The sequence below is a fragment of the Cheilinus undulatus genome, linkage group 4 (assembly GCF_018320785.1).
Source record: "Cheilinus undulatus linkage group 4, ASM1832078v1, whole genome shotgun sequence".
In the NCBI taxonomy this organism is placed as follows: Eukaryota; Metazoa; Chordata; class Actinopteri; order Labriformes; family Labridae; genus Cheilinus; species Cheilinus undulatus.
Window position 1 is genome coordinate 53,315,070 of NC_054868.1, and position 68,949 is coordinate 53,384,018.

At 44.3% G+C, this 68,949-nt stretch overlaps 6 protein-coding genes across 12 annotated transcripts in view; 3 read left to right on the forward strand and 3 right to left on the reverse strand.

Moving 5' to 3' along the window:
• The first annotated feature begins 343 nt into the window (after window positions 1–343).
• zgc:165520 (uncharacterized protein LOC571872 homolog) lies at window positions 344–6,800 on the forward strand. Its single transcript, XM_041784147.1, has 9 exons — window positions 344–373; window positions 2,119–2,190; window positions 2,285–2,384; window positions 4,428–4,502; window positions 4,833–4,903; window positions 5,016–5,124; window positions 5,347–5,420; window positions 5,743–5,877; window positions 6,633–6,800. Exons 1-9 carry the CDS (start codon window positions 344–346, stop codon window positions 6,798–6,800), a joined length of 834 nt encoding a protein of 277 aa, XP_041640081.1.
• Window positions 6,801–13,023: 6,223 nt separating this feature from the next.
• Window positions 13,024–29,655, forward strand: kdm2aa (lysine (K)-specific demethylase 2Aa). 5 transcript variants are annotated; one of them, XM_041785224.1, is made up of 26 exons: window positions 13,024–13,167; window positions 14,427–14,479; window positions 14,908–15,046; window positions 15,530–15,608; window positions 15,891–15,937; window positions 16,058–16,236; window positions 16,351–16,457; window positions 16,539–16,632; window positions 17,421–17,574; window positions 18,139–18,254; window positions 18,337–18,463; window positions 18,870–19,096; window positions 19,177–19,254; window positions 19,341–19,468; window positions 19,690–19,813; window positions 19,911–20,039; window positions 20,409–20,492; window positions 23,616–23,651; window positions 23,852–23,957; window positions 24,462–25,067; window positions 25,159–25,312; window positions 25,518–25,760; window positions 27,233–27,396; window positions 27,612–27,758; window positions 27,942–28,160; window positions 28,753–29,655. In XM_041785224.1, exons 2-26 carry the CDS (start codon window positions 14,444–14,446, stop codon window positions 28,932–28,934), a joined length of 3,705 nt encoding a protein of 1,234 aa, XP_041641158.1. In that variant the 5' UTR covers window positions 13,024–13,167; window positions 14,427–14,443; the 3' UTR covers window positions 28,935–29,655. The 5 variants fall into 5 exon arrangements, with proteins under 5 accessions (XP_041641158.1, XP_041641160.1, XP_041641156.1 ...); XM_041785222.1 differs by lacking the exon at window positions 13,024–13,167 and adding an exon at window positions 13,478–13,850 and having other exon boundaries at window positions 23,619–23,651; XM_041785221.1 differs by lacking the exon at window positions 13,024–13,167 and adding an exon at window positions 13,480–13,850.
• A 1,698-nt stretch (window positions 29,656–31,353) lies between these two features.
• On the forward strand, window positions 31,354–40,690 carry LOC121508248. Of its 2 annotated transcripts, none has more exons than XM_041784979.1 (4): window positions 31,354–31,705; window positions 34,582–34,682; window positions 36,802–36,916; window positions 39,227–40,690. In XM_041784979.1, exons 1-4 carry the CDS (start codon window positions 31,456–31,458, stop codon window positions 40,312–40,314), a joined length of 1,554 nt encoding a protein of 517 aa, XP_041640913.1. In that variant the 5' UTR covers window positions 31,354–31,455; the 3' UTR covers window positions 40,315–40,690. The 2 variants fall into 2 exon arrangements, with proteins under 2 accessions (XP_041640913.1, XP_041640914.1); XM_041784980.1 differs by having other exon boundaries at window positions 36,805–36,916.
• A 2,837-nt stretch (window positions 40,691–43,527) lies between these two features.
• On the reverse strand, window positions 43,528–45,747 carry tmem187 (transmembrane protein 187). Its single transcript, XM_041784989.1, has 2 exons — window positions 45,079–45,747; window positions 43,528–44,412 (listed from the first exon to the last, which is right to left on the reverse strand). Exons 1-2 carry the CDS (start codon window positions 45,654–45,656, stop codon window positions 44,205–44,207), a joined length of 786 nt encoding a protein of 261 aa, XP_041640923.1. The 5' UTR covers window positions 45,657–45,747; the 3' UTR covers window positions 43,528–44,204.
• A 251-nt stretch (window positions 45,748–45,998) lies between these two features.
• Window positions 45,999–52,042, reverse strand: saraf (store-operated calcium entry-associated regulatory factor). The gene is made up of 7 exons (XM_041784985.1): window positions 51,890–52,042; window positions 50,504–50,682; window positions 50,228–50,417; window positions 49,709–49,999; window positions 48,858–49,023; window positions 47,067–47,167; window positions 45,999–46,422 (listed from the first exon to the last, which is right to left on the reverse strand). Exons 1-7 carry the CDS (start codon window positions 51,957–51,959, stop codon window positions 46,397–46,399), a joined length of 1,023 nt encoding a protein of 340 aa, XP_041640919.1. The 5' UTR covers window positions 51,960–52,042; the 3' UTR covers window positions 45,999–46,396.
• A 1,787-nt stretch (window positions 52,043–53,829) lies between these two features.
• Window positions 53,830–68,949, reverse strand: part of galnt7 (UDP-N-acetyl-alpha-D-galactosamine: polypeptide N-acetylgalactosaminyltransferase 7) — a 25,808-nt gene continuing 10,688 nt past the window's right edge. The window contains exons 7-15 of one of the 2 annotated variants that reach the window (XM_041784973.1): window positions 68,271–68,453; window positions 64,429–64,546; window positions 62,908–63,030; window positions 61,386–61,501; window positions 61,101–61,203; window positions 60,903–61,001; window positions 60,543–60,671; window positions 58,328–58,358; window positions 53,830–56,570 (exon numbers count right to left, since the gene is read on the reverse strand). In XM_041784973.1, the coding sequence (XP_041640907.1) occupies window positions 56,464–56,570; window positions 58,328–58,358; window positions 60,543–60,671; window positions 60,903–61,001; window positions 61,101–61,203; window positions 61,386–61,501; window positions 62,908–63,030; window positions 64,429–64,546; window positions 68,271–68,453 (1,009 nt within the window). In that variant the 3' untranslated portion in view covers window positions 53,830–56,463. Of the gene's footprint in view, window positions 56,571–58,327; window positions 58,359–60,542; window positions 60,672–60,902; window positions 61,002–61,100; window positions 61,204–61,385; window positions 61,502–62,907; window positions 63,031–64,428; window positions 64,547–68,270; window positions 68,454–68,637; window positions 68,821–68,949 lie in introns of both variants that reach the window. The other variant, XM_041784975.1, reaches the window with a different exon arrangement.

A 68,949-nucleotide genomic window follows, 5' to 3' on the forward strand; every position in this document is an offset into this window, starting at 1 on the left:
ACGGTCTGAGGGCAGGTGGGAGGAGGGGGAGGAGAGGTAAGGAGGGGGGAGGGGTTCCTGGTGGAAACTGTAGTCCTAATCCGGTCTTAGAGGCTTAGAGTCCAGGTTGTGTGTCAGACATTTACACACCACAGAGCCACAGTCCAGGCCTCATCCATCTGTCTTATTGATTATTTACTCCGATTTTTTCATTGATTGGTCGTTTTGACCGCCAGCTGTCCTCTGGGTCATCATGTGGGTCTACAGGTGGACCATGGCGGACTTTTAGAACCACAGACGGATCCCGGTTCACCTGTTTTCATTTCTGATCACTTTTTAAATCTTTAAACCAGAGGGGAACGTGATGAAGGACCGCCTGGCTCAGCTGAAGGAGGTAAAACTCTAGCTCTGTTACTGTCATCAGGGTCTAAACTCTCTCTGGTTTACCTGATCAACACCTGGGACAGTTTGGATCCAGACCAGCTGGGTCTGAGGTCTGGTCTGTAGATCAAATATGGATTTATTTTTAAACCTGAACCTTGTCTGCTGATGTTTATCTGTGGTATCAGTTAATGCCATCAAACACGCCGTTAGAGGTTCATTAGAGAGCAGACGGGCTCCTATTGGACAAACAAGGATCCGTTTATACGGTCAGAGACCAGAGGGAATGTTGGAGCTGTTGGGAATGTTGTAGTGGTATATGAACATTGGTATCAGTAATCACTGATTGATCAGCTCTCATTGATGATCATATCCATCACTGGTCTGATATTGATTGGGTATTGTGGATCAATAGACTGTAGTGTTGGTGAGGAGCTCGTGCGGCCTGGTGAACCTTTGGCTGTCCTCACGTGACGCTCTCACGCAGCGTGGAGCGCCAAGAGGAGCAGCTCAGGTTATCATGGCAGTCCGTGTAACAGCGGGGAGATCTGGTCTGACTCGGACATGGTTTTAGAGGTTTTATCATAAGGAGGGTTCAGGTCTCTTCTGGGTCTCAGCGTGGTCAGGCTCTGTGAGTTCAGGGCAGAGTCTGTAGAAACTGAAGATTCAGATTCTTAAAGGTTTCTGTCTGACATCAGACAGTAGTTCAGAATCTGGACCATGAGGGTCTCCGACTTTAGACCTGGTCAGACCCTGAAATGTGGTCAGAGAGAGGGATTTGATCTTACAGAAGAAAAACTCTTGAAACGATGGAAGTCCATGGGAGTCTAATGTCTCACCATGAAACAGGAAGTTACTTTGATTAAAAAAGAGAAAAGAAAGAAAATCCATCAACAGTGATGGGCAAGTTACAACAAATAGAAGCTAGTTACAGTTTCTAGATCCTGCCAGCTGTCAGTAAGCTCCGCCCCTAACAAGCTCTGTCAGTTAGCTCCGCCCCTAAACAGGTATGTCAGTTAGCTCAACCCCGAACCAGCTTGGTCAGCTAGCTTCACCCCTGACGAGCTATATAAGTTATGTCAGTTAGCTCTGCCCCTGACCAGCTCTTTTAGCGAGCTCCTCCCAAAACCAGCTATTTCAGTTAGCTCCACCCCTGACCAGCTATTTCAGTTAGCTCCACCCCTGACCAGCTCTGTCAGTTAGCTCCACCCCAAATCAGCTCTGTCAGTTAGCTCTGTCCCTTACCAGCTATCTCAGTTAGCACCACCCCTAACCAGCTCTGTCAGTAAGCTTCACCCTTGACAAGCTATGTAAGTTATGTCAGTTAGCTCCGTCCCTTACCAGCTCTGTCAGTTAGCTCCGCCCCTAAACAGCTATGTCAGTTAGCTCCACCCCGAACCAGCTTGGTCAGCTAGCTTCACCCCTGACAAGCTATATAAGTTATGTCAGTTAGCTCTGCCCCTGACCAGCTCTTTTAGTGAGCTCCTCCCAAAACCAGCTCTGTTAGTTAGCTCCGCCCCTGACCAGATGTCAGTTAGCACCGCCCCTTACCAGCTCTGTCAGTTAGCGCCGCCCCTAACCAGCTCAGTCAGCTAGCTCTGCCCCTGACCAGCTCTGTCAGTTAGCTCCGCCCTTGACCAGCTCCGTCAGTTAACTCCACCCCTAACCTAGTTCCACCCCTGACCATCTCCAACCGCTAGCTCCGCCCCTAACCAGCTCCATCAGCTAACCCTAGCCTCTTTCCGCTGTGGTTGACAGAAGAGCGATGGAGGAGATGACATCGTGGTTCCTGTGGAGAGTGAGGCGTTCATGGATGACTTCTTTGCTCAGGTTTGTTTCTGTCCCGTCAGAGGCTGATCAGTCATGTGACCATGTCTAAGCTGATCAGTCATGTGACCACGTCAAACGATGATCTGTGTTTCAGATCGAGGACATCAGGACGAGCATCGATAAGATTGACGAGAGTGTCACAGAGATCAAGAAGCTGTACTCCACCATCCTGTCAGCCCCCACCTCTGACCAAAGTAAGAGCAACACCTGATCACAGCCTACTGTAACATTCCTTCATCATACAACCACACTTCCAAAATAGTTGGGACGCTGTTTAAAATGTAAAAAATAAAACAATGCAGAAGTCGATGATTGTCAGATCTGATAAATTGGTGAAAGGTCTGGACTGCAGGCAGACCAGTTCAGGACCCGGACTCTTCTCCTGTGAAGCCATGCTGTTGTGATGGATGTGGTATGTGCTTTAGCATTGTCTTGCTGAAATAGTCAAGGCTTTCTCTGAAAGAGACGTCGTCTGGAAATGTATGTGATTTCCAAAAAGAATTCTAATTGTTGATTCCTCTGACCACAGAACAGTTTTCCATGTTTCCTCAGTCCATGTTAGATGAGCTTTGGTCCAGAGAAGACAGCAGTGTTTCTGGGTCCTGTTCACATATGGCTTCTTCTCTCCATGATCCAGCTTTAAGTGATTTCAGTACAGAGTCATGCCTGTTTTTAATGCAGTGGCCCCCGAGGGCCCCTTCAGTCTTGTCCCTTGCTCTCAGAGATTTCTCCAAATTCTCTGAATCTGTTGATGATATTATGGACTGTAGATGGAGGGAGATTTAAAGTCTGATCTATTTTACATTGATTAACATTTTTCTGGACATTTTTCACAGTTTTAGACAGTTTTCCACAGATGAATGAACCTTTACCCATCTTTACCTCTGAGAGACTCTGCCTCTCTAAAATGCTCCTTTAATACCCAGTCATGCGACTGACCTGTTTATGATCAACCTCATCAGGTAAAATGCTCCTCCAGCTGTTTTTCATCAGTGTCACTTACTTTTCCAGTCTTTTGTTGCCCTGTCCCTACTTTTCTGAGATGTGTTGCTGCTATCAAATTAAAAAAAGAGCTAATATTTTCTTGAAATGTTAAAATGTCTTAGTTTAACATCTGATGTTGTTTCTGTTCTATGGTGAATCAAACATGGGGTTATGAGACTGACGATCATTGACTTTTGTTTTTGTTTGCTCATTACACAGCGCCCCAACTTTTTTGGAATTGGGATTACATTTGACCAATGTTTGAGTCCAGGTGAACTCAGAAAAGTTAAAAATAGATACTCACTATTGGTGAAATATGTGCTCCTCTCCCTCTAATCAGACATTTAGATTTATTGATCCTCTCATCATACAGTAGTCCTCCAGCTCACTGTTCCAGTCTGTAGGGATGTACCCTACTATCATTAGACTGATATGAAGACATTTAGATTTATTGATCCTCTCATCATACAGTAGTCCTCCAGCTCACTGTTCCAGTCTGTAGGGATGTACCCTACTATCATTAGACTGGGGCATTTTGAGGGGTCTGGACTTTGACGTTAAGGCCAGGGGTCCTCCACAGAGACTTTATTGACTTGAATTGATTTCGATGATATCGTACCCAGTCTCGTCTCTAAATCACATTCTAAATACAGCTCTGAATCACTGAAAGTCACTTTTGACCTATTCTCATACTTGATGCTTACCCTAAGAGCAGCACCCCCAGGTTAAAGCCTGTCTTTGCCTGATCATGAATCTGACTGTGGCTGTTTAGAACATCTCTGATTCACAACCAGAACTGACTGGTCTACATGTAAATATATAAACTCTAATTCGTTATATTTACATGTACTGGTTTGACTGTGACTTGGAAATGGATGGATGGATGGATGGATGGATGGATGGATGGACAGATGAATGGATGGATGGATGGATGGATGGATGGATGGATGGATGGATGGATGGATGGATGGACAGATGAATGGATGAATGCATGAATGCATGGATGGATGGATGGATGGATGGGTGCAGGTTGGTTGGTGAGGGCTGGAGTCCTGGGCAGTCATGACTGCAGCTCAGCTAATCTTTGCTAATGCTGTTCTTCATATAATCCCCCCTGTGTTGGATCTTTAGATGCCAAAGTAAACTACAGCCTCCAGTGTGCATCTGTCTCTCTGCCAGTGTCTCTGCCAGTCACCAGTTCCAGAACACTCACTGTTTGCACCTTTTTCTCTCTCTCTCTTTCCCTCTCTCAGAGACTCAGGATGACGTTGAAACGCTGACCAATGAAATCAAGAAGTCTGCGAACAATGCACGAAACAAACTCAAAAGTCAGTATTCATGTCTCTGCTGTTTCTATCTGTGGTAGTGACTCTGCTCTGCTCGCTTTTAGATTTGCTCATCATCAGAAACGATGCCGTCATAGCAGGGCTGTGTGACACCACCATGATGTCCAACACATCAGTGGAGGACAGGGAGCAAATATGGGGCCTAGAGAACCCTGGACTATGTCCATGAAGAGTTTAGCTCCAGAGACTAAGACTAGAGAGAGACTAAGACCTAAAAAAATGAACAGGAGGAAGGAAGAGTGGAGGGATGGAAGGGTAAAAGGAGGGTGACTGTCTATCTGACTGTCTGTCTGTCTGTCTGTCTCTCTGTAGCTATTGAGCGTCAGCTTGAGTCGAACACCGATGAGAGAGCATCAGCTGATCTCAGGATACGGAAGTCACAGGTGAGAAACATCAGCCAATCAGATAATGATGTCCATACAATGATCTTAAATTACCAAAAATACAAACAAAAAAATCAACGAGCATTACTTTTTTAATTGTTTTTTTCCCCAGCATGCAATTCTGGCCAAGAAGTTTGTGGAGGTGATGACGAAGTACAACGAGGCTCAGGTTGACTTCAGGGACAAGAGCAAAGGACGCATCGCCCGCCAGCTGGAGATCAGTACGAGACAACAATAACTAAATAAATAAATAATTATTCTTCACATTTTTATTATCATCATCATCATTGTTGTTGTTGTATTTGAATTATTTTATTGTTACAATTGTGAGTAACCATTGATATTTTTGACAGTATTATTATTGTTGTTATTATGATTTATTATTACTGAATAATAAACAACCTTAGAAATGTTTGATTCTAACCAGTGGTGTTTATTTACAGCGGGTAAAACTACGACAGACGAGGAGCTGGAGGAGATGCTGGAGGGAGGAAACGCTGCTGTGTTCACCGCAGGGGTGAGTGTCAGCCCTAGGGGGCGCTACAGTCTTCAGTCAGATCCATCACTGATGGAGGAGTGTCAGCCCTAGGGGGCGCTACAGTCTTCAGTCAGATCCATCACTGATGGAGGAGTGTCAGCCCCAGTGCTGATTAAAGTCAACATTCAATAATAAGATCAATCAATAATTTTGATCAATTATCAACATGATTTACCAGCAGAGGTGATAGACTGAGTTATCTGTCTCTACAGTAGATCAGGATGATACCTTAACCTCACTACTGTTTCTGTTTCATTGCCACCTCTTTCTCTGGTCTCTGTCTGAATCTGTCCCCCTCCAGATCACGGATTCTAAGATCAACCAGCAGGCTCTGAACGAGATCGAGGCTCGACACAAAGACATCATGAGGCTAGAGAGCAGCATCAAGGAGCTGCATGACATGTTCGTGGACATCGCCATGTTGGTCGAGAACCAGGTAGACGATAACGACAGATACACAACAAGATACACATAACAAGATACACACAACAAGATACACACAAGATACACACAACAAGATACACAAAAGATACACACAAGAAACACGCAACAAGACACATAACAAGATACACACAAGATACACACAACAAGATACACACAAGATACACACAAGATACACAAAAGATACACACAAGAAACACGCAACAAGACACATAACAAGATACACACAAGATACACAAAACAAGAAACACACAACAAGATACACACAACAAGATACACACAACAAGATATATACAACAAGATAAACAAAACAAGATACACACCACAAGATACACACAAGATATGGAGCAAATATCCAGAGTCCAGATGTTTGATCCTGACTGAGACCTATCCACACAGACTCAGAGCTGTGACTGCAGACAAAGAAGACTCTACTAAATACTAACTAGAAGGAGGAAATATTTACGTAGTCACCTTTTTTTACAGACCCTAATTTTTCATCTGTTTTTGATGCCGGCTGCACTGTGGAAACCGGTCAGACTTTGCAGTGTGTTTAATCATGTGTTTGGTGGTTATAGGGATTCTCACTGAGCATTACTCACTTTTCAGGGAACAATTCTCTTAATGTTTATTAGAAATTAATGTACACATATCCACACATGTGTCACATACATGACATGTGTGAGATATTTGAATGATACACCTTATTATGACAGACATGACTCTAATTGACCCTCTATCTCTCTTCAGGGCGGGATGATCGACAGGATCGAGAGTAACATGGACCAATCAGTGGGCTTCGTAGAGCGAGCTGTGGCAGACACGAAGAAGGCAGCAAAGTTTCAGCAGGAAGCTCGCAGGGTGAGTTCAGAGAAGGAGTCATGTGTCCTGCTGATGGACCACCTGACACATTGTTAGAGCCACAGTCTGACAAAATTCAGTCCATTTAAACACAGCAGAAAAAGTTAGCAATGATAGTTTTTTTAAATCATTTCTCTGTAACAATGCTTCTCCTCAATAAATCTACCACCGTAGTGAAGACTGGTTATTTAAATGGAGGCTCATCTGTCAGGAGCATGCATGTGTGGGATGAGCAGCAGAGCTGAGGATGTGGTTGTCCATGAGAAATGCTCCAACACTTCCCTGCCAGTGCCAAACAGCTGATTTTACTGTTGCTGTTGACTCCTGTTCTGAGCCTCTGGTACCTCCAGGTGATGAGAAAATGTGGAACAGGCATGGAGAACTGTGATTGCTGCTGATAGAGTAACATCTTTAGGTGTGGGGTTGAGGAGGAGCCAGGCTGGTGACCAGCATGAGAAGGAGGAGCCAGGCTGGTGACCAGCGTGAGAAGGAGGAGCCAGGCTGGTGACCAGCATGAGAAGGAGGAGCCAGGCTGGTGACCAGCGTGAGAAGGAGGAGCCAGACTGGTGACCAGCATGAGGGGAAGGGGCCAGGCTGGTGACCAGCATGAGGGGAAGGGGCCAGGCTGGTGACCAGCGTGAGGGGAAGGGGCCAGGCTGGTGACCAGCGTGAGGGGAAGGGGCCAGGCTGGTGACCAGCGTGAGGGGAAGGGGCCAGGCTGGTGACCAGCATGAGGAGGAGGAGCCAGGCCTTTCAGGCTGTGTATGGTTCTTCTACTGAGGCTCCTGATTGTCAATGATGAAATTGTTCAATCAACAGTCTGTCTGTTTCTCCAGACTTCAATCATTTGATCCACCAAACAAGAGTCAGAGGTGGATCAGCTGTTTGGACCAACCACAACCTCAGCTCTGCTGCTCATCCCACAGATGCATGCTCCTCACAGATGAGGCTACGTTTAAATAATGAGGCTTTAGTATGGTGGTAGATGTATTGAGGAGAAGCATTGTTAAAGCAAAGAAATAGTGGTCACGGTAAATTTGGCAGTGTCAAAGTGACACTTAAAGAGTTAAATTTCACTGTGCCTGAGTGTGGATGTCCCACCCAAGATTGGTGTTAAATTGACTCTTTCCAAGTGTCAAAACTGTAAATTTGAAATCAAAGTACCTAAATGACTTAAATCAGTAGTAAATAGAGTCAAACTCTGACACTGGTTTCACTGTAGAGTCTTATTAAAGCTAACACTTATAACAAATCAGCTCAATATCAGCATTAATTCCACGCCCACAGTGTTAAATTTCACATGGTTGCCGAGGTTGTATTGTTCTGTAACAGCGGTACAGCCCCAACACTAAAGACCACGTCACTGAGAACAGAGGGAAAATTACTCTGGAGAAATAAACACAGAAATCAACACTCAGCTTTCTACTGACAACCGGACACTGCTGAGTATAGATGGAGAGGAAGATAATGATGATGATGATGATGATGGTGGTGGTGATGATGATGATGATAGAGGTGATGATGGTGATTATGGTGGTGATGATGATGATGATAGAGGTGATGATGATGTTGATGAAGATGATGGTGATAGTGATGGGGATGGTGGTGATGATGATGATGGCGATGATGATGGTGATGATGAAGATGATAATGATGATGGTGATAGTGATGGGGATGGTGGTGATGATGATGATGGCGATAATGATGTGATGATGATGATGATGATGTCAAGTCTTTTTTCTCTGCAGAAACAAATGATGATCTTCTGCTGCTGTGTTATTCTGGCACTCATCCTCGGGTCCTTCCTCTACAGCTTCATTAAATGAACATGTTAGAGGATGCCTGAACACACCTGAAAACACCTGAACATATATAAAAACTCTCAACACACCTGGACACACCTGGACATACCTGAATACACCTGAAAACACCTGAACATATATAAAAACTCTCGAACACAACTGGAGACACCAGAACACACCTGGACACACCTGAGCATACAAAAAAACTCTGGAACACACCTGAACACACGTGGACACACCTGAACACACCTGAACACACCTGAACACATCAGGATACACCTGGATACACCTGAACACACCTGGATACACCTGCAAACACCTGAACACACCTGGACACACCTGAACACACTTGGACATACCTGGACACACCTGGACACACCTGAAAACACCTGGACACACCTGGACACACCTGAAAACACCTGGACATACAAAAAAACTCTGGAACACACCTGAGCACACCTGGACACATCTGGATACACCTGAAAACACCTGGATACACCTGCAAACACCTGAACACACCTGGATACACCTGAACACACCTGAACACACCTGGATACACCTGAACACACCTGAACAAACCTGGATACACCTGAACACACCTGGACACACCTGAACACACCTGGACACACCTGCAAACACCTGGACACACCTGAACACACCTGAACACACTTGGACATACCTGGACACACCTGAAAACACCTGGACACACCTGGACACACCTGGACACACCTGAGAACACCTGGACATACATAAAAACTCTGGAACACACCTGAGGAGCAGCATCAGTGATGTGGTTGTTTTCCTTTCCTTTAGTTGCTTATTTTTTTCTGTTGTCTTAGAGGCACAAATACACAAACAGTGGACCGTATTTGTGTCTTTCAGACCACTTCTGAGTTTACCTGGATGTCTGCTTCCTCACCTGCTCACCTGTCCAACCCCAGACAGGTGTAGAGATGTTCATGATCAGACTGAAAGGCTTTTTGAATGTAGAGGCTGAGAGCTGATGGTGTTAGAGTAGATGCTGATGTAGATTGTTCTTACTCACAGCTGATCCACCAGTCAGTCTGGTCCACTACAGACTGGTCCACTACAGTCTGGTACGGTGAACCCTGGTCTGCATGAGTTTCCATGCAGTCTGAATTATAAGGTCCCATGAGAAAGTCATTTTAAAGCAGCAGGTCTGTTAAACATGGGCAGCTTTTCCAGACATTCTACCTTTATTTTTGATGTTATTTCAAACCAAATTATTTGACAAAAAACAAAATTCTGGGCTTCTGGCATGGACCTTGTTCTTCAGATTTTCAGTGGTCTTCAGTCAGGACTTTGTGCAGCCGGTCACTAAGGTTCCCTTTGGTCTTCTGGAGGTCGTTCTTCCCCAGGAGCCACGAATGTTTTGGGTCTTTGTGGTGTTGAAGACAAAGAGACGGTCCAGACCCAGTCTAGCTGAATCTAAATCTCCACATCTCCTTCTTTCTTCACGGCTTCCACCTTTACCAGATTCCCCGTTCCAGACTCTCTGAGGCATCCCCACAGCATAATCCTCCCCACCGTGGGGGACGGTGTTCTTTGGGTTCTACTCCGTTCCCTTCTTCCTCCAAACATCACCAATGTCTCTACGGCCAAAGAGCTCTAGTTTAGACTCACCTAACCTAGGGACACGCTTCCAGGATCAGAATCCTTCTCCAGGTTGTCCTCGGCAGACTTCAATCCAGACTGAAGGAGTCTCATCTGAAGAAGTAGACTTTTTCTTGGTCCATTCTCTAGTGAGGGTCTTCTTTGAGACTATAGTTCCTGACTTGGCTCAGTCCTTTTCTAGAGTCTTGGCAGTTGTTCTGGACTCTTTAGACACATGTCTCACTAACTTTCTTTCAGTCTGTGAAATCTTTCTCCTCCCCCCTCTGCCTGGCTTGTCCTGGACTGTGGCTCTGATGATCCTCCTCACTCCAGGTCTGGATTCTTGGAGACGCTGTGATGTTAGCATCCAAAATAACACTGGGATGTTTGGAAAAGCTGGGTGAGAAAATCCTGTCTCTGTTGAACAGACCCTGGGAAAAGCACTCATCGGGGTTTAATGATCAGACCTCATCTGTATGTGGATTATAGACTGGGTGTATCATATGGCATTAAAGTAGCGTGAATCCTGCAGTAGGATGGGCTGGGATTAGTCTAAACATTGGTAAAATGTTCTCTGTGTACCGCTCCCAACCCTTTACAGATTCTCAGATAAATGAACCGTTCTGATTCGGACCACGGGTGGAAAAGCTCCTCTGACTCTGCCTTCAGGAGTTTTATAGCTTTAGCTCATCGTCATTGTTTGTGTGTGTTTGTTATGTTTTTATTGTATGTGTGGGCTTTTTTAAAAACTACAGCTGTTAACAGAGAGGGTGTTCTGGGTCCATGTCCTGGTCTGCTGTCAGTCTGAGGCTCTTTAGTACTGGATGAGAGTCTGACCCCACAGGTTCCCCATCCTCCGTCTGCACAGTGATGTCCATGAGGAGTAAACAGCTTCCTCTTTGGTCAATCTTTGCACTTCCATCATCCGTCTATGAGGCGTCCCAGGAACACCCCTCCACCTGAGAGGCATCCCAGTAGGGCTGGACATAAGCACCCACCAGCAGCCATGTTTCTGAGCAGCATCAGGTCAGTGTGCTCGGCCTACCAACCACCAGGGCAGGTAAAGAGTAGCCTAACCTGGGGCTCCCAACCCAGGCGCCTCTGGGGGGCGCCAAAGATCTAAGGAGGGCCCTGGACCCTGTCTGCTCTGACGTCAGGATTAATTGTGCATATGTTCTGTAAAAATCATGATTAGAGATATAATAGATGAGGGTGTATTGGAGCGAGCCTAAAAGAAAAAAAAGAGAGGGAATCCATCAAATTTTGAGCAAAAAATAAAATTTGGGGGTGGGGGCATTTTTTGAGATCATAAAATTGAATTTTTTAAGTAAAAAAAAACTCAGGATTTCAGAGTTTAAAAAGTTTGAAATTAAAAAAAAAAAATTGAAATTTCAAACTGAAAACTGGCTGGACATTTGACTTTTTCACTTTTAAATCTCGTATATTTGAACTTTTGGTTCATATACATTTATTTCTATGCACAGTGCATTTATTTCCATATACATTTATTTACAAGTTCATTTATTTCCATGAACAGATTCAGGATCTGGGTCAGAGCACAGGTGGGGTATGTGGGCTTTGAGGGTCTGAGCACAGGTGGAGTATGTGGACTTTGAAGGTCAGAGCTCAGGTGGAGTATGTGGACTTTGAAGGTCAGAGCTCAGGTGGAGTATGTGGACTCTGAGGTTCATATTCCAGGTGGAGTATGTGGACTCTGAGGGTCATATTCCAGGTGGAGTATGTGGACCCTGAGGGTCATATTCCAGGTGGAGTATGTGGACTCTGAGGATCATATTACAGGTGGAGGATGTGGACTCTGAGGGTCTGAGCACAAAAAAGAGAAAAAGAAACAACCGGACTGATTTGAATCAAACTTCTTCCTCTCAGTCCCATCTCTGGTCTCAGCATGGATTAAAATGAAAACAGGGACTAAGTCAGACTGACAGTCGGCCATTTTTGACAGAACCACTCATTTATTTTTTTTAATAGCTTTTATAGTGATTTAAATGTTAACATGTAGTCGGATAAGATCAGGTTTTAGATGTCATGTTATTTCAACAGTTGGCTGTAAATGTTTGTCTTTTTGCTCTTTAATGGTTTTAAATAAATTTGATTGTTAATTTTACTGCTCTGGAGTGGTTATTTTAATAATTTAAGTTATTCAAAACCATTCAATCACATTTTTCAGTAATGGAATGATTTTATACATTTGTTTTAATCATTTAGATAAATTGAATTAAATTTTTACTGTACTGGGATGATTATTTACATTATTTTAATTATATAAATATGTTTGATTATATTTTAACAACACTGGAGTGATTATTCACATTTATGTTGATTGTAAATTAATTAAATAATATTTTTACTCCACTGGAGTAATTTTTTACATTATTGAAAAATATCAAAGACATTTGATTGAATTTAATGCATTGGAGTGATTTATAGAGTTATTTAAATTATTCAAATAAATTGTATTTTTTTTTTAATCACTGGAGTAATTATTTACATTTATCTTAATACCTGAAATACATTTAATCCTATTTTTACTACCCTGGGTGATTATTTATACTTATTTTAAAGATTTAAACAAAATTCATTGTTGTCGTTTTTTTTGCTTGTCATTGGTATTTATTAATTTATTCTTTTATCTTCTGATTCATTACCAAAATCCATAGTATTTACGTATTGTTTACGTCTTGTTTCATTTGTCAGTAGTTCGGTTTGTCCCTCTCGCTCGCCGTAGTCTCTCTGCGTAATCTAACTGACGTATCTCATCAGCCAATCATAACAGCCCAGCTTCGACCCTCAGCCAATCGGTGCTCAGCGGCTCGGAGGACACTTCCATTTATGGAGCTGCGGGCACTTCCTCGTTGAGGTGAGAGCTTCTAACGTGTCTGAGCGCGGAGGTGAGTCGGAACGGAGAGAAATCAAACAAAGATAACGACGTCACTCCTCCAGGCCAAGCGAAGTGAGGTCAGAGAGGGCGAGTTGACGTCATTATGGGGGTAAGTTAGCGCAAACGGTTTATATTGAGCTAATCTGCTAACAGACGTCTGACTTTAGGTAGTAACTGCGTCATAGCCTCACGTGATTGGCTCCTTTTAGTGATTGACAGCTCTGGGGTCCACTCATCCGCGGCTGTGAGCTGAACTGGCCATTCACAGTGAGGTCTTTCTTCAGAGTTGGTGTCATACCGGCTCTGCCGTGCTTCTGTTGGGTACTATTGTCCAATCACGGTGCTCCATGCTGTCTTGTGACTGACAGCGCTGTGGACCAATGAACGCTTCCTGGGCGTGTCTGTGATTGGTCCAATCTGCCTTTGTGGGCGGAACGTTGTGATGTTTTGTGATGGGATGGAAAATGGCGGCTGTTCAGAGAGCGTCTCAACTTTAAACCGAAGAACTCTGGCAGGAACAAAGCAGAGGGTTATTACCGGATTATTAACAGTTTATTAACAGATTATTTTAAATATTTAAGTGTTCTTTTATGTCATTAATACTGGCTCTGAACAGAGGTTTCTATCGGGTTTAATTTTAAAGTATCTCTAATTAAACGGAGAGGAGTGAACGAAGCTTTAGGATTTGTACTGAATTTTCTTAAAAAGGCGGGTTTTTACTTAATATTATCACATTTATCTTTTATATAAAGCTCCTCAGAATATTTCCGATCAAATAATCTGGATGAATAAGTAAGTAGAATAATCTTAAATAGCAAATAAAGGAGTTAACGGTTTATAGACCAATGAAGAGGGTCTGATAGGGTTATGTTAGGGATAGGTAAGTCAGGGTTAGTTAAGCTAAGTGAGGGTTTGGGTTAGTTAAGTCAGGGTTAGTTTAGTTAAGTCAGGGTTAGTTTGGTTTAGTCAGCGTTAGTTTAGTTAAGTCAGGGTAAGTGTTAGATAAGTCAGGGTTAGTTTGGTTAAGTCAGGGTAAGGGCTAGATAAGTCAGGTTTAGTTTAGATAAGTCATGGTAAGGGTTAGATAAGTCAGGGTTAGTTTAGATAAGTGAGGGTTTGGGCTAGTTTAGATAAGTCAGGGTTAGTGAAGTTAAGTTTGGGTTATCTAAGTCCCACTGTTTAATGGTCAGTACTTTAGTTTGGATAGATTTAGTGTAGTTAGGCTTAGTTAGGGTTATTTTAGTTTATTACGGGTTAGTTTAGTTTGGTCAGGCTTAATAAGGGCTACTTTAGCCTATGTCTGATGGTCATGGTTAGTTTTACTTTAGCCCATGTCTGATGGTCTGGCTCTCTCTATGGATTAATCAGTGCCCCTGCTCAGTAACATGGATGACTCTAAACCTCGCTACAGTAAAAGACTGGTGAGTTTAAAGGTACTTCATTACTATCTCTAACACTGTCATGTGTCCCATCTTTGGTCCATACCTCATGTTTAAAATAATCTGATGTCTGATATTTTAATGGGCATTAGAATCAAACAGCAGGAGTAAAAACTAAGTCTAATCCCATTTCCAAAAAGTTGGAGTGCTGATAATTAACAGGTGAAGTCTCTGAAACAGCTGAGAAATAGAACCTTGATTAAATGTTGAACTCTGGAGATGTTTAGAAACCTGCAGCTCTTGGAGCCTGCCTAAGAACAGTCCTTTGGTTTTAGAGGATGTTTTCAGGCAGCCTTAGATCTAAATAGGTTAAACTGACTCCTGCTGGGTGTATTGAGTTTTATTTGAAACCATGGCTGCATGTGGACAGAGATAGCTTTTCCAAATATGTCTCAATTTCTTCCTCACAGCGGGCGGGTACCCGACGGCGTTACCATGATGACGGCATCTCTGATGAAGAGATTGATGGGCGGAGGATGTTTGACCTGGAGGAGAAGGTCAGCAGTACGCGGTTCAGCTCCGACAGAGTGCTGCGGATGGAGGGGAAAGGTACGAGACCCTGTTTTCACCTCACATTAACATCTGTTTTAGACGCCACACGGCTCGGTGTAAGCAGTCTGATATCTGATTGCTCAGATTGATATAGAGGCGGTCTGGACTGGACTGGACTGGACAGGTTGTGTAAACAGTCATTAAATACCAGTCGTTAGCTGACGTGATCTACTCTGCCAGTGAACTAAAACCATGTCTTTGTTTATGTCTGTCCAGACTAGCTAGGGCTGATGGGAGTTTTCTTTTAAAGATCTGGGTTATTCATCTCAGCTCAGAGATCTGAGCCCATCTCTCTGCTCCTAAATTCATTTAAAAAATCTGATTTAATTCCATTATTAAAACATCCATACCAACATTCTTTTTCTTACGTTGTCTGTCCTTTGTTGGCAACCAGGAAAAGTGTTAAAATGCTGAATACACTCCATCAGGCTGCAGTGCATTATCTGAGCTCTCAGATTTATTTATTTTTTGTCCTGTCAGATCTGACATACGAGTTTGTGCAGAGAGGAGGACTGAGAGACCCCATCCTGTTTGAGAGACCCGAAGGACTTGGACTCAAGTAGGTCCCCTCAATATCCGCATCTCCATCCGTACTTCTTACCTCTTTGTCATCTTTGTCCTCATTTCCATCTCGTCTTCATCTTTGTCCTTGTTTCCTCCTTGTCCTCATCTTTGTCCGTTGTTCTGATTGTGTTGTTGTTGTTCTGATTGTGTTGTTGTTCTGATTGATTGTGTTTTTGCTGTTGTTGTGTCATGGTCTGATTGTGGTGGCATTGTGATTGTGTTGTTGTTCTGACTGTGTTATTTTTCTGACTGTGTTGATGTTGTTGTTGACCTGCAGGATGCCTGAACCGGACTTCAGTGTGAACGATGTGAAGATGTTTGTTGGTAAGTCTTCAGATGATTGTTTCTTTAATAAAATGTTTTTGTCAACAATCCTGGAGGATCTGGTGTGACTTGTTTGTTTGAGGGTTAATCAGCTGATGATGGTGTGGATGTGTCCCTCAGGGAGCCGGCGAATGATTGACGTGATGGACGTGAGCACTCAGAAGGGGACGGAGATGTCAATGGCTCAGTGGACGCGTTACTACGAAACTCCGCCCCCTCAGAGAGAGAAGCTCTACAACGTCATCAGTCTGGAGTTCAGCCACACCAAGCTGGAGACATTGGTCCACAGACCCACGACGGTACATAACTACACAATAAATACACAATAAATGCACAGTAGACGCACAGTAGACACACAGAAGACATGTCTGAGTCAACCCGCTCTGTTCTTCTCGGTGTCCGTGCTTTTCCAGGTGGATCTGATTGACTGGGTGGACAACATGTGGCCTCGACACCTGAAGGAGAGACAGAGAGACTCCACCAACTCCATCACTGACATGCAGTACCCCAAAGTCCAGAAGTAGGAAACCCCAACTTTGTTCTGAGGAAAGCATCCATCAGACTGTCTGAGAGTAGATATTTACAGTGTTCATGTGTGCAGGTACTGTCTGATGAGTGTGGAGGGCTGCTACACAGACTTCCACATCGACTTTGGAGGAACATCAGTGTGGTATCACATCCTGAGAGGAAGTAAGGTGGGACACGTTCTCATTATTCCCATTCAAACAGCGCTGTCTCTCTGTTTTCATGATAGGAGTTCATGATATGAAGAGGTGGAAAAGACTGAGGGGATGAAGACTGACACAGCTTCACTCGATAGAGTCATGAGAGAATAGAGGGCTCCATCACCATCTGAAGTTTAGTGAACAACTTTATCAGAGGGCCATGAGCTGAAACAACCCTGTGTTCTAGACTACAGGTGTTGATGGAGCTAACATCTCTGCACTGTTGAGCTTTCTTTAATTTCTGTCCCTTCGTGACATTATTGTAGGATTGAATGATTGTCTATTGTCTCATCCCATACATGCCTAGTTCATGTCATTCAGTCTGGGATTATGACTGTGTCTGAGATTATGACTATGTCTGGGATTATAACTGAGATTGGGACTGTTTTAGATTATGACTGTGAGATTATGTCTGTCTGAGATTATGACTGTTTTAGATTATGACTGAGGTTATGTCTGAGATTGACTGTCTGAGATTATGACTGTCTGAAATCATGATTGTAAGATTATAACTGTTTTAGATTGTGACTGAGATTCTGACTATGTCTGAGATTAGGACTGAGATTATGACTGTTTTAGATTGTGACTGAGATTATGACTGTTTAAGATTGTGACTGAGATTATGACTCTGAGATTACGACTGTTTTTTGATTGTGACTGAGATTATGACTGTTTTTGATTGTGACTGAGATTATGACTGTTTTTGATTGTGACTGAGATTATAACTGTGTTTTACCTGCGACTGTCTTTTTTTCCAGGTGTTCTGGCTAATCCCACCCACTCCTCAGAACCTGGAGCTGTATGAGAACTGGGTTCTGTCAGGGAAACAGGGTGATGTGTTTCTTGGAGACCGAGTGTCTGACTGTCAGAGGATCGAGCTGAAGCAGGGCAACACCTTCATCATCCCCTCAGGTTTCACACATTACCTTCAAATCCTCAACATTCACACCTCCTCTAATCGTCTTTGTTGGTCATTTAGCCTTGGCATTCCAATGAAAAAATCCCCCAAATTCCAGAAAAGTTTCTAGCAAAATTCTCCATATTAATTCCTGGTAATTCCCCCAAATATCCAAACAAATCGCCTAAATTTTCATGGAAATTCTTTAAATGTTTAAAGGATAGCTTTCAATCAGTTTTTCTAAAATTTAGGAATAAATGTCCCTAAATTTGCATGAAAATACTTGAAAATATCCAAGCAAATTCCCCAAAATATCAAAATAAATTGGTTATGATTAAAATATTCAATAAATTTGAGTCTTGATTTATCCATAAGGAGGTGGTGGGTCCTGACCATAGAGCAGGTGAGAACCCCTGCTTCAAATGCAACATTACAGCCTCATGATGGAGGAGTAGAGGTGGCGCTCCCAGCATGCTTTGAGCTGACAAGCAACCGTCTGAGGCACACAGAGAAAGAGTTGAATTTGTCATCATCATCTGGGGGTTTGTGGGGAGTGATGGTTTGTTTATAATCCTCAGGCTGGATCCACGCCGTCTACACTCCTGTGGACTCCATGGTGTTCGGAGGGAACTTCCTGCACAGTTTCAACATCCCCATGCAGCTCAACATCTGTAACATTGAAGACCGGACACGGGTAGGAGAACACACAGTCACACTCCTCTTAGTGTCTAAAACAACCTCAGTCATGACCCTGTTCTCCGTTGTCCTTTATAAAGGTTCCAGTCAAGTTCCGCTACCCATTCTACTACGAGATGTGTTGGTATGTGTTGGAGCGCTACGTGTTCAGCCTGACAAAGACATCATACCTCACGCCAGAGTTCCAGAAGTACTCACTGGGAATAGGTACGAGCAGAAGAACATTTTCTGAAGATTGGTTTAGTAAGAAATAGATCGTTTTCTGTAAAATGGTTTACTGGAGGTGATCGTTTTATGTAGAATGGTTATTGAGAAGTGGAACGTTTAATGTAGAATGGTTATTGAGAAGTAGAACGTTTAATGTAGAATGGTTATTGAGAAGTAGAACGTTTTATGTAGAATGGTTTACTGAGAAGTGGAACTTTTCCCTGCTTGTTTCCTGAGCAGTAAAACTTTTCCCTGCTTGTTTACTGAGCATTAGAACTTTTCTCTGCTTGTTTACTGAGCATTAGAACTTTTCTCTCTTTGTTTACTGAGCAGTAGAACGTGTCTACAATGTGATTTGTTTATAGCTTATTAGATGATGGAGGAATGCTTTTTTTTCTGGTCTTAGGTCTGAAGAAACCAGCTGGTGCTGAAGTGTCCTCTGAGCAGAAGGAGGAGAATGATGACGACGACGATGATGAAGATGAAGTGCAGCAGACAGACGGGGTTAGAGTGACTCCTCTGGAACTGGAAGGACTCTGGAACCTTCTTGGTAAACTGGAATCTCTGCCGTCCAATAAGAAGTGTGTTCCTGCAGGAATCCACAACGCCCCGGCCCTTATCACTCACATTAAGGTCTGTATGTGTGGATTAGATTACAGCTCCAGCCTAATCTCAGGCTCTCCTTCAGGTCTAACGAAGTCTCCTCTCTGCAGGCTCTCCTGAAGGAACACGCCAATGATAACCCCAAACTGTCGTACACGGGGAAGCCCATCGTACGGTGGCCTAAAAGAGTAAGCACAGCACACGCTGATGGTGACTGAAGGTGGACAGACAATGATGAGATTCAATGACCCAGATGGTTCTGTATGTCTTTCAGCCATCCTGGTATCAGCCTCCCCCTCCTCCTCCTCCACCTCCACGACCTAAACTGGCCAACACTCCCATCATTCCACGCCCACAGAAGCCCGCCTCCTCCATGTCAGTGCTGAGACGCCGCAGAGTCAGGTAACACGGTCATGCTTTGATGGTTTGGTCAATTGATCTGATGGAAAACAAACTTTCTAAATAACTTGTAGAACAGCTGTGTTATTATTAAATAGTCATGTTTGTATTCAGCACCACTGACTACTGAATGTAAGTACTTGTACTCTTTCCTTGTCTGGAATAATGTGGTGATGGTGCATCCCTAAAGTCTATTTTCCAATTGTGTTTAATTATTTTGGCAGGTGTAAGCGCTGTGAGGCGTGTATGAGGGCAGAGTGTGGCGAGTGTAACTTCTGCAGAGACATGAAGAAGTTTGGAGGGCCGGGTAAACTCAAACAGACCTGTGTGCTCCGCCAGTGTCTCTCTGTACGTCTAAACCATCATCGCCACAATAAACCTTTTTTTATTGGTGCTTTAGATCCCTGTTAATCTTACTGTGTGGTTTGTGGCTTCATCCCCTCAGCCTGGCCTCCCTCTCTCGGCCGTGTGTGAGATCTGTAAAGAGCCGAACCAGGAGGAGACTGGAGACCCCTCGCTAATCCTTATGGAGTGTTCCAACTGTGCTCAGATCGTCCATCCTGCATGTCTGACGGTAACAGGCAGCACAGTTCTATGGCCATATTAAAGAATACTACAATATCGATGAGTTAACTAGCTACAATATGGCATCATCAGTGTGATAAAAATGCACAGTCAAAATCCACCTAACCTAGCTATAATACAGCAGTAAAGCAAGCTCATCTACTGTAATACGGTAGTTGAGCTCAGCTAAGATAATAATTTAGATGAGCTCATTTACTGTAATACGGTAGTTGAGCTCAGCTACAATCAAAGGTTTTGATTTGAGAATGCCAGCCCTGATCATTGCCCCAGCCCTGTCCTAAACATCTTTTAGTCACTGAGTGTTTGATGTTGTTCTTCTCTCTTCCTGGTCTCATCGTCTTGTCTGGCCCGTGGGCAGATTCAGGGAGAAGGCGTGGTCAACAAAGACCTGCCCAGCTGCTGGGAGTGTCCAAAGTGTGTTCAGGGCATCACCGACCCTGAGGTAAACCTTCACTTACCCTCTGTGTTTGACTGTGTTTGTACTAACAGCTACTGTCTCTGTTTTCATGTCTACTTACTGGTCATTTTATCAGGTACACTTGTTCAGCTGCTCATTAGCGCAAACCTCCAACCAGCCAGTCACATGGCAACAACCATGTAGACATGGTGAAGGTCAACCTGAGGTTCAGAAAAGTGTCACATTGTGATATCAGGGCTCTAGCCCACTAACAGCCACCAGCTGATAAGTGCAGGTCGTTTCAGGTTGGTGAGTGAATTTCAGGTGACTGTGCCATATCACAGGTAAAATGTTAGTACTGCTGCTGCTGCCACCTATAATACGGTAGTTGAGCTCATCCACTAGCTATAATACGGTAGTTGAGCTCATCCACCTGCTACATCACCATAGTTAAGCTCATCTTATAATAGTGTAGAAGGTGTCACAGCAGGTGTCAGTCTGATCAACTAAGAACAGACAACAGAGGCTCCAGAGTCCCTAAAATCAGAGGTTAGAAGACTGAAACCATGTCTCCTCATGTAATGGGTCCGGGTTTCTGCTGCCATCTTTCTGATGGTCAGCCTGACCTCCAGGTCATCCTCTCCACCATGCTCACTTACAGGAACAGCTGCCGCCTGGTTGGATATCTACCTAACTGAGCAGGTGAACAGGTGCACCAATTAAAGTGACTGATTTCTCACTGGTTTACTTCCTGGAGTTGTGATTGGTTGATATGGCTGTCAGTCATCAGGCAGTGACGAGTCTCTGGCTGCAGGCCACCAGCAGCAGGTCCGTCCCCGTGGGCCCCTGGTCCTCCGGCTGGGCCCCGGGCCCTCTGGGGCCTCCCAGCAGGACGGGGAGGTGGTCCGCTGCGGTTTCTTCCCTCCTCCTCCTCCTCCTCCTCTCTCCTGCTGCTCCTCCTCCTCCTCAGCCTCTCTGCTCTTGGTGGCGGCCCCTCTGCCTTCTCAGCCAATCAGCTCGAGACTGGTGAGAGGAGCCGCCTACTCTTATTCAGCCTGACCCCTGCGATTCACCCCGCCCCCCGAATTTTCCCCCCCTCTGTCGCATGAACCCTCCCATCATCCTTTTCTCACTCCTTTACAGTGAACAGACCGCTCTTATTTTGGAATCTGACAGGATGAGCTCCTGAGCGTGCTCTCTTCATGCTCTCTCTCTCCTCCTCCATGCTGTCGTGTCTTCACTCACATTACCTCTGTGGTTTTAGTCTCAGTAGGGCTGCACCATCAGTCACAGTCATATTTACCACTATGCCAGCCTTTAGTTTGGATAGGGACACTCTTAGGGGAGTGATTTAAAATCTGGATAAACACAGATCATAGTATCAGACGAACCAGTGACGATCAGTAGAATTTGGATTTTTTTTTTTTTGCAGAAAGAAACTGTTTAATGTCAAAGTGAAAACATATTTCTACAAAGTTATTTCAGTTAAATAAAATATGTGATGTAAAATCAGTGACTGCAATAATATTCTCCCCTTTAAAGTGACTGAGCTAATCCAACAGACGTCCAGACAGTTGGTTAGCAGTCTCACAGTTAGAGAAATGAGGATCAGCTGGGGTCAGTGAATGCGTCTCAGTGATTGTACTATAAAGACACCTCTGTCAGGAACGTCCAGTCACTGGTTCATCAGTATTCCTGGCTACCATTACACCATGAAGACAAAAGAACACTCAGAGTAAAGGTTATTGAAAAGTCTAAGTCAGTTGGTTCTTCACCAGTCAAAGCCAGAGTTTACCAAAAGGCATGTGGGAGACTCCAAGGTCAAGAGGAAGAAAGTTCTTTTGTTCCGATGAGACCAGAATGGAGCTTTTTGACCATCAGACAAGACCCCAAATACTGACATCGCCACAAACACAACATCCCCACTATGGAGCATGGTGGTTGCAGCATCGTGCTGTGGGGATGCTTTTCAGCAGCATCGTGCTGCAGGGATGATTCTCAGCAGCATAATGCTGTGGGGATGCTTCTCAGCAGCATTGTGCTGTGGGGATGCTTCTCAGCAGCCGGCTCTGGTTTAAAGACAACAAGGGGAATGTACTGGATTGGCTGAGTCAAAGCCCAGACCTCAATCCAACAGAGGATTAGTGTCTGGACTTGAAAAGGGCCGTTCACTCCTGATCCCTGATCAACCCTGACAGAGCTTTAGCAGTTTATCGAGGAAGAATGGAGTGAAATGCCAGAGTCCAGATGTTTGAGCCTGACTGAGACCTATCCACACAGACTCAGAGCTGTGACTGCAGACAAAGGAGACTCTACTAAACACTGATGAGGAGGAGGAATATTTATGCAGTCACTGAGTTTTATCTGACATTACTTTGTAGAAATCTGTTTTCACTTTGATATTAGAGGGGGATTTCTGTGTAAAAAGCCAAATTCTATTGACCATGATTAATTTATAAAATCAATAAAATTGAGAAACATCTAAAGGTGTCAGTACTTTTATAAAGGCACTGTTTTAGACAGTAGCAGGCCTTTATATGAAGGAGGGTTATTATATTGAGTCAGCAATCATTGGTATGTGAATACGGTCAACCGTTGTTGTAGTTAATTTTAATCCTGTTGAATTTTGTCCTTTCAGGAGCACCATAGATAGGGTATTGTAGCTAGGCAGCAGCATGATGCGTGACATCCCCTCTGACAGTGAAACCATAATCAATCATGCTGTGCTGAAATAAAGCTGCTGCTTATAAAGGACCTGATTCCAACTCTGCACGTAGACTCTGGATTCGGTCCTCTAAATTTTGAATTTGTCTGTTGTGTTTCCATGTTTGCAAGTTTTTCCTCCTGATGAATATAAAACTCTTAATCAGACATCAGGTCTGACACTACAGCAGTAGAGATGACCTCTGACCTTTAGAGCCAGGTACACATGAGGTGGTTGTCATTGGTCATAATATTTGGAGCTAAGCTGACATTGGCATCAACATCAGAAACGCATTGAAAACATGGATCTGTTGTAATCATCTATATTTAAATTAATTAAACCTTTTAGTGTGGTTAAATAGAATAAATCAGTGATGAACTTTAGATCATCCTTATTGATGATCAGCTCTGAGCTCTTTCTGTTTGACAGGATAATAACTGTCTCCCCCTCTTCCCCCTCCCCAGCAGTCTAAGGGACACAAAGCTGAAGGCCTCCCTCTGGTGAGTCTTTCTCATTTCAACTCCTTCACTCCTTTGTGACTTTACTTCCTTTCTTTGTTCATTTTATTTCACTTAATTCTTACATGTTTTCATCTCCTCACTATATCTCCCTTCCTCTCTCAATGTCTCTTTCCCTCCTCTTCCTCTGCTCCTGTCCTCCCTACATTTCCCTCCATCCGCTCCTCCTCTTCCTCTTCCAGAAACGTAAATCTTCGTCTCTGTTGGACGCTCGGATGGCAAAGATTTACAGACGACATAGACACAGCCGTGATGGAGACGACTCTGCTAGTGATGATGAAGATGAAGGTCAGTGATGACTCTTCGTCTGTTACACAATAGGAACTGACCCTTTAACAAGCCCTAAGCTTCATTGTTATTGTGAGTAGGTGAGATAAAATGTCTGGTGTCTTCCCATCTACTTTCTACAAACAGATTAAAAGATGAGTTAGACCTTACTAAGCTAGAGTTTGATTTACAGACTAACTAAAGCCAGAGTTTGATGTACAGAGTAACTCAAGCCAAAGTTTGATTTATAGAGTAACTAAAGCCAGAGTTTGATTTAAAGAGTAACTAGAGCCAGAGTTTGATCTACAGACTAACTAAAGCCAGAGTTTTAATCGTAGAGTTAAATTAGATTCATTAGAGGTTTTTAACAGTTCTGACTCCATAGATGTCTCTCAGAAAGTCGCCTAGCTGTTGTTGCTTTGAGAGGGGGCTCTGATTGGTTGGTCTGTGGACCAATCATAGGCTTTATTAAATATGTCCAATTATAAAAAAAACTAACTAACTTGTGTATCTGTGCATGTTCAGCCTCTCAGCGCAGGAAGATGGCGCTCCACGCTCGTGGCGGCGTCCACTCAGCCAGGAGGGGCTTCAGTGCTAACAGGAGGGGCCTACTGAGAGGAGGCTCCGCCCACAGAGGGAGTAGAGGTGGAGTCATACCTGGCTCGTCCTCCGTCCTCAAACTGAAGCGAGGCGTCGGGGTGAGGGAAGGGGGACGGAGGGGGAGGGGGGTGAGGCTGAGGGGGGGCTCCAGGATGCAGCGTCGAGGAGATGAGTCAGAGGAGGAGTCAGATGATGAGGATGACGATGATGAAGAGGAGGAGGAGGAAGAGGAGGACGAGGAGGAGGAGGACAGTGAGGATGGAGGGAAAGAGCGCCGACAGCGTCACCGCCGACGGAGACGACGAATGGATGATGATGAGGAGGATGACAGTGAAGGGAGGGACTATGATCCTGAGGAAGAGGAGCTAGATACCCTGGAGGATGAAGAGGAGGAGGAGGAAGAGGAGGGAAGGTGGGACTCAGACCCTGAACCTCCAGTCCTCCTGGTATCAGACCTGAACGACGACCTGCTGAGTGGATCCTACCTCACTGTGACCCTACAGCGCCCCCACAAGGCCCGGACGCACACAGGTCTGTACACATTTAAGTGGGTGATACCAACACGTGTGGATGGATTCTGTTGTATTCACTCTGGTCTGTACTTTGCTGTGTCTCTGTTCAGGCTCCATTGTTCCAAAGCTGGAGGCTGCTGTGTCCCAGCGGTCAGCAGGGGGCGCAGCAGGTCAGCAGACCTTCATCCAGAGGAAGACTCTGTCCAAACCTCATCGACCCAAGACCTGTGACAGTGAGAGCACCACACCACGAGGACCCGGAAGGTAACTACTACTGGTGTTACAAATCCAGATGAAGGGGGGCCTCTGAACCCTGGGGCTGTGCTGCTATCTTAGCCTTAGTTATACCTTACATATTAAGCCCTGGTTTATCTCTGTCTGACATGGGAACTGCAGACTTGGTTGTAATGAGGGGCGGTTCATCATTACAGTACTCACTAGTTAGATTGATTTCTCTGTGATTTCCTAGGCCTCGTCTGCGGGGCAATCATGGTGACAGAGGAACCAAAGATGGCTCGGGATCTTCATCAGAAGAAGAGGCTCCTCCACCCTCATCCACCCTGTCTCCCCCCTCCCTGCTGTCCCTCCCTTCCTTTAAGGATGTAGGGAACGATGGTGGAGGAGAGAAGGAAGTCTGGGTGTCCGTCTTCAGTTTCCTCCACCGTGCCGAGCTGCTCAACTGTATGACTGTCTGCAAGGCGTGGTACAAGTGGTATGATTCATGCACATGCTCACTAACATCTGCAAACTAATTCTAATGATCGTCAAACTAACGTTAATATCAGTCAGAGATAACCTGAGGAAATACTCACGTCAGAGTTTAAATGATGATTTCTTGTATTCAGGGTGAATCCATCCAAACATACCTGGTCTTCTGTGTGGAGGTCATCCCCCCTAACCCTAATGACTGGATGTTCCATCCTTGGTGTTTGTGATAATTGTCAGTGAGTCTTTCTCATCACTGTGGAGGAATGTTGTCCCACACTTCTTGCACAATTGTTGTAATTCAGCCACATTGGAGGATTTTCCAGCATGAACGGCCTGTTTAAGGTCATGCCACAGCATCTCAGTCAGATCTAACTCCAGACTTTTACTAAATCACTCCAGAACCTTATTTAGTTTTTAGTCCATTCAGAGGTGGACTTGCTGGTGTGTTTGGGATCATTGTCCTGCTCCACAACCCAAGTGTGCTTGATCTTGAGGTTATGAACTGATGGCCAGACATTCTCCTTCAGGATTTTCTGCTAAAGAGCAGAATTCATGGTTCTAGTTGTCCAGGTCCTGGTCCCGACCATCACACTGCCACCACCATGTCTGACGGTTGGTCTGATGTTCTTCTGATGAAATGCTGGGTTAGTTCAACTCCAGATAGAAAACTTTTTAAAAAGTCCAAATTTTGTTTCATTATTCAACTGAATATTTCTCCTAAAGTCTTGGGGATCATTCGGATGTTTATAGTCAAATGTGAGACAAGTCTTGGTGTTCTTGTTGGTAAGCAGTGGTGCTGGCCTTGGAACTCTCCCATGATGCCATTGTTGCCCAGTCTCTTTCTTATCTTTGATTCATGAACTCAGACCTTAACTGAGTCAGTGAGGCTTGCAGGTCTTTGGATGTTGTTCTGGGTTCTTCTGGGACCTCCTGGATGAGTCCATGTTCTCTTAGAGTCATGTTTGTAGGCCAGCCACTCCTGGGAAGGTTCACCACTGTTCAGTTTTCTCCACTTGTGGATATGGCTCTCAGCATGGTTGTCTGGAGTCCCAAAGCCTTAGAAATGTCTTTGTAACCCTTTCAGACTGAAAGATGTCAGTGACTTTCTTGAATTTCTTTAGATGGTTCCATGATGTGTTGGAGATCTTTTAGCCTACTTCACTGTCAGACAGGTTTTAGTTAAGGGATTTCTGAATCCAACAGGTCTGGCAGTAATCAGGTCTGGGTGTGGATAGTCAAACTGAACTCAGCTTTATAAAGATGTGGTTAATCAGAGTTAATTCATGATTTAACAAGGGGGAAGGCTTTTTTACTCAGGACCAGGTAGGTTTGGATGGATTACCCTTAATAAAAGCCATCATTATTTAAACACTGACTTTAGCATTTACTCAGGTTATCTCTGTCTGATATTATTAGTTTGATGATCTCAAACATTTAAGTGCGAAAAAAACCTGTAAATGTTCCTCTCTTTATCAGGAGCTGTGATAAACGTCTGTGGAGTCACATCGATGTCAGTCGCTGCAGTCCTCTCTCCAATCAGTCTCTGGCTGGACTCATCAAACGCCAGCCGTCCTCTCTGGACCTGTCCTGGACCCCGATCGCTAAGAGACAGCTCACCTGCCTGCTCACCAGGCTGCCAGGTAACCACAGACCCACATCTGCTCCCCTCATGTCTTCTGTAAGAGTACTTGATCCTGATTGGCTGAAGGCTGTCATAATAGAGTTTCTACAGTAACAGTCTAGGATGAGGCCCTTGGTCTGTAGGGTCTCACCGACAGGCGCCTAACGGGGGGTTCTACTGTTGGAGTTCAGTTTTATTCCTGTGTGACGAGGTCTGTCCCTGATGGCGGTCTAGGTCTGAGGGAGCTGAGAGTGGCCGGTCTACCGTGGTCGTGCCTGTCCGCTCTGGCATCTCCGACTCTGCCCTGTCTGCGTCTGCTCGACCTGCGATGGTGTGAAGGGATCAGAGACGCACAGCTCAAAGAGGTCATCCTCCCGTCAGGTAGGAACCCTGAGACCAGAACCGTCACAGTCCCAGACTTAAGCTGATTCTTTTTAGTCTGATTAAGACCACCGCTCCTCTCCAGATTCACCCTCTGAGACCAGAATCAGGTTTGAGCAGTTAGAACAGAACTCTGGTCTTCACCTTAAACTCCTCTCTGTCTCCTCTGTCCCCTGTCCTCAGACTCGGACTCATCCCGCAGCAGGCTGAGGAGCATGCAGACTCTACGACTGTCTGGTCTGGAGGTGAGTGAGTCCTCGCTCCGGTTGCTGCAGAGACACATGCCTCAGCTGCAGAGACTGGACCTGTCCCACTGTAAGGACGTCTGTGATTCGTCCATCACTCTGCTCACTGCAGCGGGGACACACACCAGACACAACCTGACTGAGCTCTACCTGGCAGGTACGCACACACCACACAACCTGACCAAGCTCTATCTGGCAGGTACACACATTCAGCACAGTCTGGCCGTCTATGATCAAACCATCCTTCCCCATTCTCTCAGCAAACATCTGTGGACCTTAGGCCAGTCTAGTAAACATGTTTAGACCACTCAGACCCAGTCCTAGCTGACCCTGATGGTCCTCTTTACCTAGACATCATTCTGAGCACCACTTCTGTTCTCTAGCAGGCTTTTTTACATTTTTAACACAGTAAATGAACTGACAGTGGTTTTAGAAACGGTCTCTTACAGCCAGACATCACTGGAACACACAGACAAGTGTCTGTTGTTGAAAATCTCAAGGCAAAATAACAGAACATGTCTGTCATTGAAGTGCTCCATGAAAGTACCCAAAGTGATTCCTCCTGTAGGCAATAAACAATCTTTAAGGCATAACTTACTCTCTGTCCTCCTGTCTCTCTGTCCTCCTGTCTCTCTGTCCTCCTGTCTCTCTGACTTACTCTCCTTCCTCCTGTCTCTCTGTCTGTCTTACTCTCTGTCCTCCTGTCTCTCTGTCTGTCTTACTCTCTGTCCTCCTGTCTGTCCATCCAGGCTGCAGCGAGCTGACAGACAGCTGTCTCTCCTACCTGAAGCGTCTGTCGTCCCTATCTCTGCTGGACCTGCGTGGATGTTCGGCAGTGAGCAGACGAGCGTGTGACGCCTTCATCTCTGATTTGTCTCACATCGCCGTCTACTGTATGATGGAGGAGAAGCTCATCCAGCGCATCGACTGACACTAGAGACAGATAGATGCTAACTCACTGCTCTTCATGTTTAAAACTCCAAACCAACATCGCTGACAACGTCAACGAGAGAGTCCCTCAGCCGGCTTCTCCTGTTAGTGACTAAACCAGACTTTCTGAGCATTCCCCATAGCTCCCCGTCAGACCTTGGCTGGACCAGACCTTCTGAGAGTGCTCCATAGCTCCCTGTCAGTCACAGACTGGTCCAGGCCTTCTGAGCATGCTCCATAGCTCCCTGTCTGACCCAGACTGGACCAGGCCTTCTGAGCATGCTCCATAGCTCCCTGTCTGAGCCAGACTGGACCAGGCCTTCTGAGCATGTTCCATAGCTCCCTGTCTGACCCAGACTGGACCAGGCCTTCTGAGCATGCTCCATAGCTCCCTGTCTGACCCAGACTGGACCAGGCCTTCTGAGCATGCTCCATAGCTCCCTGTCTGACCCAGACTGGACCAGGCCTTTTGAGCATGCTCCATAGCTCCCTGTCTGAGCTAGACTGGACCAGGCCTTCTGAGCATGCTCCATAGCTCCCTGTCTGACCCAGACTGGACCAGGCCTTCTGAGCATGCTCCATAGCTCTTGCTGACTGTTTTGATGTTTGTTCCAGCTGAGGGTTGATGTTGTTTCTGTACATTTTTTTCTCTGAGTAAAAAATTAAAAGTGAAATGTTTGTGAAAGTGTTTCTTGTCTCCTCAGATAAACATTAAAACCTTTTCCACTGCTGTCTCCATGATTTTATTTCTGCTGCAGCTCAGAGGCAGATGGGACGACGGTCAGGGACAGAACAGTCACCATCTATCCTAACACCCACAGTTATTATTATGGGATGGCTTATTCACTGTTGTTGGTAGGATGGTTAAAATATTGAGATGATATTGGGATGATAAACTGTTTTCATTGAGTGTCCACTGGATATAGCGATAGAACGTCTCACTCAGAGAGTGTTCAGACCACATTCACTGTTTAAGTTTGGTTCCTGTAGCTGCAGTCAATTAAACAAATTTTTATTCTCATTGATCTACACTCAGAACTCCATCAGAATTAAGTGCAAACTGAAATGAAGACATTTCTGTAAATGTATGAAAAATAAAAGCATAAATGTCACACTGACATCAGCATTTAGAGCTGGTCTGGATTGAACTGTTCGGCCTGAGAGCTCAGTGTTCTGTCTGGAGGAAACCAGGCTCCACTCGTCACCTGACCTCCCATCCCAGAAGTGAAGCATGGTGGTGGCAGCATCGTACTGTGGGAGTGTTTCTCAGCAGCAGGGACTGTGAGACTGGTCAGGGAAAGCTGAAGCTCATCAGAGCAGTAAAGATAAATCTAGACAGAGTAGATGGATTTAAAGCATGAATATGAAACATCAATGTATTTTCATATATAAGCCGCTGTAATGAGTAAATAAATATGATCATAAATAAACATTGACACTGTAGAACTTTAAAAGATAAATACACAAATGTCTTCATCAGGAACTACAAATCATAACTGATGTTTAAAAATGTAAATATAATTGGAAATTAGTGTTTGCTTCCTCATTGCAAATCAAATTTTAAACATTCTCTTTAATCTTATTATTACAGTTTATGGGAAGATTTAGATCCAATGGATATTTTATTTTAATACTTTCTTTTCTAAGTTGTATTTTTTATGGTTTTATTACATTTTTAAATTGAGTTAAATTTATTTTTCATAATTTTGTTATTTTATTTCTCTTATTTTATTTTTTCATGTATTTAATTGTGTTTATATGATTCAGTTCTTTTAATTTGTGTCTAACTTCATATTGCCTCCAGATCCACACCTGTTTTGTTATTTTGTTTTATTTTCCAGATCTGGAGCTGTTTTATTCCATTTTATTTATTTATTTATTTTTTCATTTTCTCCTTTGGAGTTGCAGCTGTTTTTATTCCATTTTATTTATTTATTTATTTATTTTCAAATCTTTTCCTCCGTGTCTGCAGCTGTTTTTATTCCATTCGATTTTTTTTAAATTTTCTCCTCCAGATCTGCGGCTGTTTTTATTCCATACGATTTATATATTATCTTTTTTTTCCTCTTGATCTGCAGCTTTTTTTTTTATATTATCTTCAATTTTATTTTATTTTATTTTCATTTTCTCCTCCGGAGCTGCTGCTGTTTATTTTCAATTTTATTTTTTTATTTTATTTTTGTTTTTTCCTCTGGATCTGCAGCTTTATTCCATATTATTTTCACTTTTATTTTATTTTATTTTATTTTATTTTATTTTCATTTTCTCTCGGAGCTGCAGCTGTTTTTATTCCATTTTATTTATTTTCTTATTTCATTTTTATTTTCCCCTCCGGAGCTGCAGCTGTTTTTTTTTGTTTTTTTTTTTTTTAATCCGCAGCTGTGATGCTGAACAACAGACTGACGTCATCAGAGCGCGACTTAGTCTCATTTCAGAAGCAGAGGGATCGTGGTGGTCCTGGTCCAGCAGCAGCAGTCTCAGTCCTCTGGTCCCGCCCGGGTCCCTGGTCTCCGGTGGTCGTGATGGTGGAGGTGGTCGGCCTCCAGGCCCAGGTGGCCTCCATCATGGAGGAGGTGGCGAACTCTGCGGTCAGACAGATCTGTCAGCTGGTGGAGGAGGGCTGGGCGGAGCTCCGGGAACACCTGGAGGAGCAGAGGGACCGGGCGGAGAGGGAGAAGGAGGTCCTGAGGGAGCGGGTCCGGGACCTGGAGCTGAGGATGAGGAACGGAGAGCGAAGGAGAGGGAGGAGGAGCCAGCAGATAACCTATACAGGTGAGAGAGTAGACGTTAGTGGGGTTGACCCTTATAACGCTTCCTGTCATGACTGATTCTAATAATCAATCCTATCGATCCCTGGTTGATGCAACAACATCAGGAATCATTGATTTACTGATAAAAATGAACGCTGACACTGTCAGACAGACAGGCGTCAACATTAGCATGAAGAAATGTTGCCTGGGCAAAACAAACAGAGATGCATTCATCATCTATGGAGAGAGGGCAATGTCTAGATTGCACTTGAACACTGGAAACATGAATTGCATGAAAATATAACAATTGTTTCAGAATTAATGTTGAACACTAAATTGTCCAACAGGAGCGGTGTTTTAGTTGCTGTGGTATTAAAGTTGAACATTTAATTGTCCAACAGGAGCGGTGTTTTAGTTGCTGTGGTATTAAAGTTGAACATTAAATTGTCCAACAGGAGCGGTGTTTTAGTTGCTGTGGTATTAAAGTTGAACATTAAATTGTCCAACAGGACTGGTGTTTTAGTTGCTGTGGTATTAAATTTGAGCGTTTAATTGCCCAACAGGAGCGGTGTTTTAGTTGCTGTGGTATTAAATTTGAAAGTTTAATTGCCCAACAGGAGTGGTGTTTTAGTTGCTGTGGTATTAAAGTTGAAAACTTAATTGTCCAACAGGACTGGTGTTTTAGTTGCTGTGGTATTAAAGTTGAAAACTTAATTGTCCAACAGGAGCGGTGTTTTAGTTGCTGTGGTATTAAAGTTGAACACTTAATTGTCCAACAGGACTGGTGTTTTAGTTGCTGTGGTATTCAAGTTGAAAACTTAATTGTCCAACAGGACTGGTGTTTTAGTTGCTGTGGTATTAAAGTTGAACACTTAATTGTCCAACAGGACTGGTGTTTTAGTTGCTGTGGTATTAAAGTTGAACACTTAATTGTCCAACAGGACTGTAGTTGTAGTTGCTGTGGTATTAAAGTTGAACACTAAATTTTCCAACAGGACTGGTGTTTTAGTTGCTGTGGTATTAAAGTTGAACACTTAATTGCCCAACAGGAGCGGTGTTTTAGTTGCTGTGGTATTAAAGTTGAACATTAAATTGTCCAACAGGAGCGGTGTTTTAGTTGCTGTGGTATTAAAGTGGAACACTTAAGTGTCCAAGAGGACTGTTGTTGTAGTTGCTGTGGTATTAAAGTTGAACACTAAATTGTCCAACAGGACTGTAGTTGTAGTTGCTGTGGTATTAAAGTTGAACACTAAATTTTCCAACAGGACTGGTGTTTTAGTTGCTGTGGTATTAAAGTTGAACACTAAATTTTCCAACAGGACTGGTGTTTTAGTTGCTGTGGTATTAAAGTTGAACACTTAATTGTCCAAGAGGCCTGTAGTTGTAGTTGCTGTGGTATTAAAGTTGAACACTAAATTGTCCAACAGGACTGTAGTTGTAGTTGCTGTGGTATTAAAGTTGAACACTAAATTGTCCAAGAGGACTGGTGTTTTAGTTGCTGTGGTATTAAAGTTGAACACTTAATGTCCAACAGGAGCGGTGTTTTAGTTGCTGTGGTATTAAAGTTGAACATTAAATTGTCCAACAGGACTGGTGTTTTAGTTGCTGTGGTATTAAATTTGAGCGTTTAATTGCCCAACAGGAGCGGTGTTTTAGTTGCTGTGGTATTAAAGTTGAAAACTTAATTGTCCAACAGGACTGGTGTTTTAGTTGCTGTGGTATTAAAGTTGAAAACTTAATTGTCCAACAGGACTGGTGTTTTAGTTGCTGTGGTATTAAAGTTGAAAACTTAATTGTCCAACAGGAGCGGTGTTTTAGTTGCTGTGGTATTAAAGTTGAACATTAAATTGTCCAACAGGAGCGGTGTTTTAGTTGCTGTGGTATTCAAGTTGAAAACTTAATTGTCCAACAGGACTGGTGTTTTAGTTGCTGTGGTATTAAAGTTGAACACTTAATTGTCCAACAGGACTGGTGTTTTAGTTGCTGTGGTATTAAAGTTGAACACTTAATTGTCCAACAGGACTGTAGTTGTAGTTGCTGTGGTATTAAAGTTGAACACTAAATTTTCCAACAGGACTGGTGTTTTAGTTGCTGTGGTATTAAAGTTGAACACTTAATTGCCCAACAGGAGCGGTGTTTTAGTTGCTGTGGTATTAAAGTGGAACACTTAAGTGTCCAAGAGGACTGTTGTTGTAGTTGCTGTGGTATTAAAGTTGAACACTAAATTGTCCAACAGGACTGTAGTTGTAGTTGCTGTGGTATTAAAGTTGAACACTAAATTTTCCAACAGGACTGGTGTTTTAGTTGCTGTGGTATTAAAGTTGAACACTAAATTTTCCAACAGGACTGGTGTTTTAGTTGCTGTGGTATTAAAGTTGAACACTTAATTGTCCAAGAGGCCTGTAGTTGTAGTTGCTGTGGTATTAAAGTTGAACACTAAATTGTCCAACAGGACTGTAGTTGTAGTTGCTGTGGTATTAAAGTTGAACACTAAATTGTCCAAGAGGACTGGTGTTTTAGTTGCTGTGGTATTAAAGTTGAACACTTAATTGTCCAACAGGACTGTAGTTGTAGTTGCTGTGGTATTAAAGTTGAACACTTAATTGTCCAACAGGACTGGTGTTTTAGTTGCTGGGGTATTAAAGTTGAACACTAAATTGTCCAACAGGACTGGTGTTTTAGTTGCTGTGGTATTAAAGTTGAACACTAAATTGTCCAACAGGACTGGTGTTTTAGTTGCTGTGGTATTAAAGTTGAACACTAAATTGTCCAACAGGACTGGTGTTTCAATTGCTGTTTTTTTAACTGGGTGTTTCCGTTTGATTTTCTCTAGAGTCTCACAGATTTTAGTTGTTGTTTTAGTGTTTTGCTCATCTGTTGCTCTCTTTTTTGTTGCAGCTCCTAATGACCTCCATCCTCTGGCGTCTACGGCTCCTCCTCCTCCTCCGGCTCCTCCTTTGGCCTCCCCTGAAGATAAGCTCCTCCCTCTCCTGTCTAAGGTAAAGTGGCGTTGTGTTTTCTGCTACAGCCTTTAGTTGCTCGCAGCAATGTTTCCCAGTAAACGTCCCAGACACGGAGACGAGCTAGTGACTAATTCCACCCAGTGCTGCCAACTATGGCCTTTTCGTAGGGAGAGATAGAGATAAAGGCCCCAACATCCCCAGCTTCACCAGCATTCACTGCTCTGCTGTTTACATGCAGTCCAGTCTGTGTCCTGCCCTCTTTCACTGTGAAGCCATGCTGTTGTAACTCCTTGTAGAAAGTGTCTTATGACTGAAATTAAAATAACAACCAATCACCAATCAGCCTTCTTACCAGTGGAATGTTCTAGAAGTTTTTAGCATTCAACAACTGGTGGTGGTCTTTTCTTACCCCCTGTCCCAACTTTTTGGATGAGTGTTGCTGGCGTGTAACGACTCGATCAAAGTAAGGCGTGACCCTTTTAGAAGTTTCTTAATTTTGTTGATTTTATAAATTAATCATGGTTGATAGAATTTGGCTTCTTTGACAGAAATCCCTCTCTAAGGTTAAAATGAAAACAGATTTCTACAAAGTAATGCTAGATGAAAATCAGTGACTGCATAAATATTTCTCCTTCTAGTCAGTATTTAGTAGATTCTCCTTTAGCTGCAGTCACAGCTCTGAGTCTGTGTGGAAAGGTCTCAGTCAGGCTCAAACATCTGGACTCTGGAATTTTACTTCATTCTTCTCTGATAAACTGCTAAAGCTCTGTCAGGTTGATCAGGGATCAGAAGTGAACAGCCCTTTTCCAGTCCAGACACTAATCCTCTGTTGGATTGAGGTCTGGGCTTTGACTTGGCCACTCCGGAATATACTCCTTGCTGTCTTTAAACCAGGACCAGCTGCTGAGAAGCATCCCCACCACATGATGCTGAGAAGCATCCCCACAGCATGATGGTGGGGATGACAGTGGGGATGGTGTGTTTGTGGTGATGTCAGTGTTTGGCATCTTGTCTGATGGTCTAAAAGCTCCATTCTGGTCTCATCAGACAAAAGAACTTCTTCCTCTTGACCATGGAGCTTCCCACCTGCCTTTTGGTGAACTCTGGCCCAGATTGAATCTGAGTTTTCTTCAACAGCAATCTCAATCTCCTCCCTAAACCCTGAGCCCTGAGCCCTCATTGACTTAACTGACTGCACCTGGAAAGTGGTTGATTGAGTGAGGCTGCAAGGGCTTGAGGTGATAAAAACAGGAACGGGACAGCCCTTTGTTTTTTTGTTGACAGTCGGCATCTTGCAGAGCTTAAAACAAAGATAAAAACGAGCGTGCCTCACCTATATACCTGTTTTCTCAGTGGATGAAGGCTGTTTTATATAATATACTTACAGGAAAAATACTTCGTTTTTGCAATGCCCACCCCTTTTTTGCACCTCCATGTTTTTTGTTTACAATTCCACTCTTTTCACTTCATTTTTGTAGCGTTTACCAGCGGGCATCCCCGAGAATCTCTGTCATATGTCACAATGCAATGAACTATGGGTAATTTCCTCACGCTATGTCATGCCCACTTGCAGAAAGGGGGCACGAAGGGCTCAAAAAGTCAGTGAGAGATCCCTCACACACTTTATGATTTGACATTGGGACAGCCCTAAGCCCTCACGGACTCAACGGGAGTGCGCCTCAGAGTCAGTGAGTGTGTGAGCCTCGACATTGGGATTGGGCCTGCCTTTCTCTTTACCACTCTCCCATAAAGCTTTGACTGGTGAAGAACCCGGCCCCTGACTTAATCTTTTCAACAACCTTTTTTCTGAGTGTTCTTTTGTCCTCATGGTGTAATGGTAGCCAGGAATACTGGACCTTTCAGACACATGTGTCTTTATACTACAATCACTAACTGTGAGACTACTAGCACCAACTGTCTGGACCTCTGTAGGATTAGTTCAGTCACTTTAAAGGGGGGAATATTTATGCAGACACTGATTTTACATCACAGGTTTTTATCTAAAGGCATTACTTTGTATAAATCTGTTTTCACTCTGACATTAAAGAGGGTGTTTTGGTATTTTTTGTCTAAAAATCTACATGATATTGGCGGTGATAGATTAATAAGAGGTTGAATCATCTCTGCGTTGTCTGAGTCCGTTTGTGTTCCTCAGCAGGAGCAGGGTGGAGTGTTCCCCGTCGTGAAGCAGGAGAAGGAGGACAGAGAGGACTGTAACCTGGACCTGAAGGTGGAGGTGAACATCAGGGCGGAGTGTGGCCTGTCTGCAGGTGAGTGATGATGTCATCAATGAGCCATCGACCAGGTGTGTCTTGTCAAACATGGAGGATGTTAGGGCTGGATCATAGAGATTTTAGCGTTCTCCTGTGTTTCAGTGAGCCATCCAGTAAAGGGTGAGACTGTTACAGACCACTCTGAGATATCTGGAGCACCTTTAACTATAAATCAACAAATGAGACTAGGGAATTAGTGGTGGATATACCGTTTAGAGCAGGGGTGCCCACACTTTTTTGGCTTGTGAGCTACTTATGAAATGACCAGCTCAGCGTGATCTACCAAAAAATGTAATAAAAAAAAAAATAATAATAATAAAAAAAAAATTTCAAAGGGGCTTGATAACAACAACTTTCTAACACCAGAAACAACACAAAATGTGAGTTCTTCACAGAAAGAAATGGAGTGTCAACCTTCTGTTGTGACTTGCAGAATCTTAACATGTAAAAAACAAATTGAGAGCATAATCTTTTTAAGGAGTTTTATACACATGAGCTGTCCCTCAGAATTCTTGTTGCTTAATAGACACAAAATAGGTCATAGTTCCAGTATGCATATTTAAACTGCTGCTTGCAGATCTCTCTCTCTTTCTCCCTCTCCCTCTTTTGTTGACTGTCCCTTCATTTCACTGTGAAAACACATGCCCATACACTTAGCCAGTGCTCTCCATGGTACTGAAACAACATCACACAATCCATTTTTAAACACACTGCATGCTACACACACAGTAAGAGCCACATCACAATACATTTCAGTAGATTTAGGCTGGGTCAGTGAGGCGGCACATTTTCTCATGCTGAGATACTTTCCACCACTGTCCAGCATGGGCCCATGATTTGGAGTAAATGTCAGCCTCCAGTGACAAGATCTCTTCCGTCAGCGCAGATGAGATCATATGAAACAATGTGGCTATTTTTGAGGCCAGGGAATCAGCCTTGCTGTCCTCTCTAAACGGAAAGCATATGAATGCAACGGTCGCCTAAAATACAGCAAAGTCTTGAGAGCGTGTCAATGTCTGAGCAGACTATCAGTCTCTGAAGCGTGCGCTGACAATCGTTCGTCATCTTTTGCTCCCCACATGTAACATATTGATTTAACATAGGCTGAGATGTTTGCTCACAAAATCAGTAAGTTTATTGGCGCCCCTTGCCTTTTGGGTTTGATAGACTGGCCGCTCTTGACATCAATTATGTCACCACTGGGGCGATAAAAACCTGTCATACGACTTTATTCAAATGACACATGATCAACAAGCATAGCTTCTGCGATCGCCTGGTAAATCGCGACCGACGTATTGGGCACCCCTGGTTTAGAGTCTAGAGAATTAGTGGTAGATATACCGCATAGAGACTAGAGAATTAGTGGTGGATATACCACAAAGGGACTAGAGAATTAGTGGAAGATATACCACATAGACACTAGAAAATTAGTGGTGGATATACCGCATAGAGGCTAGAGAATTAGTGGTGGATATACCGCATAGGCACTAGAGAATTAGTGGTGGATATACCGCATAGAGACTAGAGATTTAGTGGTGGATATACCGCATGGAGACTAGAGATTCAGTGGTGGATATACCGCATAGAGACTAGAGAATTAGTGGTAAATATACCGCATAGAGACTAAAGATTTAGAGGTGGATATATCGTCTAGGGACTGGAGAATGAGTGATGGATATACTGCATAGAGACTAGAGAATCAGTGGTGGATATACCGCATAGAGATAAGGGAGTTAGTGGTGGATATACCACATAGAGACTAGAGAATTAGTGGTGGATATACTGCATAGAGACTAAAGAAGAAGTGATGGATATACTTCATAGAGACTAGAGAATGACTGGTGGATATACTGTATAAAGACTTGACACTTAATGGGGTTTATACTGCATAGAGACAGGAGAATGAGTGGTGGATATACCGTCTAGAGACTAGAGAATTAGTGGTGGATATACCATCTAGAGACTAGGGAATTAGTGGTGGCTATACCGCATGGAGACTAGAGAATTAGTAGTAGGATATACTGCATAGAGACTAGAGATTTAGTGGTGAATATACCACATAGAGTCTAAAGAATAAGTGGTGGATATACTGTCTAGAGACTAGAGAATTAGTGGTGGATATACCATCTAGAGACTAGGGAATTAGTGGTGGCTATACCGTATAGGGGACTAGAGAAGAAGTGGTGGGTCGGCCAAACTGCAGGAAAAGTGTCCAGGCCTCTTATTTGTTTGGGCTTTTGTCATTGAGATTTTTGTAGGAACAGGGACTTTTGATCTGTAATTACTGTTTTCCTGGTCTCTCTGCAGCCCTGGAGCCCGCTGAGGAGGCCCCCCCCACAGAGATCACCCTAGACCCCAGCATCACCTCCTCCATGCCCCCCTCCTCCCCCACAGATGCCTCCTTGGATCTGACCTGCCGCTCTAGGGCTAAACGCAAACCTTCCAAACCTCTGATCAGCGGGGGGGTTGGCGAGCTGGGGGGGCCCCTGACAGAGGGGCCCCAGACAGACGGGGCCCTGACGGATGGGGACCTGACAGACGGGGCCCTGAGGGACCGGGCCATGACGGACGGGGCCCTGAGGGACCGGGCCATGACAGACGGGGCCCTGAGGGACCGGGCCATGACAGACGGGGCCCTGAGGGACGGGGCCCTAAAGCCAGAGATGCAGACAGAAGACACTGCTGAGGAGGAGCAACCGCCCTCTCAACTCTCAGGCCCCCAGGGGTCAGATGGCGCTCTGGGTCTAGACCTAGCGTGGATGCAGGAGCGGGTCAGCCATCTTGGCGCGGCGTTTGCCGTGGCTCAGCTGGGTCTTAACTCTGAGGCAGGCCACGCCTCCTTTTCTACTCAAGGGGGGGCCGACAGTCTAGACACCCCCCCTACCATGCTCTTCACAGGCAGCGCTCATGAAATGGCTGCCTTTGCCGCCAGCTTTGACATGGCTGCTGCAGTGGTAGCTGCTCCTCCCCCTCCACCGCCTCCGCCCCCCCTCCCTTCAGCCCCCTCAGCCCCTCCCACCAGGAGGACATACAGGACCTCCTCTGCAGCCAAAGAGCCGGCAGTGTGCGCCGTGTGTGGGCGGGTCTTTCCCAGTGGCGCCGCCCTTGAGCTGCATCAGCGAGTGCACACAGGGGAGAGACCATACACCTGCCCCCACTGTGGGAAGGGCTTCGCTCAGCCCAACAACCTGAGGGTCCACCTGCTCATCCACACAGGTGAGCGCCGCTACCGCTGCTCGCTTTGCGGCAAAAGTTTCATCTCCTCAAGTCACCTGAAGAGGCACCGCACCGTCCACACGCAGGAGAAACCGTACAGCTGCTCCCGCTGTGGACAATCCTTCAGCCAGATGTGCAGCGTCCGCCGCCACCGGCAGCAGTCCCAGTGTGGGCTGTAGGGGCGGGGCTTAGAATAATCAGACGTGTGATTGTGGGAGTTCAATGACCTTGTGTTTAGAGAAAACCAGCTGTGTGGTCATGTGACATCACGGCTGTTACATGATGTGTCACTGTGAGGGCGCACTCACACTTGGCCCCAGTGCCCCGCCTCCTCAGCTAAACACCATCCTACACTCATAGAACTGATGGCGCAACGGCATCTGGCCAACGGTCGTCATCACACCAGAATCTGTCTGATGCAAAATAATAACTACAACTAAGCCAGAGTTTGATTTAAAAAGTAACTAAAGCCAGAGTTTGATTTAAAGAGTAACTAAAGCCAGGGTTTGATTTAAAAGGTAACCAAAGCTAGAGTTTGATTTAAAAAGTAACTAAAGCCGGAGTTCGTTTTAAAGAGTAACTAAAGCCAGAGTTTGATTTAAAGAGTAACTAAAGCCAGGGTTTGATTTATAAAGCAACCAAAGCCAGAGTTTGATTTATGAAGTAACTAAAGCCAGAGTTTGATTTATATAGTAACTAAAGCCAGAGTTTGATTTAAAAAATAACTAAAGCCAGAGTTTGGTTTTTGGGGTAACTAAAGCCAGAGTTTGATTCACAGAGTAACTTAAGCCAGAGTTTTATTTAAAGAGTAACTAAAGCCTGAGTTTGGTTTTTGGGGTAACTAAAGCCAGAGTTTGATTGAAAGAGTAACTAAAGCCTGAGTTTGGTTTTTAGGTTAACTAAAACCAGAGTATGATTTAAAGAGTAACTACAGCCAGAGTTTGATTTATAGAGTAACCAAAGTCAGAGTTTGATTTAAAAATTAACTAAAGTCAGAGTTTGATTTAAAGAGTAACTAAAGTCAGAGTTTGATTTAAAAAGTAACTAAAGCCAGAGTTTGATTTAAAGAGTAACTAAAGTCAGAGTTTTATTTATAGAGTAACTTAAGTCAGAGTTTGATTTTAAAAGTAACTTAAGCCAGAGTTTGATTCATAGAGTAACTAAAGTCAGAGTTTGATTTACAGAGTAACTTAAGCCAGGGTTTGATTTAAAAAGTAACTAAAGCCAGAGTTTGATTCATAGAGTAACTAGACTCAGAGTTTGATTTACAGAGTAACTAAAGCCAGAGTTTGATTTACAGAGTAACTAAAGCCAGAGTTTTATTTACAGATTAACTAAAGCCAGAGTTTGATTTCATTTCAAGAGTAACTAAAGCCAGAGTTTGATTTACAGAGTAACTAAAGCCAGAGTTTTATTTATAGATTAACTAAAGCCAGAGTTTGATTTCATTTCAAGAGTAACTAAAGCCAGAGTTTTATTTACAGATTAACTAAAGCCAGAGTTTTAGTTCTAAAGTAACCAAAGCCAGACTTTAATACATTACTTTAAGTCTCTGATTTGTGTCATTGTCAATTCCAGCTGTGGCTCTTACTAGTGTTGTTAATGGTGGTTTGGATGACGGATGGCGGCGCATTCATCACAGATCACCAGATCAGCTGATAGAAACCCCCCCCCCCAAACAAGTGTGAGTCTGCCCTTAGTTAAAGATGAATGAGTGCCTGAGACTGTTTAATAACCCCAGGTAGCTTCAGGTGGAGCTGGCCTGTCTTTAAACTCTCTCTTCTGACTAGGTTGGGTTAGATTAACCCTAAACCTGGTTTAGGTTAGTTTAACCTTAACCCTGGGTTAGGTTAGATTAACCCTAGCCCTGGGTTAGGTTAGATTAACCTTAACCCTGGGTTAGGTTAGATCAACTCGAGCCCTGGGTTGGGTTAGATTAATCCTTTCCCTTGGGCTAAGTTAGTTTAAACTTAACCCTGGGTTAGGTTAGATTAACCCTATCCCTGGGTTGGGTTAGTTTAACCTTAACCCCGGTTAAGGTTAGTTTAATCCTAGCCCTGTGTTCGGTTAGATTAACCCGAGCCCTGGGTTAGGTTAAGCCTAGCCCGGGGTTAGGTTAGGTTAAGCCTAACTCTGGGTTAGGTTAGGTTAAGCCTATTCCTGGGTTAGGTTAGATTAAGCTTAGCCTTGGGTTAGTTTACTTTAAGCCTAGCCCTTGGTTAGTTTAGGTTAAGCCTAGCTCTGGGTTAGGTTAGATTTACACTAGCCCTGGGTTAGGTGAGATTAAGCCTAGCCCTGGGTTTGGTTAGATTAAGTCTAAACCTTTGTTAGGTTAGATTAAGCCTAGCCCTTGTTTAGGTTAGGCTAAGTCTAGCCCCAGGTTAGGTTAGGTTAACCCTAACCCTGTGTTAGCTTTGGTCAGGTTAACCTTAACCCATTGATGAGAACCGTTGTAAACCCAGGCTGGTCCACCTGTCCAGGAGTTTCCAGGGTTTGGAGCAGAACCTTCTCTGCGATTCTGAAGAGCTGAAACTGTCAATCATCCACTGGTGGGGGCGACGGACTGACCCGACCCTGCAGCATCCTCTGGACTCATACCATGAACCACATTAAGACTGATGGTGAGACGCCTGAACTCTTTCTTTAAAGCACTTTAAACGTTCCTGTTGCCATGACGACAGCCGGTGTTTGGTGGTAAATGTTGATTCATCACTGATGATCGTGTCTGTGAACGTCATTTTGAATGTCACTTTATTCTGGCGTCTCTACAGGAAACAGACGTGGCACCCACGTCTGCGCTCCCTTGTTTAATTTTCTACCTGCCGTGTTCTAAGGTGTATCTGTGATGTCATTTCCTGTAAAGGCTGAGTGTATAGAGATGTAAACTATAAAAACGCTATCTATGATTCTATATCAGAGACGTGTTTGTACCTGTAGCTGTTTGGATGTCGTTGGCTCTGTGATGAACATCGTTGGTGTTTTAAAGTGTCATTAAACATCAGAGAACTGAAGTAACCTTCCCTTTCATCTCGCTAATGTTTTTTTTTTTTTTTCTTTTTTTTAATGGTCCTTTTGTTGTTACTTCACGTTACGTCACATTCCCGTGCTTGTGCTCCTTCGTTTGTATCCGTGCAGTCCCTAAGCCCACCTCATCCTTCCGTGCCGGCACCGTGAAGCATGCCGCAACGATTACACTCTCACTGGCCAGTACCAGACTTTAGGCTGGGCCCAGATCCTAGTGAGCGCGCCCTAAAGGGGACATCATTTCCTGCTTTATCGGAGAAAAGACTGAGACCAATGACTTATTAGAACAATATTTAATATCAATCAGACAGAGGAAGATCCTGTTCTTCTCTAGAATCAGGAACAGACAGAAGAGGATCCTATTCCTCTCTAAGATCAGGGAACAGACAGAGGAACCTGTTCTCTAGTATCAGGATCAGGGAACAGACAGAGGAGGAACCTATTCCTCTCTAAGATCAGGGAACAGACAGAGGAACCTGTTCTCTAGTATCAGGATCAGGGAACAGACAGAGGAGGAACCTATTCCTCTCTAAGATCAGGGAACAGACAGAGGAACCTGTTCTCTAGTATCAGGATCAGGGAACAGACAGAGGAGGAACCTATTCCTCTCTAAGATCAGGGAACAGACAGAGGAACCTGTTCTCTAGTATCAGGATCAGGGAACAGACAGAGGAGGAACCTATTCCTCTCTAAGATCAGGGAACAGACAGAGGAACCTGTTCTCTAGTATCAGGATCAGGGAACAGACAGAGGAGGAACCTATTCCTCTCTAAGATCAGGGAACAGACAGAGGAACCTGTTCTCTAGTATCAGGATCAGGGAACAGACGCAGGAGGATCCTATTCTTCTCTAAGTTTAGGATCAGGGTACAGGCAGAGGAGGAACCTGTTCTTCTCTAGGATCAGGGATCAGCGAACAGACAGAGGTGGATCCTGTTCTTCTCTAGGATCAGGGAACAGACAGAGAGGGGATCCTGTTCTTCTCCAGGATCAGGATCAGACATTTGTAATTAACAGTTCATCAAAAACAGTCCATCCAGACTCTCTCAGTCCCGCTTGGACCCAGTCTTCCTGGTGGTCCTGGTTGTCATCTCAGTCAGGAAGCATAAGCTAAAGTGGATCTGAGCAGCGTCGCAGACTTTGGACCAGAAGTGTCCGGTGAATCTCTGGAACATTCTGTAGCGAGCCAACGGGAGGTCTAGGAGCTTCAGGAGAACGAACCCAGAACAGGAGAGGAGTGCCATCAGGAGGAACCTGAGAACCAGGACCAGAAAGGTGATCAGACAGACCTCTAAATAACATGAAGAACCAGGACCCGAGAGGGGATCAGACAGACCTCTAAATAACATGGAGGACCAGAGAGGGAATCAGACAGACCTCTGACTAACATGTAGGACCAGAACCAGGACCAGAGAGGGGATTAGAAAGACCTTGGATTAACACGGAGGACCAGAACCAGGACCAGAGAGGGAATCAGACAGACCTCTGATTAACACGGAGGACCAGAACCAGGACCAGAGAGGGGATCAGACAGACCTCTGATTAACACGGAGGACCAGAACCAGGATGAGAGAGGGGATCAGACAGACCTCTGATTAACATGAAGAACCAGAACCAGGACCAGAGAGGGGATCAGACAGACCTCTGATTAACATGAAGAACCAGAACCAGGACCAGAGAGGGGATCAGACAGACCTCTGATTAACATGGATTAATGAAGATTATTGATTATTCTAATAACATCAGACCCTCTCTGTTCCCTTAAACCGGATCAATAAAGGGATTATTGATTATTCTAATAACATCAGACCCTCTCTGTTCCCTTAAACCGGATCAATAAAGGGATTATTGATGTATTGATTGTTAACCTGGTTTCACTTCTGCTTCTTTCTAGTTGTTATTGAAAATAATTGAACGCACCTGCGCGTTCGCGCGTCCCCGTGCCTCCCCTGCACGCGCACCCCTTTATATAGCGCCAGGATCACGTGACCGCCCAGCGCCGCCTCGAAGCCGCGCTCGTGCAGCAGCGCGAGCCCGTAGCTGAGCACCGACAGCAGCTCGAGCGCCGCCGCCTGCCGCGCGCGCCACCCTGCGGGGCCGCGCTCAATGAAGCCGATCCAAACCGGGACCCAGGCGAAGATCGGTAAGGTGACCCACTGGTCCAGCACCGCGGGAGCGCGCTTCAACACCGCCAGGCGCGTCCACTGCACAAATGCGTACAGGATGGACATGATAGAGAACACCTGTCGCAGGTAGCGGCTCTGCTCGACCTCTGCTACGTCACTGTGACGCAGCAGCCAGTAGAGACCCGTGATGACGTAGAGCAGGTTGACCAGACAGTTACAGGGCATCGCCAGGAAGGCGGGAAAGTGGTCCACGCGCCGCTCCGCGTAGTGGTCGTACGTCAGATCGACCGCTACCGCGTCAAACACGCGACTACGCGTCAGAGCGGCGAGGAGCGCGAGCGGCAGCGCCACGTGTAGCAGAGCAGAGAGCATTATGGATGATCAATACACATGATAGATCAGAATATCAATCCATCGCCGATCAGATCAAACTCTGGGAAGTTTCTGACAGGCTCGAGTTTTATTTCCGGGTTCTTTTCTTCTTCTTGTTTTTACTGTAGGATCACTGACAGACTGGTGTTCTCCCGCCACCTGCTGTTCACCACCAGAACTACAACTAAACCATCTATTATAGTTTTTTTAAAAGGTTTATCAAGTATTTATTCATTTATTACTATATTTTCAAGGTTTATTGGTCAGATATTTATTATTAATCATATTACAGGTCATAAATGTTATAAAATCAATAAAACAACACAACAGTTATTCTTTATTTAGTTTATTCTAAGAGTTTGGCTGGCTTTGGATGAAATTGTTATTAACAAATGTTGACGTATGATCACTTTAGATCTGCTTTAATAAAGGACCCTGACAGCAGCCAATAAAGGCTGTAATCCCAGGGACCTGGAGGTTGTGGAAAAATAAAGAAGTCGATTTATTTCATTATTTTATTAATTTATGAAAATAGAACATCAGAATAAAACACCTTACCAAAAAAAAAAAAACATCATTTATACCACCATCTACATCTCTACAAAGTTTAAAAGCGCTTTTTAACATTCAGAGTTTCTTCAGGTAAAAGAGAGCTGCAGGTAAACCTGAGGAGTCTGAAGCAAACAATCACAGAACAAAACAGAAAACCATTGGACCCTGCCTCGCCCTCAGATCGCTGTCTATCTTCTCTTGGTTCCTCCAAATCCTGAAAAACACAGAGAGAGGGTGATCAATACATATGATCAATACAGACTGATCAATATGGTCTAATAAGATATGATCAATAATCCAGGTAAACTCCTCAGCACGTCTGAATGTGGACAGGTCTGGTTCACCGTCAGACCAGTTTTAGGGATTCTCTGAGAACTGGATCTGGTCATACATGTGTGATCTCTGAGGGACACTCTCATCAGAGCTGTTCTACTCCACCGTCCCTGGTCCTGGTAGACCCACTGAATCCACCAGACCTCAACCTAGACTGGCTATGCTGGTCTGACTTTGACACAGACACTTGATCAGGAAAGACCCAGTTATCAGAAACCAGGATACTAGACCTGATCAGGTCTACAAGGAGATGATGATGAACAGGTTAGCACAGAATCCTGGATCTAATCTAAGCCAGGATAAAGACCAGAACCAGGATACTAAAGACCATGTCAGCACAGAATCCTGGATCTGATCTAAGTCAGGATAAGACCAGAACCAGGATACTTAAGACCATGTAAACACAGAATCCTGGATCTGATCTAAACCAGGATAAGACTAGAACTAGGATACTAAAGTCCATGTCAGCACAGTCCCTGGTTCTAACGTGAAGGTTGTGAACCAGAACCTTCCAGTTCCGAGTACCTGAAGCAGTCCGAGTCCCAGAGGAGGTGGATTTTCCAGCAGGGGGCACTCTGCTGCTGCTGTATGTGGGGGAGCTGTAGTTGTGGCCGTAGGGCCGAGTCCTGCAGAAAACCAAAACAAGAACAAACATCCATCAGGGTCCAGGATCCAAAACAGACCAATCAGAGACAAGAACAAAACCCATCCCTGCACCAGGAAACTCCTGTTAAAGTATTAATTAATCAGGATCACTTTATCAGGATTAATTAATCAGGCTGACTTCATCAGGATTAATTAACCAGAGTAATTTAATCAGGATTATAATCAGGGTTACTTAACCAGGGTTAATTAATCAGGGTTACTTAATCAAGATTAAATAAGGGGATAATTTGGGTTCAACCCAGTGAGTAGAGATTCCTCTGGAGGATTCTGGAACTCTGAAGGATTCTGGAGCTCTGGCAGATTCTGGAGTTTTGGAGGATTCTGGCGCTCTGGAGGATTCTAGAGTTTTGGAGGACTGTGGAGCTCTGGAGGATTCTGGAGCTCTGGAGGACTCTGGAGCTCTGAGGGATTCCAGAGCTTCAGAGTCCTCCAGAGCTCTGAAGGACTGTGGAGCTCCAGAGGATTCTGGAGCTCTGGAGGACTCTGGAGCTCTGAGGGACTGTGGAGCTCTGGAGGATTCTGGAGCTCTGGAGGGAGGACTCTGGAGCTCTGAAGGACTGTGGAGCTCCGGAGGATTCTGGAGCTCTGGAGGATCCCACGTTCTTTCATCCAGCTGGTGTCTGGCCTGTACGCTGGTCCAGAGAGAGCTGTGAAGTGTGGTGGATCCACCTCTGACTTCCTTAGTTGATCCTGGGGTGAGTCTAAGTCTGAGTCTAAGCCTCTACACTCTTAAGAACCTGTATGGACTGTAGAGTGGGGGAGCTGTAGACCAGTTCCCATACCTTGGCAGAGTTCATTGATCCTCTGACTGCCAGGCTAAGATCAACAGGACTTGGACTCATACCTGGAGGTGATGGGTTCACTGAGCTAGACTGTGTGGTGTTCCCAGTATCTGAGCATGTGGACTACAGTCAGAGTCTATGATCGGTCCTTGGTCTCCCTATACTCAAGTGAGGCCTGGATGTTGACTGATGGTCTGGACTCCTTTGTGAGGACTTCTCTTGGCCTATATTTGGGTCCAGGTGTCTGATGCTGACGGACTCAGGAGATGGAGGATGGGAATGGTCTGCTGGACTTTTATGGGCACCTGGCCTGCTCACCGCTTACTGGGTGCCAACGACCCGATGGGCTGGTCCAGATGCCAGGGGCAACCGTGTGCATCATGGAGTGGTCAGCTGGGATGATTCCTGGAGAGAAGGGGCCTGGTCCTGGAGCAGGCCTGGAGGATGACCATTAGAGCAGTACAGGATCAAGGCTGACATGGTGAAGTTCTGAACCAGCATCTGCTCCCGTTTCTGACCTGTTTATTAATATAAAAAGGTTTCCTTTTCTATGACAGCGAAGTTTGGAGCTAACATGCTGTTCCTGAGTCTGAGTGCATCACTGAGTCTTAAAGACAAACCTAGGCCTGACCTGGACCAGCTGGAGGCTATTGTTCTGACCAGAGAACAGGAATAAAATAGATTTAAAGAAGAAGGCAGAGCCTTTAGCTTCATTCTGATTCAGAGCAGACTTCAGAAAAGTCTGTGTATTCTGTGTGATCTGATTGGCTGTTATATCCAGCAGACACCTGGACAAAAACTAAAGACCAGAATGTCAGAGTTTAGTCTGATTATTCTTTAGTCCAGCTAAAGGAACCTGCTCACTAACCTTTGCTGACCGAACAGATATCCCAGCAGCCCCCCTGCCCCCATGCCACCAAAGAAGCCGCCGCCCACTCCTCCTGTGGCCCCTGGAGCCGCTCGGCCACCTGGGTAATGTGGTCCCTGAGTGTAGTCGCTGTGGAAACCATAGGAGGGGTTACCTCCAGGAGAGTCTGAAAGATAAGAGAGAGGAGACGTTTTGGATTATTGTTTATTGATTAGGTTTTAGCAAAAAAACAACAAAAAAAAACATGCCTGTTAGCAAAGCACAACAACAAACACACTACTAACAAAATAAGGGGCAATTTATCAAATCACATAAGCATGATCTGCAGATAAACTCCTAGCATCAATTAAACTACACAAAAGAATTGGCAACTTTAGGGAAAAGGGGGTGGACTGGAGAGGAACCCCTACTTTAAAGGATGAAATCATCTTTAAATGCTGAGGATGGAATATTGGTGATGCTTGGGATGTTAGGGGCTTTTCCATCCGTAGTTTTATTTATCTATTTAACCCTCATTAAACCAGGTTAGTCCCACTGAGACGAAAGATCTCTTTTTTTTAAGGGAGACCTGGCCAAGAAAAAGAGATCTACTTACCAAACGGTAGGTCATAATTGGCAACTACCTTATAGGGATATTCAGGCATTTGCTGCTTTCTACAAATTTCATGATATATGACTCAGGATAATCAAGTTTATGTCTTTCTCAACCGAACCCACCAATAAAATATTGGATGTTTTTTTCAAACACGTAGAATCAAAATATTAATTGTAGTGAGACTGTAGTCAACTCCTGCCCTTATTTTAAGCATCCTCTCTTTAGTACCTGTTTAGTCCAGTCCTGTCTTTGGTACCTGTGTAGTCCGGTTTGAATCCTGGAGGAGGGGGCCCTGTGTTGTAGCTTTGGTTGTTGTCATGGTAACCAGTCTGCCCTGTCCCCTGCCCCCCATCCTGCCCTCCCTGGGTGTTGTTTCCTCCGAGAAAAAGTTTGTAGACAATGAAGGCTAACAGCAGTAGGACCACAGGAACCAGCAGACCTGCAGAGTCCTGGTCTCCTGACTTCTGATCCTCATGATGATGCTGATGTTGATGGCGACTATTACCACGGAAACCACTGAAGAAACTAGAGGCAAAGCCCCCGAAGTCTGATGCAGACAGTAAACGACATTAGATTAGACATTAACATGATAAATATCCATTGATATTTAAATAATGAATAACTTCAACCAATAAGGGGTTATTTTAATTAAGATTAACAATCAGGGTTAATTATTTTGCCCTAAAGGTTTATCTTTCCCTACACGTTACTAATAATAATTTAAACCAATCAGAGAAATAAGGAGCTGTCCAGGTGTTGCTGCACCTCCCCTTACCTTTAAAGCCCTGAAACCCCCCTGACGACCCCGTCCTTGTCCTGCGACCTTCCTCCGTCAGCTCCAGAGTATACTCCAGACCACATGACCCCTTTAGGATGTAGGCATCATCAGGATGGCTGAAGCCCTCACAGTTCACCTCCACACGGCCGAACCTGAACGAAGAGTCCAGGTCAGTCCGGCACTCCCACTGGGGGGGGGGGGCATAGGAGAGTTACAGATATGATGAAGATAAAATAGAACCTAGAACGCTGCCTAGCCTGCCCCCTGGCTCACCTGGACGTCCACTCCATCCCAGCCTTTATTCTGACACTGGACCACCTCGGGGATGAAGGCGTGACACCCCGCTGAGCCTCCCACACACTTCAGCTGAGGGACGGGACTGGAGCGCCGTGCTGTGGTGTACCGGTCTTTATATAGAGTCAGCACCTGGACATCCCTCAGCAGCACGCCACCTACAGGAGGGGAGATGAATTACTCTGACTTTAAGAATGATGAAAACATCAGTAGTACTGTAAAGGTTTACTAAACTACCTGCAGAGAGGCCTTAACTTTATAATAGTGCCACTATTGACCTTTATAAATGAACCTTTATTTTCAGGAAAGGAAAAGCTTAGATTTTGTGCAGCGAGCCATCAGGTCCCTGTATGAGTCAGCGTCAGCAGTACTATGGGCGTTCGTGAAGAGGCTGAACTCTCAATTTACCAGTCCAACCCTCACCTGTGGCCATGAACTCTGGGTAATGTCTGAAAGAATAAGATCACAGGTTCAGACGGTCTAAATGAGATTTCTCAGAGAGGTTTCTGGGCTCAGCCTTAGAGACAGGGAGAGGAGTTCAGACATCCTGATGTATTTCAGAATAGAGCCTTGATCTCTCTAGGAGCCAGTGGAGGAGGTTCAGGCAACTGATCAGGATGCCTCCTGACCCCTCACTGTGGAGGTCTTCTTGGTACGTCGACCTGGGAGGAGACCCCGGGGTAGACCCAGAACTCACTGGGGGGATTATATACCCCAACTGGCCTGGGAACGCCTCAGGATCCCTCAGGAGGAGCTGGTAGATGTCGCTAGTGAGAGGGACGCCTCGGGTGATCTGCTCAGCCTGCTGCCAACGCCACCTCAGAAAAGAGGAGGAAGACAGTGGATGGATGGATGGATGGTTTGACCCATAAAGGGGCGGGGCCATCATGGGTTAGGAAAAGTATCTGGGTGGCTTGGTCCATGATAACCCATCCAACAGATCAGGCTCTTCCATGGCAGGATAAATGTTACTTTAACTTTGTTAGTTATTAAGAGGATCATTAATCTGAGTTTTGACTTTATTAAAAATAGCAATAAATTTTACCTTTAAATTACGTAATAGAGATCCTCCAATGACGGTGATGATCTGATTAACCTGTATATTTGTTACCTATGTTTGTTCTTGTAGCGTTAGCTCAGGTATGCTACCATGCTAACAGGTGTGATGGTGTAAATAGTGACCGTGTAATCTGGTGTTTCTCTAGTTGTAGTTAAGAGCCTCATAAATGCCTGTTTAAATAAAGACAGCTCTGAGGACCCATAAAAGAATGAAACGTTAAGGTTACCAGTCTACACGGTCCCCATTTACACCATAATACCGTCTCTAAACTGTCCCGTTAATTTTAGAGTATCGATGGAACCAACCTTCGTTCCAGCTCCAGATGTTCTCCACCATCATCAGCAGAACCATCACGGTGATAAAGGTCCTCTCCATCCCTCCTGACTGTCTGTTAGACGTCCAAATGAACCGAAATTAACTTCTGACAAACAGGAAACTTCACTGACAGGAAGACTGCACTTCCGGGAGACGTCATCTGTTGTTGTGGTGTCAGCCAATCAGGAGCGGGCACGACTCAGCCCGAGGTGTCATCATGGTGGGTTTAGAATGATGTAAATAAAGAAAGCAGTTAGAAATATAAAAGAAGGATGGATCTGAAATGAAGAATGTATTTTTGTATTTTGAATGTAAATACAAAACAATTCCACCATTGTCGACCTCTTTATCTTATTAGTGAAATTTCACATTCACAAATTCTACAAGTCAGCTCCTTGCCTTAAATTATTTTTAATTGAATTAAAAAATTATTCTGAGTCTCTCAAATTAATCTCCAACATAAAATCATTGTCAACAATTTCAGTTTATACAGAACTTTTTTGTCAATCTTTTTTTTTTTTATCTTTATTATTCAAGTTATGAATTTATTATTTAATTCCTCAACCTTTGTTACTATTTGTGACATTTATCTTCATGTTATATGTTATTATATAAAAAAAGAGGATAGATAGATAGATAGATAGATAGATAGATAGATAGATAGATAGATGTTTGAAACAAATAAAGAAGATTAATAGGTATAAAATAAAACATGTTTAACAGGAATGAAAAAAAAAAATAAAGAGGTAACCTCTACAGAGAAAAACATCCAACTATGTGCTACCTACATCCCCACATCAGGTCGCCATACTTTTCTGCATCCTAGAGGAGGAGATGAACCTTTTTCAGGCTCATGATCACATTATAGGGGCAGGGAATGTCATGCCTAGGCAGGGCGACACTGCAGATGTCCTCGTAGAGACAGTAGATGTTGTAGAGACTGTAGATGTCCTAAAAGAGACTGTAGATGTCCTCGTAGAGACTTCAGACGTCCTCGTAGAGACTGTAGATGTCCTTAAAGAGACTGTAGATGTCCTTAAAGAGATTGTAGATGACCTCGTAGAGACTGTAGATGTCCTTGTAAAGAATGTAGATGTTTTTAAAGAGACTGTAGATGTCCTTAAAGAGACTGTAGATGTCCTTAAAGAGATTGTAGATGACCTCGTAGAGACTGTAGACGTCCTTGTAAAGAATGTAGATGTTTTTAAAGAGACTGTAGATGTCCCCGTAGAGACTGTTGATGTAGATGACTGTAGATGATCCTCTGAGTATGAGGCTGAGATTAACAAGACTAGGACTTGTACAAGAGGAGGTGGATTTATTGAATAAGACGGCTTGGTTTTTTTCAGTCACTGGCCGGGAACGGCAACTGCAGCTTTGCAGGCACCTGGTGTGGTTTCCTGTCCCTATCCAGCTCACTGCACAGTGGATGCCGAGGACCTGCTGGGCTGGTCCAGATGCCGGGGGTGACCATCTGTGTCACGGAGGAGTCAGCTGGGGGGATGACACATGGTCCTGGACCAGGTCTGGAGGATGGCCATCAGGCAGCCAGAGCAGTACAGGACCAAGGTTGATGCTACCTAAACTGTGGAAGTCAAAGGTTCTTAAGGCACTGAAACACATGTAAACCTCAGGATGGACACAAACTCTGGGTCTGAGACCATCAGGAGGTCTTCATCTTCTTCAGAGTGATAAACAGACAGGAGGTGGTATGAGCTGTAAAAATCAGTGTTTATTTCGTCCATCACCCCCCCCACCCCCCACCCCATATTAAATCTCTGCTATAAGTTAAATATTTACATCATTCAGACCCTCACAAAATGATTCAGTATCTTTACAAACAATCTATTTACAGTGTACAAAACATTGCATACACGATGGCCCCCAACACCAGCCCCCCCACACCGACCCCCCCACCAACAAACAGGGTCTTCTTCATGAGTTCAACCCCAGAACAACAGGTTAGTCATCATCAGGAGTCACAGTCAGCTGGTCACATCCGGGACCTTCATCAGTCTATCATAAGGCAGGAGTCCTCCTCACTGGAGCTAATCAATCACCGATCAATCACCGAGCAATCACTGATCAATCAATCAGCAGAAAGAAACTTAAACCAACCAGAGGTTAGTGTTGGTGACAGTAGAGAAGGTCTGGTTAATCGATTGTTAGCATGAGGACAGATCAATGGTTCCTGTTTAAGAAGAGAGGCCTGGATGGAGCAGAGACAGAGTTCACATGGACCAGAGTACCTGGGTTTGATCCAGGTTAAGGATCCTGCTTGGTGGTTGAACATGTAAACAGTATATCTCAGTTTTAGAACTCAGGATTAGCCCTGATCCTGATTAGAGGAACCACCATATCTCCACTATGGCCAGAGCTGGGATAAGGCTAATAACTGGGACCCTAACATCCATATAAACACCATCCTGACTATGGTCAGAGCTGGGATAAGGCTAATAACTGGGATACTAACGTCCATATAAACACCACATCCCCTCTATGATCAGAGCTGGGATAAGGCTAATAACTGGAATACTAACGTCCATGTACAAACACCATATCCCCACTATGATCAGAGCTGGGATAGGGCTAATAACTGGGATACTCATGCTCATATAGACTGTGAAGAATGATCCCATGACTGAATAAATTAAAGGAAGAGGAAATTAAGTTTGTTCCCGGTTCCAGTCTGCCTGTTGTGGAGTGTTTTCTCTTATCAGGATCTGATCAGGTTAATACATTTATTGATCACATTAATAAAGCTGGCCTCTGAATGGCTCAGTACTGTCTCATCTGAGACTCTGACGTAAACATCCTCTAATGCCATGCCTCCTTGTTGCTGATCCCCATAATAATGTCACAGACTCCTCCACCAATAGGAGGACTCTTTGGTTAGTGGGCTGAGAGTGATGAAGAGGATCAAAAACAGACGGTAAAGGAGTTTAAACAAACAAAAAAAAAAAACAAAAAAAACAAAAAAAATCAAAACCTAAGAGCTCTGAACAACCAATCAGAGAGCAGCATGGGTCCAGATCAGCCCAGCAGGAGTGTAACCAATGAGAGAGAGAGATTCTGAGTTTCTGCCCAGCGGTGTGGTTCGGTTCAGTACAGGTTGGCATGTTTTGGGATGGTTAATCCTGATCTAGATTGGGATTCCACAGATGACCATGTACAGAGTCATTATTGTTACAAATCTCTAGAACTCATCGAAACGTTCTAAGGTCCTGACTTATTGATTCAGGGTTCAAATATTCTTCAGTCTTTCCATTCAAAACTGCCTGCTTGTTCTGAGATTTTCTCTGAGCTCTAAATGTACCTCTGTAGAGGATGGACCGATCTATCAGAAACAGGTAGAGGATGGACCGACCAATAGGAAACAGGTAGAGGATGGACGAACCAATAGGAAACAGTTAGAGGATGGACCAATCAGGTGAGCTCTGCCTGTTATTGCTGTGCTGCTCTGCTTTGATCTCAACAAGAGTGTCCTAACATTCTATCACACACATATCATCTAAGCCCTAAAACTCCACCCCCAGCTCCTCCTACAGACTTCATTTTGGCTTTAAAAAGTAAACAAATGATTTAGCTACATTATGCTAGAGTCACTTTTTTCTATCTTGTACAGATTTTTAATAATTCCTGTTCAAGTTTGATGATGATTTTTGTTTCTCAGTCTTTTACTGTGTGTGTGTGACAGAATGTTGGGACTATGTTAGTGAGATCAAGGGAGAACAGCACACAGCAACAATGGGCAGAGCTAACGTGATTGGTCCATCCTCTCCCTGTTTACGATTGATGTCAGAGAAAAACCTAAAATATATTTAGAGAAATTTTGGTACGCCACAGAGAAGAATCTAAAGCTCAGAGATAAGTCAGACATTTAGAGCACAGACAGAAAATCTAAGAACAAAGAGGCGGTTTAGAGACCAGATTTAGGGTTGAAGAAAAATCTTAAACCAGAATCCATCAGTCAGGACCTCAAACTGTTAAAAGAAACCGGCATGATCGGACAAGTTCATCTTGTTGGATAGATATTTTGATGGATATTTCATCCAACAAGATGAACTTGTCTGATCATGCAGGGTTCCTTTTAAAATGGGTTCTAGAGTTTTGTAACAATACTGACACCATAACCATATTTGGTCATCAGCAGTGTCAGACGGATGAAGAAAGCCGCGTCAGCTACAAAGTGTGACATCATAGCAGCTTATGAGGTATCCTCGGTGAGACTAGCTCCTCCCTCTGAGGTCAGACAGGTATCCTCAGTGAGTCTAGCTCCTCCCACTGAGGTCAGACAGGTATCCTCAGTGAGACTAGTTCTCCCACTGAGGTCTGACAGGTATCCTCAGTGAGACAAGCTCCTCCCACTGAGGTCAGACAGGTACCCTCAGTGATAAACGTTAGGATGGTGCAGATCTTAGGACCTTTAAATAATAGCATACTGAACCGAACCGAGCTGGGGGGAAACATTAGATATGTGTGGATGAATGTGTGTGCGTGACGTCTAGAGCAGTCTGGTGGGCGTGTTCTCCACCCAGCCTCCACGTCTGTCTGTCTGATTGGCTCACACAGCAACAATGTTGTTCATCTCCCAGCGCTGAGAGGTTTTACTGCTGTCACAGTTGGCGATGAAGACCGTGTGCAGCAGGTCGGAGCGGTCCAGACACTTCCCTACGACAGCCACAAAAACACAGACATGTTAGAACACAACGCCACCATAATCCACTTTAGACCTATCAGTCATCCCTCTGTGCAACTTGACTGGTCTGAACTGGTCTGGACTGGTCTGGACTGGATTGAACATGTCTGAACAGGTCTGAACTGGTCTGGTCTGAACTGGTCTGAACTGGTCTGGACTGGATTGAACATGTCTGAACAGGTCTGGACTGGCCTGAACTTGTCTCGACTGTTCTGAACTGGTCTGAACTGCCCCCCATGATGCTCTGGTCCCTAATTTTTAAAGAACAGTCTGTCTCAGATGTGTTGAGTTTCCACTGCAGAAAGCAGCCCAGCTCCTGACATGGCTGTTTCAAAATGAAAGCCTAACTACAACATAATCATTTCAGATTTTCTTAGTCATGGTAATTTTTTTGTTTGCCATGAAACAGGAAGTAGTAGAGCCATGAGTCAGTAAAGAGCCAGTTTTTTTTTTGTTTTATAGCTTAAAATCCTCTCAACATTAGTTTTTTGGTCTCAGGAAGTTTAAACGTCATATGTTTAAGACATACTGACTGACTTTCAGAGGAGGAGCCAGCTCAGCCTTAGCCTGTGAGTTTCATCACAAGCAGAAAAAGTTTGTTGTTGTCAGCCCTTTATGAACTGTAAAATTTCTGCTCTCTGGATCAGGAAAACTCCCTATGAGATATTAAATCAAGAAGAACCGCTTGGATTTTGCAGGATTTTCCAAAATTGGTATCAATCCTCTGCTTTTATTTTTCAAATGTTGTGCTAAGATTCATGGCTCTGCTAGTGTTTCAATCTTCCTGTTTCATTGTGAACAAAAATCCCTGACTGAAATTTGAATGCGGCTGAAGCTTCAGCTGACGTGAACCTGCTGGTAGCTGTAAAAGAGGACAACCAACAAACAACGACCACAAAAATTAACTTCCATGTCTATTTTACATTTGAGGGAAGATAGACAAATGTTTAAAAGCCGGAGATTTTCATGTCCTCACAAATATAAAGAGTTCTTGAAAATGCTAGCTTTTCTAGGTTTGTGGTCAATCTGGTAGCACGTTTATGGATGCTGCTTTTCTGCTTATTAGGGTGGGATTACTCAGTGTCAGGCAGGAGCGTCTCCATAGATAGTGTGTTAGTAGCTTAACTACATTTTCCAGTAACTTGGTGGTAGCGGTGTCATTTCCTGAATCAATCAGCCTTTCTGCAGCTTAGCTGAGTGTTCCTTAAGTAGTGCGGGTGCATCCAAAAGCCACTTTTTCCTCCCAATAAAGCAGAAGAGCAGCAGAGCAACAGAGCACAGCTCAGCTCTCTGCCATCCTACCACCATGCAAAAGACGCCAGCTGATCTACGGAACTGTTGATTTCCTACTTCCACGTAACATCACTGTCTAATATGCGAGGATGTGCTGTTCCTGCGGCCGCAAGCAGGAGTTACCTTCGGCGAATTATCTCCGCCTAAAGTCAGATTCCCTAATCACTACGGTCCCCCTCCCCTCTCCTTGACCCTGTGATGCCCTTCCCCAGGGTTCAGGAGAGGTGGAGCGGAGAGGACTTAGGGGGTCCTGGACCCCGGGACTTCAGCGAGAGGGTTCCAGTCAGAAATGTTTTACCCCGACCTAAGCGCGGACACTGACGATGTACCGAACCACGGCGTCACTGTCAATGACAAATACACCCCCAAAGTAACCACACCACAGCTGACGTCTGATGATGTCACAAACCCCGATGATGAAGCAGCAGAAACTCACCTGTTGGTAAGTGAATGAACCGATTCAGCTCCTGAAACACAGAGACAGAGACAGTGATCAGTCAGACTGGAGGTTTCTGGTTTGTCTGGTCTACGCCAGAACCAATCAAAGGCGGTCATATGACCCCCAGTCAGTCTGAATCTCTGGGGCCAGACGCTGAAAGCAGTGTACGAAATACCCGGCCACAATCGGGGGGTCCACCCAAACTAGTACTCCAGTTTCAGGCTGAAGTCTTACACAGCATGCAGTATACAGGACCACAAGTAATGCACAGACGCACATTAAACACACATCACCCAATCTAGCATCATCATCAACAAAGCTGCACACAGCTGGAGGACCACAGAGCAACTCTGCTCTGTGACCATATAGGACACCCGCGCGTCCCTCTCTTGCGGGCGCGCGCTCACACATACACACGCATACGTGCACATATGAACCCAGCCAACCGATGTATGGTGAAGCACAGCAGGTCTATCACAATCAGTTAATTAAGTCTGGGTTTAATAGATTTTTTTTTTTTTTTTGGAGACCCCAACTCACCGATAGATGTGCTAGCAGCAGCCTCGCCAGAATTAGCTCAGGATGTCTCTGCTCCATCCTCATCACTGTTTCGGTTTAGTCTTTTAGATGTGAATCCAAAGTTTTCAAGCAAAGAACTCTGCTTTCTCTTTGACATATTTCGCTGAATTTAAGCACACTGAGTCCACAATTTCAGGAGAGTAACCAAAGCGGTGAGAAATACACAAGCTGTATGGCAAGGTTACGTAAGGTCATTGTTGTGGAGCATTTGAAACAGCGCCCCCCACGTTTGGAAGCTTTATCAGAGACATTATTCTTCCGTATTCTTATATGTGAATAAATTCTTTACAATGAACTTAATTAAAACAAACATGACGTGCTATCAAATGGCATTTGTAGTGACAATAGCAGCTGAAAAATGACGTTATAAATACTTCTCAAGAGACCCCCCAAAATTTTGCAGTTGAGGGTTTCAAGGGGTCTCTTGTGTCAATCAAGGGGTCTCGGACCCCCCTAGACCCCCCGTATGTCGCACAGTGGCTGAAAGTCAGAATGTTCCAAAGAGTTCTACAGAGACAGAACCAGAGTTCAGTCCACTGATACTCAACATAGATGACATACAGCAGTCTGAGTGGACCACTGTCATTTCTGTCATTTCTATTTCATTGAATACTGAACGGTCTAAACTGGAAAAAAGTAGCAAAAATGGATAAAAAGTTGAAAAAGTAGCAAAAATGGATAAGAACTGGAAAAAAGTAGCAAAAATGGATAAGAACTGGAAAAAAGTAGTAAAAATGGATAAGAACTGCAAAAAGTAGTAAAATGGATAAGAACTGGAAAAAAGTAGCAGAAATGGATAAGAACTGAAAAAAGTAGTCAAAATGGGTTAGAACTGCAAAAAGTAGCAAAAACGGGTTTAAACTGGATATAAGTAGCAAAATGGGTTAGAACTGCAAAAAGTAGCAAAAACAGATTTAAACTGGATATAAGTAGCAAAAATGGGTTAGAACTGCAAAAAGTAGCAAAAATGGATAAGAACTGGAAAAAAGTAGCAGAAATGGGTTAGAACTTGAAAGGTAGAAAAAAGGGTATGAACTGGAAAAAGTAGCAAAATGGATAAAAAATGGGAAAAAAGTAGCAAAAATGGGTTAGAACCAGAAAAGTAGCAAAAATGGATAAGAACTAGAAAAAAAAATCAAAAGTGGATAAGAACTGGAAAAAGTAGCAAAAATAGGTTAGAACTGGGCAGTGTCTAAATATGGGCAGAAAATGGCAAAAAAATGACACAAAACTGGAGGAAAAAAAGAGTTTAAAGTGGCATAAAGAAGTAGAAAAATGGGAAGAGAACATTGTGCAAACGGGTAAAAAAAAGAGCATGAATGATTAATTTCAACATAAGAACCCAGCAACAGTTTTACTCTCTGTTCAGCTCCAACATAAAGGAACACAACAATGCCCCTAATATCAATGAATCACAGCTGAGGGAGGGCCCATATGAGGGTTTATCAGGGGCCATTCTCTGGGTTTATCAGGGGCCATTCTCTGGGTTTATCAGGGGCTTAGCTAATTCTGTGTGTGGCCCTGGTGCCGAGTGTCTGAGTCTACGTCTGCTATCAGCAGTCATACATGTGCATGGTTGTTGTTATCGTGTATTTCCTGTCATCAGGACTTCCTCGTAGTCCATCTGTTTTACCTTGAAGTACTTCCAGTCCGTGTGTTGGTTCCTGTCACAATGTGTGATGATAACAGCCGTTTTATCTGGTCCTGTGGTCAGACACTGGTCATACTGCATTAGCTGGTTAGCCTCATTGATCCGGAACAACTGTGAACATGGACAGAATAACTTATCAGTCAGAATAACAGATCAGAGAGAATAACTGATCACAGAAAAACTGATCAGTCAGAATGACTTATCACAGACAGAAAAACTGTGATCATGTGACATGAATCTATGAGGTCACTGGTGGTTGCCTGGGGAGGTTGTGAGTTAGAGAATGACCCTGACAGGGAGTGGAGCGGTCCAAACCAGACCAGAAGCTCCATGGTTCAGTACCTGGTTCCCTCCCATCCTGTGACAGGGTCCGATCTCCACGGTCCCCCCATTGGTGTGTCCCATACTGTCGATACAATACTTGTCGTCTAAGCACCGGATCTACACGGCAAGGAAGGAACACAGCAACAATGTCAACATCATCATCAACAAAAACATGAAAACAAACAGTGAGTGAGCATGCTCAGAGGTCTGTCCTACCTCCCCCCACTCCACATTCTTAGGGGGTAGAGGGTAACTCAGAGGAATGTCGTAGGCGATCTCCTCCATGAACCACTTGAAGCTCTTACAGCGATGCTCCTCCCTGTAGATAGTTCACCCAGTTAATTCATGCTTTTTAAGGTGTTAAGAGTGTTTGAGTTTGATAAATCCTCGCAGATGTTAAAAAATCAACGATTGTGGTAAATAATAATCTAAATATTAAAGACTTATCATAATGATTTCTGCCATAACTGATTAGCTTTCATATCAACAGCTGGGTGGTACCTGAAGCGTTTGAGCTCTGTCAGGTCTCCGTGGGCCAATGAGAGAGTCTCAGGACGGCTGGCATAGAAGTAGTCCTTATATTCATCCCACCACACCTCCACCACACGTACATAGTTCTGTAGAGACACAGTGAGGGTTAGAAAGTGTGTTCCACAGTAGAGGGTTCTAGTAGTCTGGACATGAAGAACACGTCATCCTTCTTCAAACCAAAACAGATAAGCTCAAACACAATTCAGCATACACATACCAGCAATCTGCCCTCATGTGGACTGAACTTTGATGGACACTTTTGGAACAGTGGGTGGGACTGTGGAGGAGCGAGGGAAACTCTTCACTTCAACCCACCTTTCCAAAAGCTGCCAACTCTGGCCTACTATTTGGCAAAAATGGAGGGTAAAAGACCCCAACATCCCAAGCTTCACCAACATTCTAGCATTACTTTTAAAGATGATGTCATCAGTTTAAGTCTAAAAACATTCCATCCCTGCCTTTGGGGATGATGTCTCCTTTAAAGCTCAAAGAACATTCCATCCTTGCCTCTGAGGATGATGTCTCCCTTTATGCTCATAGAACATTCCATCCTTGCCTTAGAGGATAATGTAATCCTTAAATCTTGTAGAACTTCCATCCTTGCTGTTGAGGATGATGTAATCCTTAAAGCTTATAGAACGTTCGGTCCTTTCCTTTGAGAATGATGTCTTCCTTTATGCTCATAGAACATTCCATCCTTTTCTCTGAGGATGATTTCATCCTTTAAGCTCATTGAACATTCCATACTTGCCTCTAAGGATGATGTCTTCTTTTAAGCTTAAGGAACATTCCATCCTTGCCTTTAGGATGATGTCTTCCTTTATGCTCATAGAACATTCCATCCTTTCCTTTGAGGATGGTGTCTTATAGTTGAAACAGGACCAAGTTAAGAGCTCGGTACATCTCAAACATAGTCCATCCTTTACTCTCAGACCAAATCAATGCTCGTCATTCCTCATTGTACAGTCATCTTGGCTTGGAGGTGTTGAAGCATGCTAAAAACACTTCATCAGTTTGGTCTGACTGCGGAGTAAACATGAATAACTCTTCAACCATACAGGTGTTTCAGTGCGACTCAGAGATTAGATTTAGGGCCAGTCCCATTTCTAGCCCTAAGCCCTTATCTTAGCCTCTCCAATGGTTTTGCATGTTTAGGTGAAGGGGTGTCCCAGTTCCCCTTTGAATCAAGGGCCCAGGGCTACATAGCTCCTGAAACTAAGATTTGTCAGAACCACAAGAGAAACCAAGGGGTATGATGAATTTACCACAGGATCATAGCTAATACAACACAAAAGTCACATGTCCAACTGGGCCAGGTGGCTACAGTTTTGATGAGCTTGTTGCTATGGATAAACACAATTGAACATGTTTTTTACATTGCATAAGCTGATCTGCTAGCATTGTTCCAGTGGCACTGACACCAAAAAAACACTTCTCATGTCAACATAGCAACACAGGAAGTTTGGGTTGGGTGTGTGGTGAGCTGTTCTACCTTCAGAGTTGGTGATGATCCCACATGTGCAGGAGGAGGGTTCCCCTGCCATCCGTTCAGCCTGTAGATGTGACCAACCCGAGAGCACGGCACGAAGAGCAGCTGACCACCACACTGCCAGATCTACACACAGTCAGAACACAGCTTTAAAACAGCGATAATAGGGCATTAAAACAGCAGAAATACAGTGGCGATACAGCAGTAATACAGCTGTAATACAGCTGTAATACATCAGTAATACAGTGGTATTACAGCTGAAATACAGGGAGCAGGTGTCGTAGTGGTTAAAGGCGCTCCCCATGTACGCGGGCGGCCAGGGTTCGAATCCGGCCTAAGACCCTTTAATGCATGTCTCTCCCCTACTCTTGACCCTGTTTCCGACTCTAGCCACTGTCCTCCTCTATCTAATAAAGGCACAAAAATGCCCCAAAAAAATCTTTAAAAAAAATAAAATTAAAAAGAAAAAAAAACAGAAATACATTGGTAATACAGAGGTATTACAGCGGTATTACAGCGGTAATACAGCAGCAATACAGCGGTATTACAGCGGTAATACAGCAGTGATACATGTGTAATACAGTGGTATTACAGCAGAAATACAGCAGAAATACAGCGTAATATAGTGGTAATACAGCGGTAATACAGCAGTTATACAGTGGTATTACAACTGAAATACAGCAGTAATACAGTGGTAACACAGTGGTATTACAGCTGAAATACAGCAGTAATTCAGCAGTACTACAGTGGTAATTCAGTGGTATTACAGTTGAACTACAGCAGTAATACAGCGGTAATACAGCAGTAATACAGTGGTAATACAGCAGTAATACAGTGGCGATACAGCAGTAATACAGCAGTAATACAGCAGTAATACAGCTGTAATACAGCTGTAATACAGTGGTAAAACAGCAGTAACACAGTGGTATTACAGCTGAAATACAGTGGTAATACAGTAGTAATACAGTGGTATTACAGCGGCGATACAGTGGCAATACAGCGGTAATACTGTGGTAATACTATGTTAAGACAGATTTCCAAACATTGCCAAGGATGGCCTTACATGTAAGCTTCCAACATCCCTAGCTTCTCCAACAGTTCATCCGATGACTTTAAAGATGATGTCATTCTTCGAGGCCTTTTATGTTTTTTATGGGTGACACCATCATCAAAGGATGGCATTCCATCCTTGCCTTTAAAGATGATGACATCACAGCTAAAAAAGGTCCAACCTTGCCTTAAATAGTATACAGTATATCCTTTAAAAGCATGTTTATGACAACATGAAGGTGAAAAGCTGTTTAAGAGGCTCCAGCAGCTGGAGGCTAATTGACCCCCATTCATTCTTATCAGCATGTAGAGATACCAGTCCACTGTCAGAGAGCCTCAGAGATGAGGAAGGGCTGTTGTTAGAATAGAGGAGGGACACAGAGCTCTAAAGACTAAAGGGACATCAGCTGGTACCTAAATGACACAAATGGATCATTAATGCCAAATTTGAAAGCAGAGTTTTTAAAATTTTACCTTGTAGGATATTTCAAAGTTCTCCCCTCCCCAGATCTGCAGTCCTGGATCATAGAGACCCAGTTCAAAGAAGAAGTCTCTCTCGATGGCAAACAGACCCCCCGCCATAGCTGGAGACCTGCACATACACCGTCACAGAAGAAAAGTCAAACAGGAGCAGAGACCCTGCGGGTGTCAGTGAGAATCAGCACATCATCCCTTCTGATGACGTTCATGAATAATACTGTCAGTCAGTCATCGTGTTAGAACCAGGGATGAGAATGTCTAGGAAAAGTACTCTCTAAAAGTCAGCTCCAATAATTCTAAGAAGACGGTCTTAGCCTTAGAGATCTGTCCAATCAGACAGTCTCAGTCCTACAGGACTGTCCAATCAGACAGTCTCAGTCCAAAAGACTGTCCAATCAGACAGTCTCAGTCCTAAAGGACTGTCCAATCGGATGGTCTCAGTCCCAAAGGACTGTCCAATCAGACGGTCTCAGTCCTAAAGGACAGTCCTAAAGGACCGTCCAATGAGACAGTCTCAGTCCTAAAGAACTGTCAAATCAGAAAGTGCTAAAGAACTGTCCAATCAGAAGGTCTCAGTCCTAGAGAACAATCCAATCAGACAGTCTCAGTCCTTAAGGACTGTCCAATCAGAAAGTCTCAGCCTTAGAGATCTGTCCAATCAGACGCTCTCAGTTCTTAGGGACCTTCCAATCAGACGCTCTCAGTCCTACAAGTATATCCAATCAGACAGTCTCAGCCTTAGAGATCTGTCCAATCAGACGCTCTCCGTTCTTAGAGATCTGTCCAATCAGACGGTCTCAGTTCTAGAAAACTGTCCAGTGAGACGGTCTCATTCCAAAAGACTGTCCAATATGGCGGTCTCAGTCCTAAAGGACTGTCGAATCAGATGCTCTCAGTCCTTAAGGACTGTCCAATCAGACGGTCACAGTCCTTAAAGACTTTCCAATCAGACAGTCTCAGTCCTAAAGAACTGTCATATTATTTAGAGCTAAAGAACTGTCCAATCAGAAGGTCTCAGTCATAGAGAACTGTCCAATTAGATGGTCTCAGTCCTAAAGGACTGCCCAGTCAGACGGTCTCAGCCTTAGAGATCTGTCCAATCAGACAGTCTCAGTCCTAAAGGACTGTCCAATTAGATGGTCTCAGTCCATAAGGACCATCCATTCAGACAGTCTCAGTCTTAAAGATCAGTCCAAGTAGACAGTCTCAGTCCTAAAGGATTGTCCAATCAGACAGTCTTAGTCCTAAAGGACTGTCCAATCAGACACTCTTAGTCCTAAAGGATTGTCCAATCAGACAGTCTTAGTCCTAAAGGACTGTCGAATCAGATGCTCTCAGTGCTAAAGAACTGTCCAGTTAGATGGTCTCAGTCCTAAAGGACTATCCAATCAGACAGAGGGGTTAGAGAGAGAAGAGTAGACACAGACAAAGACATGATGGGTGAAATGTTAAGGACGGGAGGGGGGAGTGATGGTGCCCCAGTAAGACAAGCAAGACAACAACCAGTTAGACCAAAACCTGTAAGATCTAAACCAGAGCTGACAACAAAGACAGACAAAGACTGGACACCAACTACCGTGTAGAGACCACCTAATGACTACCAGTTACACAAAACCAGTATGACAGAACAAGAGGAGACAACACAGACCTCGTAAAGTGGACAACAAAAACCTGTTAGACCAAAACCAGTGAGACGACTACCAGTTAGACCGAAACCATTACTACAAAGACCTAAGGGGACAACACAAACGACTAAGACTGGACACCAGAAACCAGGAAGAGACCAGTAAGACAACATTTAGTTTGACTAAATCCAATAAGACAGAAAACAGAGGAGACCATACAGACCTGAAGTCTGGACACCAGCACCCAGATAGAGACCAGAAAGACAACAATTAGTTAGACCAAAACCAGTACGACAGAAACCAGAGGGGACCACAAAGACATAAAAAGACTGGACACTAGAAACCAGTTAGAGACCAGAAAGACAACAATTAGTTAGACCAAAACCAGTAAGAAAGAAACCAGAAGGGATTACACAGATCTCAAAGTCTGGACACCAGCCCCCAGGTACAGACCAGTAGGACAACAGTTAGTTAGACCATAACCAGTACGACAGAAACCAGAAGAGACCACACAGACATCCAAGTCTTAACCGAAAAAACAGTAAAAGACCAGAAAGGCAACAATAAGTTAGAACAAAACCAGTAAGACAGAAACCAGAGGGGACAACACAGACCTCAAAGACTGGATACCAGAAACCAGTAAGAGACCAGTAAGAGAACAATAAGTTTGACCAAAACCAGAAAGATAGAAACCAGAGAGGACCACAAAGACACACAAAGACTTGACATAAGCTACCAGTTTGAGACCTGAAGGACAACTACCAGTTAGGGACCACTAAGAAGACTACCAATTAGACAAAACCAGTATGACAAAAACCAGAGGAGACAACACAGACCTCAAAGACTAGACGACAAAAACCTGTTAGACCAAAACCAGTGAGACAACTACCAGTCAGACCAAAACCATGACAATAAAAACCAGAGGGGACCACACAGACCTTTGAGACTGGACACCAGCAACCAATAAGAGACCTGAAAGACAACAATTAGACCAAAACCAGTACAACAGAAACCAGAGGGGAACACACAGATGTCAAAGTCTGGACACCAGACACCAGTAAGAGAACAGAAAGACCACAACCAGTTAGACCAAAAACAGTAAGACAGAAACCAGAGGGGACCACACAGACCTAAAAGATTGGACAGCAGCACACAGTTAGAGACCTGAAAGACAACAGTAAGTTAGACCATAACCAGTACGACAGAAACCAGAGGGGACCACACAGATGTCAAAATCTGGACACCAGAAACCAGTTAGAGACACAAAAAAAATGGACACACGAAACCATTTAGAAACAGGACAGAAGAATAACAGTTAGACCAAAACCAGTAATACAGAAACCAGATGGGATGACTCAGACGTCAAAGACTGGACACCAGAAACCAGTTAGAGACCAGTAAGACAACAATTAGTTAGACCAAAAGCAGTATGACAGAAACCAGTGAGGACCACAAAGACACAAAAAGACTGGACACCAGAAACCAGTAAGAGACCAGAAAAAGACTAACAGTTAGACCAAAACCAGTAAGATAGAAACTAGATGGGACGACTCAGATGTCCAAGACTGGACACCAGAAACCAGTTAGAAACCAGTAAGACAACAATTAGTTAGACCAATACCAGTACAACAGAGATCATTCGGCTGGACCCTTTTAGACCAGATTATCACCCCTGACAGGTAAGGCGGGTCCTAAATGACTTTGATGATTAGGTCAGAGCTGTCTGACATTCATGAAAGATTCTGAAAGATTCTAGATTGTAGACCCTTATATCGAACAGTCCAGTTTGTTACTGGGACCAGTCAGGTCTCTGTGATCCTGAAGTCCAATACCATCATAAGCATCCATGAGTGTGAATTAACAGTGGATGTGTCCTACCAGCAGGGACGGGAGCGTCAGCAACCAATCAGCTTTAATCAATCATGGCCTGTCCAGCTGGATTAAACACCTCACTGCTGCTAGGAGCCCGGGTCCGTTCTAGGAGCCCAGGTCCAAGAGCCCGGGTCTGTTCTAGGTGCCTGGGTCTGTTCTAGGAGCCCGGGTCTGTTCTAGGAGTCCTACAGGAACATTTCTAGACCTTCTGTCCTGGTCCTCTCTCAGAGCTCCTTAGCTTACTGAACAATGATGTCATATGTAGATCTGATAACACAGAGACTAAACCATTCAGACCTGAGCTGACCTGGTCCACATCAGTGCGTTTGATTTGTGTACCTATATGGCTCAGTGACAGTCTTCCTATTTCTTTTCTCTCTCTCTCCTAGAGGGACTCTCTTCCAGAGCATGCTCCAGTCCCAGGCACCTCTAGCGAAGTTGTTCTCGTCTCCTCCGCCCTGGGCCGAGATGTCGTACGTCTGTCCGTTGATGGAGTCGATCAGAGGCACCGTGCACGCCGTTCTGACAGGGGCGGGTTGGGGCCATGCATACAGGATACATGGGGGGTGGAGGGATGGGGGGTACACATGCAGGAACACAGGCAGGCAGACAGCGGTGCCCGTGAAAGCAGAGGAGGATGGAGGGGTGGAGATGGAGACACAAACAGAACAGGATGAGTTAGCATGCTAGTTGCTCTGAGGAGTACCGGTAGGGCTGTGTGGTGTGTTTTCTCTTGGCCTTCTCCCTGTTGCTCAGAGGGATTCTCTTCCACAGCAGGCTCCAGTCCCACGCTCCCCGAGCCAGCCCGTCCTCGTCTCCGCCCTGCTGGGGCTCTATGCTGTACTCGTTACCATCAATATAATCTATGAGCGGCACTGTGCACACGGTCCTGCACACACAAACACACACACAGAGGGCCGTTCACGTCGCCAGGAAAAGGCACGTACGTGCGCCGGGTACACTGGTGTAACTGGTGATGACTCAATTTGCCACTGAGCGGCATCAGGAGAATGGTGGC

Excerpts from the sequence above, each read along its gene's own strand:
- zgc:165520 (XM_041784147.1), top strand. The coding sequence starts at position 344 with ATGAAGGACCGCCTGGCTCAGCTGAAGGAG. Across the intron at positions 5,125-5,346 it reads CGCCCGCCAGCTGGAGATCA|CGGGTAAAACTACGACAGAC; the intron begins GTACGAGACAAC and ends GTTTATTTACAG. Across the intron at positions 5,878-6,632 it reads CCATGTTGGTCGAGAACCAG|GGCGGGATGATCGACAGGAT; the intron begins GTAGACGATAAC and ends ATCTCTCTTCAG.
- kdm2aa (XM_041785221.1), top strand. Across the intron at positions 25,068-25,158 it reads CAAGGCCCGGACGCACACAG|GCTCCATTGTTCCAAAGCTG; the intron begins GTCTGTACACAT and ends GTCTCTGTTCAG. Across the intron at positions 27,397-27,611 it reads CCTGCTCACCAGGCTGCCAG|GTCTGAGGGAGCTGAGAGTG; the intron begins GTAACCACAGAC and ends ATGGCGGTCTAG.
- LOC121508248 (XM_041784979.1), top strand. The coding sequence starts at position 31,456 with ATGGTGGAGGTGGTCGGCCTCCAGGCCCAGGTGGCCTCCATCATGGAG. Across the intron at positions 34,683-36,801 it reads TCCTCCCTCTCCTGTCTAAG|CAGGAGCAGGGTGGAGTGTT; the intron begins GTAAAGTGGCGT and ends TGTGTTCCTCAG. Across the intron at positions 36,917-39,226 it reads GGAGTGTGGCCTGTCTGCAG|CCCTGGAGCCCGCTGAGGAG; the intron begins GTGAGTGATGAT and ends GTCTCTCTGCAG.
- tmem187 (XM_041784989.1), bottom strand. The coding sequence starts at position 45,656 with ATGCTCTCTGCTCTGCTACACGTGGCGCTGCCGCTCGCGCTCCTCGCC. Across the intron at positions 44,413-45,078 it reads GGGGACGCGCGAACGCGCAG|GTTCCTCCTGATGGCACTCC; the intron begins GTGCGTTCAATT and ends CCTGGTTCTCAG.
- saraf (XM_041784985.1), bottom strand. The coding sequence starts at position 51,959 with ATGGAGAGGACCTTTATCACCGTGATGGTTCTGCTGATGATGGTGGAG. Across the intron at positions 50,418-50,503 it reads GGGATGGAGTGGACGTCCAG|TGGGAGTGCCGGACTGACCT; the intron begins GTGAGCCAGGGG and ends CCCCCCCCCCAG. Across the intron at positions 49,024-49,708 it reads ATTCAAACCGGACTACACAG|ACTCTCCTGGAGGTAACCCC; the intron begins GTACCAAAGACA and ends CTTATCTTTCAG.